This window comes from Gastrolobium bilobum, unplaced genomic scaffold (genome assembly GCF_033153095.1).
Source record: "Gastrolobium bilobum isolate Gb01-03AN ecotype WA unplaced genomic scaffold, APGP_CSIRO_Gbil_v1 utg21774, whole genome shotgun sequence".
NCBI classification, from domain to species: Eukaryota; Viridiplantae; Streptophyta; class Magnoliopsida; order Fabales; family Fabaceae; genus Gastrolobium; species Gastrolobium bilobum.
The window spans coordinates 24,997-85,944 of record NW_026896416.1 but is presented as its reverse complement, the minus strand read 5'-3'; the positions used below and the strand labels follow the sequence as shown (position 1 = coordinate 85,944).

Below are 60,948 nucleotides of genomic sequence, written 5' to 3'. Positions count from 1 at the left end.
TCATTAGACTAATCTAAGACCACTTTAAACCCACTAACTTTACTAAAATTTCCCTTAGTCCTAATTGACTTGTTTGGCATGAATTGTATCGTTGCATATCTTGTCATGATAATTCCATGATCAATGAACCATTACTTGACGTAATTTGTCACAATTTCCTTAAACATGACTTGATCTACTGAACTCATGCTTGATTTCCTTATTTAATCTAACTTGATAGTGAGGATAGTTATATTCACCCCTCCTTTTTAAAGATTTTTCCCTCAAAATCAAGGACAATAATTGTTAGATAACTCATCCATCACATGAGTTTTCGTATGAAATTTTTCGTAATCAAACCTTTTCAGATACATCCTTCACTGGATAATTCACTCAATGCTCTTATGAACTATGTAATTTGGTCAATCCAATATTGTTTATCTTTGTGAGACCATTATTTGAGAGGAAGTCAAATACTTAAGTAAATTTGAAGAGAATAGTAAAGTTGTCAAGTACATGTAAACATGGAGGTTGTAAGATATTCAAAAATTGAAGTCTTGGAAGATTGTAAAGGTTTGTCAAGCACCCATGATGCTTGACCATTAGTGAAAAAGTTGATCGAGCGGCTTCAGTCTAGACATAGATCACAAGTGATGGTGACCGAATCAGGATATATCGTGTTTGCAATTCTCTAAACTATAAATTCTTTATTTTTAGCACTCTGATTGCCACTTTGATATCTTGTATATGCTAGCATATGTTTTATATTTATGATCTTTTATATGTTATGGATTGTTTGAATGTATTGGTTAGCTTTTCATATATCAAACTTTGTTTATAAATATATAAACTATAAGGTGGTATTTGGTTGGGAGCTTTTCAGCGGATATCTATGTTTCTGAAGTATGGCTTTTAGAAATACCATGTTTGTTTTAACGTATTTTCACCAAAAACTCATCTATCCAATTTGTCTGGATTTATGAGAAACATAGATATCCGCACTATTTAGAAACCCAATTTGAAGGTGGGATTTTTCGGAAAACCGATTATCTGGCTTTTAATGCACTGTTGATTTCATAAAGTTACCTAATTTTCCCAGTAAAGTTTTTCCCCACCAAACTACTTTTTTTTACATTTGTCTACCTACCTCACTTTATCTATCTTTCCAATCATTTCTCTATCTATTACATTTCCTTACTATTCCAAAAAAAATTTCGAAACCAAACGCCCCCTAAGGGAATTTTTGCGAAAATCTTATAATACTCAATTCATACCTCTTGAATATGAAAGTTGCTTTCCTAACAAGAAAAAGCACGATACATCCATAACATAAAAATACAAACCTCGTGGAATCATATGTATCCATTACAAATAATTACTCTTAGGTGGTGTTTGGTTGAGAGCTTTTCAGCAGATATCTATCTTTCTCAAGTATGGCTTTTAGAAACACCATGTTTGTTTCAACGTTTTTCACCAAAAACCCATCTATCCAATTTGTCTGGATTTATGAGAAACATAGGTATCCGCACTGTTTAGAAACCCAATTTGAAGGTGGGATTTTTCGGAAAACCGGTTATCTGGCTTTTAATGCACTGTTGATTTCATAAAGTTACCTAATTTTCCCAGTAAAATTTTTCCTCACCAAACAACTTTTTTTTACATTTTTCTACCTATCTCACTTTATCTATCTTTCCAATCATTTCTCTGTCTATCTCATTTCCCTACTATTTCAAAAAACCAAACGCCCCTTTAAACTTGCTTGTTTGGGAAAGAAAAGATAAAGGACAGAGAATATAAAAAAAATGTATTTTTTAATTTATGGTCTTAAAAAAAATTGTATAAAAGTAATATAAAATCTTTTATGTACAAATATAATTTACGTTGCACACATTTTCATAGAAATTCTATAATGTGATTAATAACGAATGTTCTGAATCTCAGCAGAGATTGGCGAGTTGTCCGCTGAAGTCACCACCTTCAACGGTACTAAAATATTTTATATGATGATCTCAATAAAAATATAATATAATATGCTTTGACTTTACTTTAATTACGGGGACAGGATCCGTTTACAAACTTTCTTTGCAATTACACTAATGTATGATCGGTTGTACACTGTGTGATTAATGTAGGACCAATCCTACATAGTGTAGCTTGTAAGAGTTTGTAAATAAAAAAGTTTGTAAATATAATATGCCCCTTAATTATGTATCACTTTTTTTTAGCCCGAAAAATTGAGGGTGATAATTTTATTTACTCATATTTGGTACGAGATTTTTAAAATTATTCCGAGAATCTGATTTTTTTGAGATTTTATTTTGTGTGTAATTTTTTTTGAAAATACTATGGGTCGTATTCTAGGATTCTCATGGTAAGGGAAATTTAACATAATCAAACATAACATCAAGAAAATTAACTCAACATTTTCAGGAATATTTTGGCCTATCAAAGAATTTTTTGATAATATTCTCAGAAAACTCATTTTCCTATCATATTCCTGAAAATCACGATTCCCGGTTAAAAAAAATTCTCCTCTACCGAATGCCCAGTAATATGGAGTTTGGGATTAATCAAGGATTGAGATTTTAAATTTCTTTCAAAGATGATATTAAAAGATCGAACTACTCAGCTTTCATGCATCAATTGAACCTAAGCAACGGAGATTGAAAGGATCAAGGATACGTTTGGTAGAAGTCTTCCTCTCAAATACCTAGGCAACGGAGATTGGGAATTGAACATTACAACGTTTGGTAGAAGGTTTACCAAAAATATGCCATGAAAATTGAATACCCAGTCATCTCATTTTGTGTGAAAAATTGTAGTGATTATATTGTTTTAGAAACCCACATCACAGTAATGCAAAAAAAAAAAAAAGAAACCCACATCTCAGGTCGTATTTCACCGTTGCCTGGGGAAGGAAAAAACTAGCGTGAATAAAATGTCCAAAATGACCCTAATGTATTGTTGACAGTCAGTGATGAGTATCTTTCTACTCTTAATTTAACAATGCCCACTTTGATAATTTAACAAATTATCTCATCAATATTTTACTTTCTACCAAATATAGATTTTTAAAACTTACTTAATTTATCTGGTAATATTTCATCTTACCAAACAATTTTTTATCTATTTTACCAGTAAATTTCTTTATCCTTTATTTTTCTGATAATTGTATTTACCTAGTTAACAAAATTTTTCCTTCTACCAAACGTCCCTTAAGATATTACCATTTGGTACTTTAATTATGTAACACTAGTTACACTACTCTATAAAGGAGACTCACTCTACAATTATTTGCAAGTTTTCTTCGTTGGAAATTCAAGTGACCGATAAAATTTTACATTGCTTAGGAATAAATTGAGATAATATATATAGTGGAAAGACCTAAACTTATTGTCTGCTTTTTCATGTCTGCTTTTATATGACTAGCATATGGTAGTTTTTTAATTGCAGTTTAAACAAGAAGTTGCATATTTTATGGTTTTCAACTTCCGTCTTATAGTTTTAAACTGAGGATAAGGATTATTTCCAAAAAAAAAAAAAAAAAAAAAACTGAGGGTAAGGATTGATTCCAATACTCTATATAGATAAACTTATACATCATCAGGAACCTGGCGAGGAGGCAGTTGGAATATGTCACAGATAAATGCTGCTTCTCAGCTTTATCAAAGCTACGTTACTTGATTGCCCAAAAAAAATTGATGCCATTATGAACATCATAATTAACAATCACACAAATGAATTTTAGACGATAAATTGGTGGCTCATGCCACTTCTTTCAATGAGATATTTTCTCTCTTGAAAAGTTTAGTTTGCACGTAATGTGCGTGAATAAGTTCGTCAGTATATTGTATATGGAACAAAAGAAAAGCCAAATGAAGAAAGGTTATTTAATAGGTAAGCTGAACTATTGCAGTTTTGGCTTTGGCTGCTCCAAGTAATCTGTTTTATATATATAGTTGCAATTAAAGATAATATAATATAATATTAAAAAAATATTAATTGCAAATAAATTATATGTATATAATCTCACATAGGAGTATGCACCACAATATTAGTGAATAAATAAAGAAAGGAAAGTAGAAAGATAAAGTCATAACGGGCGTGTTAGTAATATTATCCTTAAAAAAAAAGAAAAAAGTGAAATGCAATACGCTACGAAAATCCAGCAGCTACTGGTGTCGGTGAATATTAGTCGTATGCTATTGGTGTCGGTGAGTATTGGTCGTATATGCAACTTTTAATTTGTCGTCACGTTGATATAAAATGGATTCCTAAGTATGATTTGGCCTCACATGCATGACCAAACCCCAACACAACCGAAAATAAAAGAAAGGTAAAAACGGTGTGTGGGGTCTCTCTAAAATGTGTTGTTTTGTGCTTTTGGCTTGATATTCTACCACTCAGCCATTGTGGGATATAGGGAGGCTGGGGTTAGGGTTGAAAACCGCCCCTCCATAAATTTTTAATTTTATATATATATATATATATATATATATATATATATATATATATATATATATTAGGGTTAAAAGTTAATTCATCTTTAAAATTAATTTTTTTTAAAGAAAAACTTATTTTCCACCCAACTAATCATCATTTCTCTCATTTTATAGATTCTGTTTTTCTTATTTATTTTCTCTCTTTTTTTCTTTCAATAAATATGTGGCAGTGTTATTATTTCCTTTGTTTAAGAAATCGGTTTCTTTTAGTACTTTCATCATATCATCAAATATTGATTTATAATTTATAGGCGATGACAAGGTAAAGAATTCAGGCTATGTTTCTACTGTTACCTTGTTCTATTTGAAATTAAAGAAAAGCAATTTCCATTTTGAAAAACACAAAATTATATATATATATATATATAGGTCAGGATCATTTTACACCAGTGTAAGTTATACTCTTAATATTGTCCGATAATCCCACTTATATCTAAGGGCTCAATTTTTTTAGTAATGTGAGCCATTGGATATAAGTGAATCAATGGTCAAGATTGAGTGTAAGACTTCTAACTGTTACACTGGTGTAAGAATATCATGCCCCTGTATATAGTCATCTATTTAAAAGGACCCTCCCTGCAGTGCGCCCCTCCTTGAATTATTCGGTCATGCAATACTTATTGAATAGAAAGAACCAAATTCATTTCGACCCCGTCGTAGTTCTCAATCATTTCGTGGCATCGGGCGTGGCTGAACCATCTACGATGGGGGGAGCGAATGCGCAGGGAAGAAGCTTATTTAAGAGAATACGTTCTCGCATCGCTTTTTTTGTAGAAAGCTCGACCAGCGATAAAAAGTCTTTGGCCGAAGCCAAAAAGAGGTTGACCCACTTCATTCGCTTGGCGAATGATCTTCGCTTCGCGGGAACAACAAAAACCACCATCTCGCTCTTTCCTTTCTTCGGTGCTACCTTTTTATTTCCAAGGGATAGAGTTGGTATTTATAATAACCTTTATATATAGGGGCATGATATTCTTACACCAGTGTAACAGTTAGAAGTCTTACACTCAATCTTGACCATTGATTCACTTATATCCAATGGCTCACATTACTAAAAAAATTGAGCCCTTAGATATAAATGGGATTAACGGACAATATTAAGAGTATAACTTACGCTGGTGTAAAATGATCCTGACCCATATATATATATATATATATATATATATATATATATATATATATATATATGGGCCAGGATCATTTTACACCAGCGTAAGTTACTAAGTTACACTTTCAATCTTGTCCGTTGATCCCACTTATATCTAAGGGCTCTCATTTTTTAGTATTGTGAACCATTGGATATAAGTGGATCAATGATCAAGATTAAGCGTAAGACTTCTAACTCTTACACCAGTGTAAGAATATCCTATCCCATATATATACATGGGGTAGGATCTTTTGACACCAGTGTCAAAATTTAATTTTGACACCACATCTGGACCATTCATTCTAATAAGATCTAACGGCTTTTAATAGTTCACGTTTAACTATCACGTGACTTCACTTTTTTTATTTTTCTTTTCTTTTTTCATCTTCTTCATCGTCTGTTGCACGCCTTTCCCTCTTCCTTTCTTATTTTTTTTCTCTTACTTCTTCTCCTTCATCCCTAGCTATTCACCTCAACCTTCTTGGAACCCCATTTCTCCAAAGTCACCCTCACTTCTCTTTTCTTACTGAAAAGAAAATAGAAATTGTATCATGTTATCCGCTACAGAGGACAGGGAGGTAGTTCGTGTGTTAGAAGACTGTGAATGGAAGGAACTTAATGGGCTTTCACCTTCCAAGGTTGATATGCAGGTATTGTGACTCTGATTTTTTTGTGGTTTGGAATTTTATTTAATTTTATCCACACAAAAATAGAAAATATAGCATGCATGATATGTTCTGTTTTGAGCAGATTGTACTTTTTAGTGGAGATTTTGGCAAATGTCTTTATTTCTGTAGAATTAGCTTCTTAATTTTAAACTTGGATGGTATGCTTCTTTACATCTTGAGAACAGGGTGACAACTTGGATGGTCCAATAATTATTTGTATTACGTTCTCATATTTAACAATTTTTTTTTTATAATTGACTTTATCATGCATCGTATTCCCTCTTCTATCCTTTTTAAAATTTTCTGTTGATAGTGATATATGAGTGCCTTTTGTTCATTTCGATGCTGATTGAAGACTTTTTAAAGGGCTCCATTTTTTCTCTTTGTATGCTCATAAATATTATAAATAAACTTATCAATGGGCCCCATAATTTCGTTCTTTTTGTTTTAATATGCCATCAAGACAGAACAGTTCAGTCAAAAGAATAGGATAGAAAAAGAAATCATTAAGATACCCCTCTATCTTTTAGCTTGCCAATCTACACATTGATAGTCCTTTTTTAATTTTTTGCATCTCATTTATATAGTTGATCGATCGTTCATAAGACATAACCACCCTTAAACAAGAAATAGGATAGAAGCTAAGAACAAAAGAGATAAATAGAATCAACTAATAGACACTATGCATGTATTAGTATTACGGTACAATAGGAAACTGGAGGATTATCCATTTCCATCAAAAGATGTTTTGGACAATTCAAGTTGGTCATCACTACATGTTCAACAGCATTTTAGTACATATTTGAAAATTAAAATTGTTGTCTAATGTCTCGTGTGCAATAGTGTATTTTTTTAATTGGACAAAAAATTCACTTTCTATATCTCTTGTCAGGGGATGAAAGATCCACTTTTGGACTCCAATTCCAATTTTTCCCAAATGAATGTGGAGCCTAATATCAGTTCGGACAACATATTGGTAACAGATTCTATCTTACCAGTTGATATGCCACAATCTCCTGATGTTGATGAAATTATTGTTCAACCTTATGTTGGAATGGAATTTGAATCATTGAAAAATGTTGAACATTTTTATAAATTATTTGCTAAAGCAAAGGGGTTTGGGGTCCGTATTCGCTCTAGTAAAAACAATTACGGCCTTTTTGTATGTTGTAAGCACGGTGAAAATAGCAAGAAGAAAAACGATGATCGGGGCAATTATAAGAAAAAGTCTTCAACTATTCGCTCGGGGTGTAAGGCATCACTTTCTGTGACAAAGGATAAGAATCGAGGCATATGGGTTATCAAATCTTTTGATAATAATCATAATCATATCATGGCTAGTCCTAAGAGTGTATCTTATTTGAGGTGTCATAAAAAAATGAATGGTGTGGCAAGAAAGTTTGTTGAAAAGTTTAATGATGAAGGTATGCCTACCGGAAAGGTTGCTGCAATGTTTAGTGGCAATGATTTAGCTTTTTCTAATCGGGATTATTGGAATCATTTGAGAAATCTTGGAAGGAAGAATTTGGATGTTGGAGATGCACTAGCTGTTTTCAATTACTGCAAACAAAAGCAATCTCAAAATCCTGATTTTTTCTATTCTATACAATGTGATGCTGATGATAGAATGATAAACTTCTTTTGGGTGGATGCTAGATCAAGGTATGCTTATCAACAGTTTGGAGATGTAATCACTTTTGACACTACATATAGAACTAACAAATATAGCATGTCGTTCGCCCCATTTACTGGATTAAACCATCATCTTCAATCAATTTTATTTGGTTGTGCCTTATTAAGAGATGAAACCGAGAAATCTTTTATATGGTTATTTGAAACTTGGCTTGAGGCAATGAATGGGAAAAAGCCTATTTCCATAATAACTGATCAAGATTTAGCTATTGGAGCTATTGTGGCCAAGGTATTTCCAGAAACTCATCATCGTCTATGCTTGTGGCACATTAGAAAGAAGTTTCCTGAAAAGCTTGCACACATATATCATAAGAATTCTACATTCAAGCGTGAGCTGAAAAAATGTATTCGAAAAAGTGTATTAGAGAGTCATGGATACCGGTGTATAATAGGAGCACATTTTTTGCCGGTATGAATTCTACACAAAGAAGTGAGAGCATCAATTCTTTTTTTGATTCCTTCGTTAATGCAACCACAACACTACGAGACTTTGTAGTGAAATTTGAGAAGGCAATCAACAACCGTTATGAGGCTGAAAAAAGAAAGGACTTTGAGTCCCGACATAAATCACACAGTTTGAGTATTGGCTCAAAAATTTGAAGAGCATGCTGCATCAATCTATACCAGAAATGTGTTCCGTAAGTTTCAGGATGAGCTTATTAGGGTCAACCATTTTATAAAGGAGAAGATTGAGAAAAATGGTTCACAATGTAAATATCGAATTTCTAATTGTTTCGATACTCGGGACAATTTCATTGTTGATATAAATTTAGAGTCAAAGGTTGCTACATATGGCTGTCACCTTTTTGAATTTATGGGAATCCTATGTAGACATATAGTGGTAATTTTTCAAGCAAAAAATATTATTCAAATTCCTAGCCATTATATAATGCAACGTTGGACTAAAGAAGCCAATAAATGTATTGGGGCTGGGGACAATCATGATATCTCAAATCATGATTCAGATATTTTGAGAAGTTTGCATATGCAGACTCAATTTAGCAAACTTTCTGATTTGGCTAAAAGATCAGAATACGCATACAAGTATATTGTGACAGAACTTGATCGTATTTATGATGTGGCCAGTACAATGGAAACAGAAATGCTTGATGTCAATGAAGCTCCTTTAGAGTTTGAGTTAACAAAATTTGACATGTGACATAGCATATTATGATTCAAATTTCAATATCAAAGACCCATATATATCACAAACAAAAGGTAGAAAAAGGAAAGACTCTGACAAAGAGGCTTTAACAGGAAGGTACAAAGGTGGTCTTTAATTATCAATAAATAAGTCATTGGCTAAAAGGAGAGCATGCAAATCTTGTTGAGAATATGGTCACTACCAATCAACTTGCAAAAAACAAAAGACAACTTAATGTAAGATTTTTTTTTTTTCAATTTTAGCTATACTTATATGTTTATGTTGGTATTTAGTCGTTCCTTCATTATTGTATTTTTTACATTTTCAACAGACTACTGTGAAGATCAATTACATAGATCAAATGTTGCAGCTGTATCAAGAGCAACAAACTACTGCAATGGGAACTTACAATCTTTTGGGGCTGTATCTATATTTTATTTTTGACTTTTGTAATCTAGGATTGGTTATGGTTGATTGTAATTGTACAATGGTCTTGAATTCACATACCTACTATCTTGAGTTTGAAAAACTTGGCCTAAAATCCAATGATTGTTGTAGTTGTACCAAGAGCGACAAACTACTTTGGTGAGAAATTACAATCTTTTGGGGCTGAATATATTTTTGGAGAAGCCTTGTAATGGAGACACGATGTATTAATTTTTTATTTTTGACTTTTGTAATCTAGGATTGTTGCTCTTTTGATTGGTTATGGTTGATTTTAATTGTACAATGGTCTTGAATTCATATATGTTTGAACTGATTTTAATTGTACAGGCTGCTTATCAGCAGGCAGTTCACATGTGACAAGCTTATGAGCAAGCCTATCCTTTTGTAATTTTTGTCTCCCACAATTGCATTTGGACTGAACTGTAGCTTTTTATTTCACAGTGGTAGTTTCTTTCATTAGTTAGATCACAGTGAATCTACTCGAATAGTTACCTCATTATTATATAGTACACTCAATTACATACATGCCCCATTATTATTAATTTATACATGCTACAGATCAAGGTAGCTTCATATGCCAATAGTTCACAGTTCTTAAGAAATCAATGATCAAAAGAACAACATCCCTATCCTATCTGATGTCACATATAAGTATAACTAATCCTATCCTTTCGTAAAATTTACTTCTTATATGTGTAACCAATCTTCACATGAATTGCTATCAATCCAATAAGTGCAGCACTGATTCATTTAGATGTAAATTGGGGAAATGCATTCATGAGCGACTTGGATGGATATCTCATAATGGATTGGATCAATCCAAAGAAAAAGAAAGAAAAGAGTTTGTTAATTATTCCAGTTCTACAAACTATAGAGTCTCACAATTTATCATGCTCTGTTAAGAGATAGATCATGGTTCTATCACCCACTAAAGATATACAAAGTATAGTTTTCTCATTGTTCTGTGTAAAACATTAAACTTGTTAATTAAACAGTTAATTGGTTGGCTATTCTTTAACTCCTTTCTGTTAGTGAAGGATCACTTGAGAAAGGGGTTGAACCATGTCTTGCAAAATAAAAAAAATAAAAAAAAGTTTATGCAAAACAAACTCAAGCTGAGGTGAAATGCCTTATGAAAAATATAAGATGGCTAACTGCAGTACAAACTCATATTTCATAAGCAGAACATCTTATACAATTAACCAAAATCAAACACAGCAGAAATAAACATGCAATCATTTAATATTGAAAAGGGGCATTTGAAAGCGCTTGACAACTTATTCTCACGTGAATCAAAATAAAAGGTGCAATGAATATTATACACATGAAACCAAATTGGTTCAAAATTCTTAGCATCCAAAAAAGCTTGATTTAAATACTCGCTCAGGATGTATTTGATCACCATCTTAAATACTAATTGGTGTTATAGTTTTGGCACATCCATTTATGAACTGCAATGTATTAAATATTTATTATGTTATGCAACAGAAATTTCACCACAAGCAGTGGAATGGGGTTAATACGATTTCTAATTGGGTTCAGTAAGAAAGGAGAAGTGAGGGTGACTTTGGAGAAATGGGGTTCCATGAGGTGAACAGCTAGGGATGAAGGAGAAGAAGTAAGAGAAAAAAAAATAAGAAAGGAAGAGGGAAAGGCGTGCAACAGACGACGAAGAAGATGAAAAAAGAAAAGAAAAATCGAAAAAGTGAAGTCACGTGATAGTTAAACGTGAACTATTAAAAGCCGTTAGATCTTATTAGAATGAATGGTCCAGATGTGGTGTCAAAATTAAATTTTGACATTGGTGTCAAAGGATCCTGCCCCTATATATACATACATATATATATATATATATATATATATATATATTATGAAGTAGGATCCTTTGACACCGAGAGCCATTTGATAAAAAAAAATCAACGACTCTGATTTGTTAGCATGTGACATCATTGATCTTTTTTTATCTAACGGCTCTCAGATGAGATGTCAAACTTCAAATTTGACACTAGTGTCAAAGGATCCTACCTTTATATATATATATATATATATATATATATATATATATATATATAGTTTAGCGAATGTAAAGTGACTGCACCTAAGGATTGGTGCAGGCATATAAAACTACGTCGTTTTATAATGTAAAAGTATTAAATATACGGAATAATAACCATACAAAGGTGGAAATAAATATAAAACATTAAATATGAAAAATCATAACCATACAAAGTTGGAAATAAATATAATATTTTTATTTTCTACAATTAATTTTAAATGTGAACTTCCTTTATCCCACCCAAAACGACGTAGTTTTTAGGTGACTGCACCAATACTTATATACAGTCACATTAAAAATTATTTTGCCACACACACACACACACATATATATATATATATATATATATATATATATATATATATATATATATATATATATATACGGCTTATCATTTCTTAAGCTGCTTGAGATAACTTTATCTCCGGCTACTAAATCATAACCGTACAAAGATGGATCAATGGTGATAAAGGAAGAGAAAAAAAAGGAATCATAATCAACCAAAGATGAATCACTTAATATAAGAAAATAAATAAATAAAACGACGTAGTTTTGGGGTGGCCGGATATAAACTTATCTCAAGTTGCCGAAGAAATATTTTTCCCATATATATATATATATATATATATATATATATATATATATATATATATATATATATATATATTTCAATAATTTGATATCGTCATTGATTAGATTCATAGCTTCTTAATGTGAAACAATAATGCAATAATTTCAACTCATAAGTTCAATGCTTATTAATACAATAACACATATTTTTCACTCATCTTTGTTAGTTTCCTTAATTTTATATTTATTTTTTGAAAAAATAGTCGAAAAAATTAAAAAAAAAAAATTGTACATAAAAGTTTAAGTGAGGTTAGACACCGGTATCCCACTAAGGTCAAGGAAGACCCCCCAACCTCTTTGAGGATTTCTGAGAAGGATTACATATTATCCACCAACAAAGTTCTCACATCGGCCAGCAGGGTTTGAACCCACGCCCTTGAGGGGTATGGACCAAACCCTTAGCCAACTCGACCCACCTTTGTTGGCAAAAAAAAAAATTAATTAATTATTAGTTCATATAGGAAAGTTTTCTAACTCATTTATGTTTATAATATTTTACATATATTGAAAATGAAATTATTTTGAATTTTAGCATAAATTTAATTATAGAAAAGCTTAACAATATGAACAAAATATAGAGTAAGAATTGTGCAAACTAACCTTGATTTTTATATAATTCTTATAAATATTTTATATTAAGTTCATATTTTATTTTTATTTATGATATAAATATTTTTATTTTCGCTCCCACTATAAAAAAAAATCTTGGGTCGATCAAGGACCGTAACAAAACCAATTAATGTGACAAAAATAAATTGGTTTCATTGACTTGTGTTCTCTCTCGTCTGTTTTTCTTTTCTTCCTTTTTTTGGTGCATAAAACAAGGTCTTAGGTGCAAAAAATCTTGTTGGTCAGAGGATTCGAGTAAAGATATAAAGGACACAAGCTTCATTTCAAGCTAATAGTATTTTTCAAAACAACCCTCTATTCTTTTTGGTCTAGTTTTCAATTAATGCATGATGTGTAACACTCCATTACAGGATCAGTGTGTTAATGTTGATTATGATATTAAATACAATTACAATTACAACAATTTATTTAAAAATACGAAAAAAAAATCTTTTTATTATGTATGCGATTTAAACAACCAGATTACACAATATATAAAACTGTTATCGCAACTGAAATCTAAACACGGAAGTAATATTCTAAATGTATAATTATCATACAACACTTATTTTAAGTTGTTAAGAGATTCCCATAAACATAGCACAAAATTCATTTTTACAACTTTACCAAATCAGAGTGTCTTCGGTTTTCTTAAATTTAGGCATGATCTACTCATCAATAAATTCTCATCTTTTGGTATGTTAAACTAGACTCTTCTACCTTTCCAACAAGGTATCACACGCCTCATTTGAAATTCTCTAGCTCCGGTTATAGCCATTTGAAGTCAAACAAGCAAAACTGCCAACTGACCTCAAACAGGGCACCTAACATCCCTCACGGTTTCTGTAATTGCCAACGTTTCACTCAACCAATTGCTCTCAAATTTTTATACAGAATAGTAGACACCTAGATCTTGAATTTGGTATCATAAGCCTAATTTGAGTAAGAAATGAGAGATATTAATTTTGGAAAACACAGCCCGAGACTAGTGTTCAACAGGTCTGCAGTGGGAAGTCTCCACTAATTTTGACCTACAGGGCGCTACAGAACTCCAAATGACACCAAATTTTAGGACAATATATTTGACATCTTAGCTTTAAACTGAATAATGGCATGCCTTATTTGGACATTTGTGGAGGGAGATATGGTCTCCCAAAGTTGGTCCAAAAACTGATCATTTTCCTAGAAATTTTGACGACATCTTCTTTGTTTTATTAATTAATCCCACTTGCTCCAAGTTTGTTCTAATCCTCCAAATTGTAACTAATAGACCAAGGGTGGAACACAAGGTTCAACATAACTTGGTGCTCTTATAACCTACAACAACATTTGCTCAATTCTTTATTTAACTCATAAGTGCCATCCACCGTTTACTTCTTGTACAATTAATAACCATTTCAATCACATAATCCATTTACATACATTCTCATAATTAAACAACATCATAATCTAAAATAGGCCTATTGCCCTTCCATCACATGCATTCATAATTAAATTACACAAGATCCTTAATACATCAATTACATTTAATCCACTAACAAATAAAATATTACATCATGATGCCCAAAATAATATTACATACAACATCACTAGACTTAGCCCCAAAATGCTACATGAATAAACACTATGCATGGTATACATCACTCATGCAATACTACATGTTCCTGCACTAAGTCTAGCATACCAATGAAACCACAAAATGCTAAATACAATATATCTTGATGCACTCCAAAATGCTCTACTCCACATCATCTAGTGGTCCTTTTTCCCAACACTTCTGCACCGCTAGATGAACCTGAAACATAGCCCCATAACGCAGGGTGAGATACACGAATATATCTCAGTAACCTAAAGGTTCTAAAGGATCACTTCGCCCAATGGCTCACTCAGATGTGCAATGACAATAATACAAATATAAATAGAGCATGCAAAATAACATAGAATGACGGCCTACGACATACAACATATGACAATCTCAATCGGGTTCTCATCCAAGAATATATCCCCAAGATATAATTCAAGGCATCCACAATTATAACCCCTAAGACATTCCTAGAGATGTCAAGGTTACATATTATAATTCAAGGCATCTCAATCGGGTCCTTTTTCTGTATCGCAGTATTTCATCCGCTAAAAACATTATTCATCAATTTTTCAGAAACTTTTCTAATCACTTAATTTTTCGTTCCGAATCCATTTTCAGTATTATTTTCATCATTTGAGACCTAATTCTATCATTTTATAATTTAGGGTTACATATTTGCTGATTTACCATTGCTTCAGAACTTATGATTTTCACTAAATATATTCTTTAACTCTCAATTTAATTATTAATATGCATTTTAAATATGTGAGGCGTTATATGATGCATTTCTCTTCAAGCCATATAAACACGGAAGAAGATGTCAAGGTTGCTACATATTTAACTAGAACTTCCAATACGAAGCAACGTGTTCTAACTTGGTTCTAATCAAAAATTAACTTGCCATTTCTAACATTTTGTCTTTTGCAATGATTTCAAATAAATTATCATTTTAGCTATCGAATCAGCGGTAGATGGCCCATGAGTTACTTTTAAAAAGACCATTTATTTTGATGTACTAATGGTCCCCTAAAAAATTCACTCCAAAGCCTTCAAGTTTTGGGGTTATTCAATTGTAGCATGAAGTATAATACAAATGAAAGAGGTGAATTTTTTTATCTGCTTTCTTGTGTTAGAAAGTTACTGCATGTGGGAATGTTTGGTGTACGGCTGAGTAATAGAATCTCATAAGCCACAAGCACAAAACCAAACCTTTTAGAGAGACCCCACACACTGTTTTTACCTTCTTCTTTTTTTCGGTTGTGTCGGGGCCTGGTCATGCATGTGAGGCCAAATCATTTTTAGGAATCCATTTTATATCAACGTGACGACAAATTAAAAGTTGCATACGACCAATATTCACCGACACCGGTACCTTCTGTATTTTCGTAGCGTATTGCATTTTCAATTTTTCATTTCGTAGCGTATTGCATTTCATCCTTCTTAATTGAATCTGATTTGCTCTTCCTCAGCAACCCTGAATTCCTCTCATGCCCCTCACCTGATTCACCACTTTCTTTGCCAAGCTCTGTAGCACCCTTCTGTGTTTCAGATCTTAGCTTTCTGGTGTGAATTGGGCTTCTCTCAAATTTATCTGCAGAAGCACCAATCTTTCTGGTGTGAATTGGGCTCTTCTTGATTTCATCAGAAGAAGAAATGTTCAGCTCTTTACACTGTTCCTCTGAATTCTTCTGGCTCTCTGGTTTTCCTTTTGTCACCTGAATTGGGTTCTTATATAACCCCTCAGAGCTCTCTTCTGATTTCCAAGTTTTTCTCCTTCCAGAAGTAGCACATTCAATTATTTTCAATTTGGAACCACCATTCCCTCCTCCATCTTCAGGATTTTCTTCTGCATTGAAGATCTTGATTCCCCCTCTCACAGCATCACTCTTCATTCTGCTCTCCTACACTGACCCTGCAACCACACTCCCTGTAACCCCTCCTCTTCTTTTACTCACTTCCATCCCCAATTTATCTTTTTTATCTCTCTCTCTCTCTCTCTCTCTCTACCTGGCAATCAGTAGATTCACTACTGTAATGGGTCATAGGTCGTTAATACATAAGAGGCTTCCAGCTGAAGCAATGGCGGTTGGTGGGGGGCAACATTGTGATCCCTTTGTAAAGCAAATGAGAGAGAGAGAGAGAGAGAGAGAGAGAGAGAGATCAGATTTAGGAAGACAGTAGTCGGTCACTTTTCTTTTTCTTTTTTATTTCTTCTTTTCTTTTCCTTGATGATCACTACTAATGTTATGAGGGAAGGGAAAAGCGAAGGTAAATTTGGTGGGGTTGGAATGATTAGGGTGTTAAGGATGAACAGTTTTAAGCATTGATTCCCTAAAATCTCTCCGTCACCCTTACGGAGGCACCCAAAAAGTCGTTAGTCTGAACCTCACATCACATGTAATTGTATAATAGCCAGCTGCATATATAACTTGTCTGAGGGTCAAGTATGTGTGAAATTTGCAGTGTACTGCTGAATTGGAGTGTTTTTCTTTTGCTATTTTGTCCTTTCCAGCATGTAATACAGTAAGCATGAAGAAACTGCAAGTAGTACCGTGACAGAAGATCACACAAACACCACCAATTTTGGCCAATGTTAACTCTGCTTCAAGGATGTGAATACTGAATTTTAATAGATATGTGTGTGTAGTTGGTTAATCACTATTGCTCGGGAATTTCTATTATGGTTTTTTTAACACAGAAACAGGGTTCTATCAGGTTTTACAAATCTAGACAGCTAGAAAAAGAAAATTTTCCGTAAAATAATTACACTAAATTTCCTATAAAAGATATTCATCAATGCACAACCTCCCGGTTCTTTTCTAACCTGCAGGTCATCGTGGTCTTCTAATTTGGGGTTTAATAATTTTCTTCTATCTTCCTTTATATAATAAAATAAAGTCTTTTGCTACTGGGAGTAAGATACTATTAATTTTTCTATTGATAGCATATATATATATATATATATATATATATATATATATATATATATATATATATATATATATATATATATATATACTTTTTTCCTTTAATTTTTAACTATTTTATATGAAAATTTCTTTTTTTTTTCTCAAATTTTAATTATTTATATTTTTAAAAATTAATCTCATTTTTTACATTAAAATTTTCTTTTTCTCTCCTGAATCTCAATTACATATAGCTAGTGTCAAGTTAATTTTTTATTTTATTTATTAAATTAGTTTTTTTTTCTTTCTGAATCTCAATTGTTCAATTCCTATAATATTAAATTAGAATATACTATATTGAGAGTGATTTTGTCTTTTAGTTCATTCCTCTATAAAAATGAAACATGTTATTCTTAGTTTTTCTTTTTATTTTATTTTATTTTAAGTTTGAATTCTTTTAAATTAATGATTTACATCTTCTTTACAGTTTTAAATATTTTTTTAAAAATATATATTTTAAATAAATTTAAAATATTATGTCCTTCCTTCTAATAAATTTTCCAAAAATTCGTCTAGTTATTTTGAATTTGAAACAAAAAGTATTAAATAAAAATGTTTCAACATTTAACATAATTAAAAATTCTTCACCTAATTTAAAGAGTTATTAAGTTGACTAATTAGGAAAAATTAAAATTTCTTTAAATAATTGAACATGAATACTTGATTGGATGAGGAGGGTACCAGTTACGTGAGATTGAATTGATAATCTTCAAGGTCGTGTTATGCTTTAATTGGTGTTATATCACGTAGACGATACTGTTTATTCATATTAATCGACAATTGTCTATGCGTGTATAGAGAAATTTCGATAACTGGTTGTAGGTGCTTAGAGTCAACTCTAGTCAGAAATTGCAGGATGATGCGAATCCCCAAGGACCATAACAAAACCAATTAGCGCGACAGAAATATCATTGACTCGTGTTCTTTCTCATCTGCTTTTTTTCCCATTTTTTTTTTTTGAAAATTTGTATGATTTTAAAGGATGTAAAATTATGTCATTTTAATTGAAAGAAAAAAATAGATAAAAAAAAGAGAGTGTGGACAAAAAAAAATTAAAGATATAAATTTTATTTTTTTATAAAAGTGAAATGACACAAATTATATCATTTAAAAAGAAAAATAAATTTTTTTTGGGGTCATAAAAAAATCTTGAGTGCGAAAAATCTTGTCGTCATAGGATCCTAGTAAATATCTAAAGGACACAAGCTTGCTTCATTTCATGCTAATTAAATTTTTCAATACAACCCTCTATTCTTTTTGGTCTAGTTTTCAATCCATATATAAAGACTGAAGAAGATGTCAAGGTTTCTACATTACGAAGCAACGTGTTTTAACTTGGTTCTAAGCAAAACTAGCCATTTCTAACATTTTGTTTTGCAATGTCAATTAAATTTTCATGTTAGCTAACGAATCACCGATAGATGGCCCATGAGTTAATTTTAAATTAAAGACCATTTATTTTGACGTACTAATGGTCCCCCAAAAATTCACTCCAAAACCTTTAAGTTTGGGGGTTATTCAACGGTCGCATTAAGTATAATACAAACGAAAGGGGTGAATTTGTTTATCTTCTTATCTGCTTTCGTGTGTGAGAAAGTTAGTGCATGTGGTAATGTTTGGTGTAAGGCTCTTGACTTGGGGATTGCAATTTCTGAATAGAGTTGAGTCTAAGCACCTATATGCAGTTATTGAAATCCATCTCTACACGCATAGAAAATTCGTCAATTTATATGAATGAATAGTATTTTAGAACTAGTTAAAATCAAGATTTTACTTAAAATCGAAAAGAGGATAAAAAATCGTAAAATGTAAAATCGTAATGTAAAAAAATCATAAAAAATTAAAAATATGTAAAAGCGTTTGGAATATTGGTAAAATTATTTTGATGAAAAAAATAATAAAATGATAATAATAAATCCAGATTTTAATTATTGTATACATGCTTTATATAACACCAATTAAACTATACCTCGACCTTGAAGATCATCAATCCAATCTCACGTAATTGGTACCCTCCTATCCAATGAAGTATTCCTGTTTAATTAATTAAAGAAATTTTAATTTCTCCTAATTAGTCAACTTAATAACTCTCTGAATTGGGTAAAGAAAAGAAAGGGCAATATGATTTTTTTTTTTTTTGAGGTACAGATAGGGGCATAGCCCCAACAAGAAAGAAAAAAAACAAGCCTAACTAGAGAAGAAGGTAGCCTCAGGAACGCTGGAACCAGCAGAAGACTTTATCCCAGGGTCCCAAATATCAGCTGCAATAAGAGAGACCCGATCTTGGTGAGGAGAATGGAAGACATTAAGACCAAAATCTCTGCTAATCGCATCCTTCGCTAACCAGTCTGCACATTTATTAATAGATCTAAGAATGTTTACACAAGAAACATTCCAATCTTTGTCCAAGCAAGATCGAATCTTGGCTACCAAAGGGAGCCTTCGAGCATCATTACCATAAGAGGTAAGAAGGCTAACAGCTTGAGAAGGGTTACTTTCTAGAACAATAATCATACATCCCAGATTCCAAGCAAAAATTAAGCTATGATAAATAGCCCACAATTCTGCCTCTAAGGAGGAGAAACATCCCAAAAACAAGGAGAAGCCACTAATCCAGGAACCAGTAGAGTCCCGAAGGATGCCACCACAGGTAGCCTTATCACCTGAAATAGCACCATCAACATTCAACTTTACAGAGTTAAGAACTGGTCGAGACCAGGAAGGGGAAGGTCTGTTAAGGAGACTCTGTGTACTGCTCCAACTAGAAGAGTAGAGATTCTCGAATAAATTAGAAATCCACGGGCCAAAATTCACAGGTCTAATAAAGTGCACATCATGCAGCTCTTTAATCCTTCAAGACCAGATCAAGTTGCACACTAGGAAGAACAAATCTCTCCAATCTCTCATCTGACACTTAGCAACATTCAGATTCATGTACATCCAGTCTTCAAACCGAGAAATAGAAAAGAATTCACATGGAAGAGGTTGAAGGAGAGAAGAGTTCCAAATAACTAGAGCTTTGGGACAATCTCTAAAAACATGCAGACTAGTTTCACTAGAGCTTAAACAACAACGACATCTATCAGAGCTATTACCCAATTTAGCAATTTTTTCCTTAGTTAACAATCTGTTGTGATTCATCTTCCAGAGGAGAAATTTCATTCTTTCCAAACCTCTCCAACTCCAAATTCTTTTCCAAGAAATGCTAAGGTTAGAGTAATTAAAATTCATCAGGTTACCATAGGATAATTTGACCAAAGAATGGTTGGGTTTCTAACCTTTCCAAGCTAACACATCCATACCTGCTTCAGCAACAGGGGGCAGAATAGCTAGAATAGTGTTGAACACTCTGGATTCAAAATGCTTTCTGAGAAGATCATGATTCCAGCCCTCATTAGTATCATTCAAATAATCAGTAGTTTTATTATTCAAGTCATCAGCTTCTGGAGGAGAAATAGACAAAGAAAGAAGATTCTGATTTAAGCTCGTCCAGCTATCAATCCAAAATCTGACCTTGCTACCATCTCTAATCTGCCAGAATAGGCATTTTAACACTTCAAGCCAAACTTTGCAGAGACTTTTCCAGAAGTGAGAATCATAGACTTTGCAGCTCAAAACATTGGTTAAATCAAAGTTTCTGCCATATTTAGCAAGAAGGACTTGGGACCAAAGCTGAGCAGGAATCAATCAGAGACCAAACACATTTACGTAGAAAAGCCTCATTATGCTTCCTTAGGTTGATGATGCCCAAAGCCCCAAGATCTCTGAGAAGACATAGTTGATTCCACGCTATCAAATGATGTTTTCTATGTATCTTAGAATCTCCCCAAATAAACTTTCTTTGCAACTTCTCTATTTCCTCACAAATACCAATAGGCAAAAGACTAGTTTGTATTTGAAACATAGGAATAGCAGAAATAACAGATTTAGCTAATGTGACTCTGCCAGCCATAGACAAACATTGCCTTTTCCAACCCTATAGTCTATTATGGACTCTGTAAGAACTCACACCGTTAATTAAGGTATTTAATTAATTAATTATGCAAAATTAGGAAATGATTCCATAATTGACTCTAATAATTATTATGAGGCTTTAATAATTATAGTAAGTGAGTAATAATGCTGAAAGTAGCTTTTCGGAAGAAAAGTGCAGATACTGATTCTGCTAGTCGGTATAAATGCGTACCGAAAAAGTATCCCGGAAAATTAATGTAAGTGCATGATAATTACTAAAATAATATGTAGGACTTGTAAAACGAGTTTCAAGTCCAGATAATGAGAACTGGTGCTAGAAACCGGTACTGGCTTGGAAAAGTGCGTACCGGAAAGGTGCTCAGAAAATTACGAGAAAAATATGATAAATCTTAGAAAATTATGTAGTTTCATAATCCAAACTTTGGGATTAAAATGCTAAGCTTAGCAATTAAAATTAATAATGTGTGTTAATTGAGTAAGTGGCTATAAATACCTTTGTTAAGGGCACAAAGCCCTAGGTTTTCTGTTGCTACGTGAATGCTGGAGTGGCTGGTCAGTTGCTACTATTTCATTGAGCTTTCTTCACCATTTTGGAGATCAAGTGTCAATTTTGCTTGGTTTCTTCACCTCCAAACACTTGAGCCTTGTGTGAGTGACATTTGTGAGTGTGTAGGGAGTTGTGGTTCTGAGTTGAAGGACTGTTTGAAGTCAGTTTGTGGGCTGAGTGGTCTTGTGTGAGGGTGAGAGCTTCCTACTTGTCTTGTGAAGCTTCAAGAAGCTTCTTTGTGAAGAAAGGACCAACTTTTGTGTTGCATTTTCGTACACCTTATTTCCAGAACCTGTAGAGGCAGTGTGGTGAGCTCCTTGAGCCATTGATCCTCTGTTTTGAGCTTTGGTGAGTTGTACCTACCTTGAGCTTGTGTTTTAATGGATTAAAGGTGTGATCTTTGCATGTTTAAAGGATTAATCAAGTTACCAACTGGGGTGTGGACCTTAATCAGTATAAAGATGCATGCTTTAACGTAAGTAAGTGTTAAAAATGGAACCTTGGAAGGATATCTTCACGAAATGCATTTTCTGCATTCTGTCGTGAAATATCCGGATATGTGCCCGATGAATATCCGGATATGTGATATCCGGATATGGGTTTTGTGTATCCGGATAATAGATATCCGGATATGGGATTCTGGATATGGTCTCGAGGAATATCCGAATATTCTGGGATTTCGTAGAATAGTAGCTGTGCTGTGTGTACAGTAGGCTATTGGGGGTTTGTGGACCCTAGACTGATGAAGTTGAACTTCTGTAATTAATGAACTAAGTCAGAATCGTTGTGATTAAGGACTTATGGCTTGGTATGGAGCCTTAAGACGTAAATCGTAAGGAGAGGCGTTGTCTTTAAGTTATATGCTTGTGTTGCATTATTATCGATATAGTATTGGTCCATAACAGATTGTGAATCTGCTGTGTTTGGACTTTGAGTTGTGGACTCTTGGCTTTTGGGGTTAGCTCGCAAGGTAAGCTTTCGTGTCCTCGGTTTAGCCATGTTGTGGTTCCACCATGTCCCATGGGGGTATGGTTTATGCATGCTGTGTACATGCTTTTGGATATTTGATATGTTGATTGAACTTTACATGTAATGACTTTTAATATGCATGTGTTGTTTCATCTTGACGGGAAGCCTGAGTATGTAGCGCCATACAAGACGGTGTACCGGGATGAATGCAAGTGGTACTTGCACGGTGTGTAGGTGATAGACGTATACATGCACTGTCTCTGGCCAGTAGATTAGTATTGACACACATGACATGATTATCTGCTGCATTGCATTGTTTTAGAAATGATAAATGATAAACTGTTTTTGAACTTATATTGCACATGTAAGTGAGCTTGGGGTGGAAGATCCTTGAGGACTCACTGACTTACTGAGATTTCTAGATTAGAGATCTTACCCCACGTTTGGGGAATGCTTATTTCAGGATCAGGTAGTATGGGTACTGATGCCTCAGGCGGCAGGAGGCCGGAGCTTAGCTGATTATGTTTCACTGCTTATGCTAGCATGACTGGATTTGGATGCTGTTTATGTTTTTCGCTATTTATGATATGTTGTTGTTGGGACTGATGTTGGGCATGTTGCCTTATTTGAGTGAGCATGGGGATTGTCCATGACACTTTCTGTTAGTACTTGTAGTTTGGAGTTGTATAAACTGTTAGATGGTCCAGTCTACGTTGTTGTAGTTCCGTGACTAGAGCCACACTTATATTATCTATGTTATGAGGTATTTCAGTTAGCTGTTTTATTGCAATTACATACAGGCGATGTTTTATTAATTGATTATTAAGCAAGTTGGTAATGTTAATGGCATCATAATTGAAAAGAAAAAGTAATTCCGCATTTTAATTAAGCGCAGCTTAATACGATATTATGATAACATTACCGGATATATACGGGGTGTTACAGACTCTATCCATGATGTCACTATAGTGGGATTTAGTGACTCTTCCATGCTTCATCATATACCCAAGGTATCTACCAAGGTTTTTGGTTTGGACAAAGCCACTAAGCTTAATAATATCAACAACAAGCTCCACTAGAACATTCTTAGAAAAGAAAATGTTCGATTTTAGGAGACTAGTCTTTTGACCCGATATTTCCCCAAAGGAGGCCAAACACTTTATAATTGTGGAAATTTGGTCAACACTGGCTTTTACAAATAGCATTAGATCATCCGCAAAAAGCAAGTGAGATATTTTAGGACCCCTTTTTCCTGTATTCAAAGGCTTCCACTCTTTCTTATCCACTGAATCAGGTATGATATGAGACAATTTCTCCATACATAAGACAAAAATGTATGGAGAAATTGGGTCTCCTTGACGAAGACCTCTACTAGGAGAAATAGCTCCAGCTTTATCTCCATTCTATAAGACTTCAAGCTTAGTTGAAGTGATGTAATTCATAATGATATTTATTAGAAATTCAGGCAACTTTATTTCAATTAGAACCTTATGGATAAAATTCCAAGAAATGCGATCATAAGCCTTCTCTAGATCAATCTTGATTACAAGAAAACCCCTCTTCCCTCTCATCTTGTTCATAGAGTGGACCATTTCTTGGGCAATCACTATGTTATCTTGAATATGTCTATTTGGCACGAAGCTGACTTGGTGGGGGGAAACAAGCTTTTGGAGAAGAGGTTTCAGCATGCTCACAATAATCTTGCTTATGCCTTTATAGAGCATAGAGCAAAGGGCTATTGGTCTGAGTTGAGAGATCTTTTCAGGCTTGTTAAGCTTAGGAATCAAGACCAGGAGGGTTTTATTGATAGCCTTTATGCCTTCAGGGTTCTTCCAGAGTTGTCCCACAAGCTCACAAGTCTGCCTACCCACAGCACTCCAGTTTTTCTGAAAAAATAAGGTAGGATACCCATCTGGACCCGGACCTTTTAAGGCCCCCAGAGCAAAAAAAGCTTCTTTGATCTCTAAACAAGAGATATTCTCCTTCGTAGAGATAAAATCACCTTCCTTAATAGCCTCCCAGGAAGTCTTGGTCTCAATACAGGGCTTATTGTGATTATCTTCAATGAACAAAGAGGTATAAAAGTTTAGAACTAAGTTGACCAAATTGGTTTCATCTCTAACATAATGATCCTCTTCATTTTTTAACTCTAAGATTTTGTTTCTAGCCATCCTGATAATGGTGGTGGTATGATAAAATTTGGTATTTCGATCACCATCTTCAATCCATTTACATCTAGCTTTTTGAAACCACAAGTCTTCCTCCTGCTGAAGCACCATATTAAGCTCCTCTTGAAGAGCTTTATCTGAAGCTAAATGAGAATCATCAGGAAGATTAGCCTGGTTGAGTTGCAGCTCCTTAAGTCTATCCAACAACAACTCTTTTTTAGCATGTATGTTGCCAAAAACATTTTTATTCCAGGAAGTAAGAGGATTGACCAGGCTATAAAGACTGATGTCGATGCTTTTATTAGTGCACCAGGTAGCACTAAGGAAATCCAGAAAAGAGGGATAATCTTGCCACACTGCTAAAAATCTGAAGGGTCTTTCTCTCCAGGTTTTATTTTGAGCTAAAAGAGAGACAATAATAGGATTATGATAAGAGTTCAGCCTTGGTAAGGCTCTAATTGATGCTTCAACAAAGGTAGTTCTCCAATCGGCATTAGCACAGACTCTATCAACCTCTTGTAGACTCTGTCCAAATGGATCCATTTGGAACCTCTCCAAGTAAGATTATAATCTCTGCAACCCAGATCAATGACATTGCAGTCATTCAACAATGAAGCAAATTTATGGCATCTAGCTAGATTAGCAGGAACGCCATCTTTTTTCTTTAGCTAAGGCAATCTCATTAAAATCACCCATCATCATCCACGGACCCTCCACAGATTCACTGATTCTCTTGAGATTAACCCATAAAGCTTCCCTAATATCCTCTTTTGGGCTGGCATAAATGATAGTTAACAGAAAAGAGACACCTAAGCTGCTCATACAAGAGCAATGAATTAATTGATTATTCTTTTCAATTAAAAAAATGGAGCAGCAATCCTCTTTCCAAAGGATCCAGATACCCCCAGCAAAGCCAACAACATCCTTTATAATAAACAACTTGAAACCAAGCTGCTTTATTTTCTTAAGAACAATAGCCCCACTAATTCTCGGTTCAAGGACATCAACCAAACCTATCTTGTACTTCCTAATGAAATTGCATAGGGTAGTTTTGAACGGTTTCTTAGCCGCTCCACTGCAATTCCAAACAAGACAATTAATTGGGAACAATTGGTTTGTCAAGGATTGCAGAGTTCCTAGTTACTCTCTTCCATAGGCTCATAAATGACCTCATTATTGATTTTATCCATATCCATACCTTCTTGTTCCTCTAACACAGAGGGAACAATAGCCATAGTTAAATCAGGTGGTTCATTCAGCAATACAACCTTTCCTCTAACCTTTTCTTCTAATTTAGCAGCTATACAGTTAGGAGAAACCAAAACATTACTCTCTGAACATTGAAGCTTCTCCCCTGCTAGTTCCTCACACCCTTTTCCTTCAATAGTATTCCCAGACAGTTTATCCAAACCCGCAACAGGAGACTTCAGAGGGTTATCAACCACAACTGGGCTGACCACAGGAGTAGGGATGGAACTCTCTTTACCTCTAGGAGGGTCAGCAGATATGTTGGCCTTTGTAGAGAAGACGAAAAAAGAATTAACTTTCATTGGCTTTGGATTATTTCTATCAGGATTTGGCTTTCCTGTTTTCTTTCAAGAACTTTTGACATTATCTTTCTTCGTGGTAGTAACAACATGCTGAGGGTTAGAGAGCCTCTTGTTATTATTGGAGACTAAAGTCCCCGGCCCAGAGGAACCACCAAAGGAAAGAGAATTCAATGTGCTTTTACCTTTCCCTTTCAAGGTATCCTGACCCAGGTTATTATTACTAACCTTATTGGGAATATCCTCACCAAAAGATCTATCCTTACCATTAGATTTATTGGCTATAGGAGGATTTCTGGGTTTTCTCTTCTGCACCACCATCCAAGGGCCTACGCCCTGAACACCTGAAGGCATGTTCACCTTCTTCTCACATCTAACAGGGTTGTCACTCACAGGGGCTTGCTTAGCATAATCAGGGAAGTTATCAGAACTGTGGCCATACCTCCCACACTTTAGACAAATGAGGTAAAGACCCTTATATTCCACTCGAAATAAATCATCTTCAATATAATATTCATCCCTCAGGGGTTTGGACAGATCTAAAATCACTCAAACACGAGCATACTTACCTCCGTCACCAGTAGAGGTAGTCTTGTCCACTTTGATATCTTTACCAACAGAATTACCAAGGTGAAGTAGAAAAGGGTACTCACAAAATTCTTGGGGGATTCCCGGCAGCCTAATCCACGCCGCTACTTTGTGGATGTTAGCCTTAGCTGGGTTGAAGCAAGGCTCCCATTTCCTTATCGCTAAGTAATGTCCCAACAACACCTATGGGTCACCATTGATTGCTATGTTGAGATCTTCCAGGTTGGAAAATTTTACAGAAAAGAACTCATTGCCCATATCTGCTACCACTATGGATCCATACTTCGCCCACAAATTATCCAGTTTTTTCTTCATATACAAAACCCCAACCTTTTTACCTTAGAGCTTAACAATTAGGGCATTTTCGCAAGGCTTCCTCATTCTTTGTTTTGCTTCCTCTGAACAGGGGATTGTCACCGAACCATCTTCACTGTAAATCGTTTGGAAGCCCCATTCTGAAATTACTCCCAACTTTGGGTCGAGTGGAACGCTTATGTCCTCCTCCATATTTTCGAAGCCCTTCGAGTCTGCTCCCAAAATATTGTCATCCTTCCTCAAAGCATCCAGAAAGGATATTTGTTTCCTACTTGAAGGAGAATCTGTTAAAACACTCAGGCCAGCTCCTCGAATAGAAGAGTCCGAGTTAAACTCCTCCCCATCCTTAGATCTTTTCACACTTTTTCGCAAATTCACTTTGACTATTGTGGGGACCTCTAAAGAACTGCTCATAAGAATCTCTGATGATGACATCGCAAAAACCTAGCAGAGAGACAGAAAACGCACGCGTGATGGTCTCGCACCTAACCCATAATGGTATAGGCAATATGATTTTTAAATATGTTAAATGTTGAAACATTTTTATTTAATATTTTTTTGTTTCAAATTTAAAATATCTAGAAGAATGTTTGGAAAATTTATTAGGAGGATATAATATTTTCTTTAATATGTTAAATTTAATTAAAATGTAAAATTATAAATTAAAAGAAAATTACTAAAAAAAATATTTAAAATTATAAAGAGGATATAAATCATTAATTTAAAATAATTTAAACTTAAAATAAAAAAATAAAAAGAATAACTAAGAATAACATGTTTCATTTTAAAGTAGAATGAACTAAAAGACAAAATCACTCTCAATATAGTATATTCTAATTTAATATTATAGGAATTGAACATCTGAGATTCAGAAAGGAAAAAAACAAACTAATGTAAAAAATTAAAATTAAAAATAAATTGACACTATATATAATTGAGATTCAGGAGTGAAAAAGAAGTTTCTAATGTAAAAAAATGAGATTAATTTGTAAAATTTGAGAAAAAAAGAAATTCTAATATAAAAAAGTTAAAAATTAAGAGGGGAGAGGGAATTAGAATAAAAATATCTAAGCTATAGAAAAATTAATACTATCTTACTCCCAGTAGAAAAAGACTTTATTTTATTATATAAATGCAGATAGAAGAAAATTATAGAACCCCAAATTAGAAGACTACGATGACCTGCTGGCTAGAAAAGAACTGGGAGGTTGTGCATTTGCATCAAGGATGCATATCTTTTATACCAAATTTAGTGTAATTGTTTTATGGAAAATTTTCTTTTTTTAACTCTATAGATTTGTAAAACCGCAGAGAACCCTGTTTGTGTGTTAAAAAAACCATAATAGAAATTCCGGAGCAGCAGTCATTAACCAACTACACACACACATTAATGAAAATTTAGTATTCACATCCTTGAAGCAGAGTTAAAATTGGCCAAAATTAGAGGTGTTTGTGAGATCTTCTGGCACGGTACTACTTGCAGTTTCTTTATGCTTCCTGTATTACATGTTGGCAAGGACAAAATAGCAAAAGAAAAACACTCCAATTCAGCAAGTACACCGCAGATTTCACACACACTTATCTCGGAGATAAATTATATATGCTGCTGGCTATTATACAAATACATGTGATGTGAGGGTGAAACTAATGACTTTTTGGGTGCCTCGGTAAGAGTGATATAGAGATTTTAGGGAATCAATGCTTAAAAGTGTTCATCCTTAACACCCTAATCATTCCAACCCCACCAAATTTACCTTCGCTTTTCCCTTCCCTCATAAACATTAGTGATCATCAAGAAAGAAAAAGAAATAAAGGAGGAAAAAAAAAGTGACCAACTACTGTCTCTTCCTAAATCTGATCTCTCTCTCTCTCTCTCTCTCTCTCTCTCTCTCTCTCTGAATTGCTTTACAATGGGATCACAATGTTGCCCCCCACCAACCGCCCTTGCTTTAGCTGGAAGCCTCTTATCCATTAACGACCTATGACCCATTACAGTACTGAATGTCAGGTAGAGAGAGAGAGAGATAAAAAAGATAAATTGGCGATGGAAGTGAGTAAAAGAAGAGGAGGGGTTAAAGGGAGTGTGGTTGCAGGGTCTGTGTGGGAGAGCAGAATGAAGAGTGATGAAGTGAGAGGGGGAATCAAGGTCTTCAATGCAGAAGAAAATCCTGCAGAAGGAGTAGGGAATGGTGGTTCCAAATTGAAAAGAATTGGATGTGCTACTTCTGGAAAGAGAAAAACTTGGAAATCAGAGAGCTCTGAGGGGTTAGACAAGAGCCCAATTCAGGTAACAAAAGGAAAACCAGAGAGCCAGAAGAATTCAGAGGAGCAGTGCAAGGAGCTGAACATTTCTTCTTCTGATGGAATCAAGAAGAGCCCAATTCACACCAGAAAGATTGGTGCTTCTGCAGATAAATTTGAGAGAAGCCCAATTCACACCAGAAAGCTAAGATCTGAAACACAGAAGGGTGCTACAGAGCTTGGCAAAGAAAGTGGTGAATCAGGTGAGGGGCATGAGAGGAATTCAGGGTTGTTGAGGAAGAGCAAATCAGATTCAATTAAGAAGAATGCTTCTGGGTCTGTCAATAATTCAGTTCAATTGAGGAAGACGAAATCCCAGTGTGATCAAGTTCCAGATGAATCAAGAAATGGGATCGATGGATCTGATGGTGGGTGGGAAAAGATTGAAGTTGAGAATGTGATGAAGGAAACTACTGACGAAAATTGCAAGGATTTTGATGATGTGTGCCAAGAGAAGGTGATGTCAAGCATTTCAGACAATGTCGGTGTTGTCAAAAGTTCATCAGAATTGCCTGTTCGGGTTGGTGGTGATTCAGATTATGTTATTGATGATGAAGGAGATGAAGAGGTGGAGGAAGAGGTGGTGGAAGAACAGGTTGAGATTGAGATGGAAAATGAGAGCTTTGATGTGAAGGAAATTAGTATTCCAGAATCCAAGGTTGTGAAGGAACCAGAAAATAATAAGGTTGGTGTGAATGAACAAGACAAGATGGTTGTTGTTAATGAGCCAGACAAGAAGGTGATTGTGAATGAACCAGAAAACAGGAAGGTCATGAATGAACCAGAGAAGAAGGTCGTGAATGAAACAGAACCAGAGAAGAAGGTCGTGAATGAACCAGAGAAGAAGATTGTGAATGAACTGGAGAAGAAGGTTGTGAATGAACCGGAGAAGAAGCTGGCTGTGAATGAACTGGAGAAGAAGGTTGTGAATGAACCGGAGAAGAAGGTTGTGAACAAATTAGAACCAAAGAAGGTTGTGAACGAACCAGAACCAAAGAAGGTTGTGAGTGCTCACATGCGATTTCATCACAGAAATGAAAGAAGACCAGTTTCTGTCCCTCCTGCTCTGAAGCAATCTCCTACAATTAGAAGGAATTCTACAATTTACCAAAATATCTCCGAAGCAAATTCAAGTAAGGACTTTTGATTTTCCTCAAGAGATTGTTCTTTCAATCTTTTTTTGGGTTTAATATATGCTTATTTAACAAGTGTGAGTGATCTTTATGGTTCAGTTCCAAAGCCAGAAGAATGCCATAGCTTTCCACAAACCCAAAGCAAGTTGCAGAGTCTAGGTGATTCATCTAAATTTCATAATTTTGGGAGAGTGTGAAATTTGTTCGCTTAATTTTATTCAAATTATAGCATTAATTCGTTATATACATGTCTCCCCTCCTCAGTGGATTTAGTCATGTGGAGAGATGTTTCAAGATCAGCATTTGTCTTCGGGATTGGAACATTCAGTATAGTCTCTTCTTCTTATGCAAAGGATATCAACCTGAGGTTAGAAATTCACACTAAATAGAGTATTTTTATATTGTTATAATACACTGTTCCAGAAGAGGGACCAGAACTGAAGATTTCTATCCTTGCTTCTGCAGTCTTATTTCTGTGATGTCCTACATAGGCCTTGTCTATCTCGCTGTTATCTTCCTCTATAGATCCCTAATTTGCAGGTAATAACCCAATCACTGTGGTGAAAAATATATTATAATAAGATTACTCTCTTTCTGATCCTCTTTCTTGGATCAAACTAATCAGGGGAGTCATAGACGTAGAGGACTCAAATTATGTACTGGGAGAAAAAGATGCAATTTGGATGCTAAAATTGATCCTCCCTTACTTGAATGAATTCCTGTCAAAACTCAAAGCCCTGTTTTCTGGAGATCCGGGTACCACAATTAAGGTAATTTTCTTTGCTCACTGTTTATATGATTACCTTCTTATTCTTAACATTAGAAATGTTGTAGCATAGAAGAACACCCAAAACTTAATTATTTTTTTTTTTCAATTTGCAGTTGGCAGTTTTGCTTTTTGTTTTGGCCAGATGTGGCAGACTCATAACCATTTGGAAGATGGCCAAATTCGGTATGTTTCTAAATGATTAATATAAAAAATTAACTGTATCAAAAGAGGATTCATATTGGCCTTAAAAGTTGGGGTTTCTAAGTCTATTCCATTTCGAAATAGAACTCTTGTTTCGGGTGACGATACTGTCAAAAGGTTAAATTTCTGGCATTTCAGTTTTAGTTCTTTTGAAAAACGACGCACAAGTAATTTCCATGTCAATGCAAAGTTTGTTACTTTTTGCATCACTTGCTTGGGGAGTGAAAGTTGCATCTTGCCCACCTCTACCCACATTTTCATATTTATTTTTCTTTGGTTATTCAGTTACTGGATTTGTTTTTTCACTTAAATGATTACTGACACATGGTTGCCTCAGGCTTCTTTGGGGTTTTTACCGTACCGAAGATCTGCTCTTCCTATTCTGCACAGTTAACTGCTTATGGTAATTTCCTGAATTTGATGTTGCTTTTTCCTAACATTATTTAATGCTTGATTTATAACACTCTACCTTTAAGTTGTAAACAAAATCGGTACAGTTGCAGTGAGTAGAGGCTTCCACGTGTCTCTACTCTTTAGTGTAGTGTAGTTGGTGCAGTGCTTGCCTAGGCCCACAACCGTTGATTATCCATGCATTGATGAGGAGTTAGAAACGGCTCTTTTGTTTGTACCTATGATCTTATTTTATTTGATTGTGTGGTTTATCCAATGCATCATAATGTAGATCTGGTGGTGCCTTTAAACAAAGATTAATATTTTATTGCGCATCCAATTATACCTCCTCCGAAGATATAATCAAATTCTAAATCTAAATTTGCTTGAAGATTTTGTCTCTATGAATATTTAATTTTTGATGATGGTAATTGAAACATAATTCAATGCGTCACATGGCTGAGCATCTTTGTTTTTTTTTATTCATCGCAGTTTTGTGCCCAGTTACTAGTATTGGCCTTTCTCTGACAATGGGACTGATTTTCGGAGTAAAGGGAACACAATTGTGGGATCATAACATAATGGTCCTCTACATCCCTAGTGGTCCCCAATCCCAAAGTCTAACAAAGTCCAAACCTAAAAAACTAGTGTCTTTGTGTTACGTAGGTCCTTGAAGGCCAAAAACCAAGCCTTCTCTTGATGGGCCTCACTACTCTAGTGTTCTAATATAAATGACATGTTTTTGTTTTTGACATGAAGCAAATTTTTGGATTCGTCGATTCCGGGATGCATGGGATTCATGCACTCACAAGAAAGCCGTGGCTCTTGGCATCTTCGGGCTTGTTTGGAATTTGTCATCAGTTGTTGCTCGCATTTGGGCAGGTAATTATTAAAACCATGCTGCAACTTCAAATGATATTGGTTAAATTCATAGCTTATGATTAAGCTTCAATTCTATTGTTTTGATATGCATTGTAGCTCTATTGATTGATTCATGCACATACACACTCACACTAACGGATGGTGTTTTGTTATATGCAGTTTTCATGTTATTTGTGGCCTTCAGATATTATCAACAACATTATTTGGTGAGAGATGAATGGGTGGAAGACGAAGCAGGATGCGATGAAACATTGCAAGAACCAGTTGGAGTTGGACAGAAACAAGGACTTGCAGCCAAATTCGTTGATATCAATAAAGTAAAGAAAGGATTCTAAAAGTGTGTGTTGAGGATGGTAGCTAGTGGTACCACATTATTTCAGTAGGCTTGCCCGGTTGCATGCACTGTGCCACTGCCATTTTCCCTTTTGAACTTTTTCTTTGCTTTACTTTTTTTCAGTTTCACATTAAAGTTTATTTCTCTCTATATATATATAGGTTAATTTAGTTAACTAATCTATCAGGGTTCAATAGGAAAAGGGAATAACAGCTTGGACGTTTATGATTTGTAATTAGCTTTCAGTTATAATAATTTATTTTCATTATGATGCTATTTCTCAAATTTGTGTTGTCCATGCATGTATATCACAAGGGGAAAGTAAAATGGAAAGATTGTGAGCAACGAGAAACACGGTTTGCAAACACTGAAGGAGCAACAAAAAAATAAAAATACATGAATTGAAATTGATATATGTAACAGAACTTTATTTGATATTGATTGAGAACTTTAATGGATATTAGGGAAAGAAAAGTATCATTTTGTAGGAACATAATATCTTTTTTCTACAGACACATAAAAGCACATGGGTCCCATATTTTTTTTTTTATTTTCTCTCACCACTCTTTTCTCTCTCCTTTCTGTGTTAGTGTGTGTAGGAAAGAGATATTTTCCTACAATAGAAAAACAAACTCCATAAAATATAACGTGAGTTCTCCTATTCCCAAGAACTTTTAATGTGTTTTGAAACCCTTGCAAGCTGAAGCAATTAATAGAAGATATTTGGTCCAATTAAGAAAAAGTGAGAAGCCTAGTTGTAAAGAATAATTCATGGGACAACGATCAATTTGCCACTGTTTATACAATTTATTACCAGAATGCCACGACCTCGAAAATTTTTACCAAAGTTCCACGTCAGCAATCTCGCTGCACTGCGTGGCGTTTTACATTTTTCCACGTGGCAGGACCTCGTTGGTCACGTAACTAGCTGCGCAGTGCAGCGAGTCTACGTGGCTCCTAACCGCTGCCACCGTGGCTGACACGTCTGTAAGGCGCTATGCTGCATAGCTAGTCTACGTGGAACTTTTCTGCAAGTGTTAAACTAGCTATGCTGCATAGCTAGTCTATGTGGAACTTTTCTGACATAGCTGGTCTATGTGCTGCATAGCTGGTCTATGTGGAACTTTTCTGACACGTGTTAAACTAGCTATGCTGCATAGCTAGTCTACGTGGAACATTTTTTTTGCCCAACTCAGTATTCGTGTTATATTTATACCCCCCACTCCCCGTTCCCATCCATCTTCTGATATAATTTTGTTTGAGGTTTTGTATTATTGTACATCATCAGTGTGGGTTATTTAATTTTTTTTTTTTTTTATTGTGTTGTTTTGTTGTCTTCAATTAATTAACAGTTCTGGTTTTTTTTTCAGTCAAAAGTGTTCAAAATGAGTGATGACAATGATTCAGTAATTGCATTACTCTATTACAATGGGAGAAATTTTTTTGGTTCTAATAGGCAGGTTTTTGAAGGGGATACAAAACTATTTCGTATGAGCCCGCGATGTAGCTTTAATGAATTGAAGAAGACAATATACAAGAAATTAAGATTACAACATGGTCAATCTCTGTCTCGCTTAACTGCTCGATGTGCATCGGGAAAAGAAAGTTGAGTTCCGGTCGAGATTGTTGAAGATGAAGATATCGCCTTAGTAGTAGATGCATTTCGACTACATCCAGATTTCACATTTATTGAGTTGTATGCGGAAATAGACTCTGGTGGACAGTGCAGCAGTCAACGTTCTGACCATTCAATTCAGTTGATCGACATGAATAGAGAGCCGTTGGTGAATCCTGAAGATAGATGCATGTCACCCCCACCACCGGTACCAATGTCACTTGAATTGCATCCTACCCAAGATGAGTATGATCCGACGTGTTATACAGATAGCTCAGACGAGGGTACGGATGAAGGGGTTATTCCCGAAAGTGACTCATCAGACACTGATGTGGAGGGTGATTTCGATTCATGTCCGTCCGATGCCATGTGTCATCCAATTCCTTCACCGGGCATTGTGGGGGCGGGGGGAGGGCACGACCCGCAAGTGGCAGGTTAGTAACCGGAATTTAGTAAAAGTAATTGAATATTATACTTGTGTAACAATGTTCACCGATTATTGCGGTGGTGTCTTGATACAGGAGACGACAATGTTCCTTTTTGGTCTCAAATAGGCCATATACGACTATCAATTGGGCTCAAAGCGCAAGTACCTAACTGGCAAATGGGTCAAGAGTTGTATAAAGACCAGGTTTTTGATAACAAGCATGATGTGCAGATGGCAATAAAATTATTTCAATTTAGAACAATAAATAAAACTATACCAAAATAAAATATTCACTAACCTGTGAGCACAATATAACCGGTTGCAATATAAGTAATCTATAAAAAAAAACACAAATTAAAATAAAAAAATAAAATTGCTGTAAAAAATAAAAAATTACATGCGAACGCTTGATGAAGGGACGAAAGGGACCACCAGATGACAATAACAAAAATAGAAAGTTGGAAATAGAGCAAGAAAGAAATAAACAAGAGTTTTCCTTTACATACAAAAAAAGAAGAAGAAATAAACAAGAAACGGGAAAAGGGGGGACCGGAGAGAGACGGTAAAGGGAAAGGGAAATGGAGGGGGGACCAGAGAGAGAAGGGGAAAGGGAAAGGATGCATACACGGGGGAAAGAGAAAGGGAAAGGGGGGAGGGAAGAGAGAGAGAGAGAGAGAAAGAAAGAAATGGGGGCGGTAGGGAAGGGGGACGGAAGGGACCAGTCTGGGTGGGTCCACTTAAGTAGCTGATCTGTTCAACGGGTTTAACTTTTTGATGACACGTGGGCAAGTGGCAGCCACATAGACTCGTTGCACTGCGCAGCTAGATACGTGCTATTACGTGGATGCCACGTAGACTCGCTGCATTGCGCAGCTAGTTACATGGCCAACGAGGTCCTGCCACGTGGAAAATCGTAAAATGCCACGCAGTCAAACGAGATTGCTGACGTGGCACTTTGGTAAAAATTTTCAGGGTCGTGGCATTCTGGTAATAAATTGTAAAAACAGTGGCAATTTGGTCGTTGTCCCGCAATTGATCCCCGAATATGTACATTTTCTCTTAGAGAAAGCCATTACAAGGTAAGGCAGGTAGTAGACAGTGTCTAGGCATTATCCAATAAAAAAATATTTATATTGATTTCCAAACACTAAAAAAAAAAGTACTGCACAAAAATTGAAGGATCATTTATAGGAGAAAACAATTCTTCTACAACATAAAAAAATATTTTCCTTCTTTTAAATTAACTTTTAAAATATTATTTTGAAGTGTAAACCTATTCTGAATAAGTACCTTGGATAGTTGGGCTCAATTTTGGGACTCAATCACCATCTTATTATAGGACAAAATGTTCATTTCACTTCTTATTCCCCTCATTTGCTCACTCAATGGACTCGATAATGGGTATGCATATCATCACTGTAACAACCCGTTGTACACCGGTATTATTAACATTGATTATGATATTAAGCGTAGTTACAATCACAACAATTCATTTATAAAAATGCGAGTAAACTTTTTCCTTTTTATTACGCGAGAATTTAAAACAATAAATAAGCGTAATAAATAAAAGTTGTGACCGTAACTGTAAACTTTTTGCGGAATAATTATTTAAATTGTCTAAATATCGTATAATACTCCTCTCAAGTCACTAAGGTAGTGTTTGGTTGGGGAGAAATTTTTTGAATACTAGGGAAATGTAATTGATAGGAAAATGGTTGGAAAGTGAGTTTGGTAGGAAAATGTAAAAAAAGCTGTTTGGTTCGGCAAAAGTTTACTGGGGAAATTGGGTTAAATTTTCTGAGTGTATGTTTGGTTGAAGATAGAATTTTGATGGGAAAATTGTTTGAAATTACAAAACTATCCTCATTTAAAAAACCTGTTGTTTTATTACAAAATACGAACCACAATAAAATGGAGGAGGGGTATATTTGTCACCCCATTATCCACCTTTTTCAGATATCAGATTTCCTCACACAATTCCACCCGTTGAAAGGTAATCTCCAACAGTGCTAAAATCTGATTTTTACACTTCCTCTTGCATTGCAGGGCAAGTGCGATTGATGGCAAACTTTAACAAAAATCCCCAACCAAACGTTGATAACTCACATTCCCATCATCACTTAGCCAGGAAAGTTTTTCCTTCTCCCCAACCAAACACAACCTAAGGGGTTCCCATAAACCTACTTAGCTAAAATCTCACTTTTACGTTTTCTACCTATCCGAACATGGTTCGGTATTTTAATTACTGTGGATAAAATGCATGCCACGAACCTCACATCTTTTAGTATGTTATTCTAGGCTTAATTACCTTTCTAACAAGCTATCACACGAGTAATAAAGTTCTCGTTTTCTCCGGATATCACCGTTTGAAGTTGGACAAGCAAATCTGCCAGCCATCCTCAAACAGGGCCCCAAACAGCCCTCACTACCTCAATGATTATGAAAAATCCACTCAACCAATTTCTCTCAAATTTTTATACAGTAAAATAGATACCTTAATATTCAATTTGACATATCATACACCTAATTTGACCAAGAAACGAAGCAGGAATAAATTCTTCAAAAAATGCCAGAAACAGCCCCATTTGCAGGGGCATTTTGCACAGTCTGCGTTATCTTCCTCCTACATGGCTGCATGGTTATCCTTTGGTTCTCAAATTTAGATACAAGGTAGTTGACATATGAAGCTTTAAAATGGTGTATGGCACGTCCCTATTGGGCTTTTGTGGAGGGAGATATGCTCTCCCAAAATTCACCGAAATTCTGCCAATTTCTTGAAATTTCGCCAGAGTTTCCTTTGTTTTTCCAATAAATCCCACCTTTGAAGGTGTGTTATCTAACCTCAATTTTGTACCTAATAATCATGTGTGGCACTCAAGGACCAGCAATGTCTTGATGCTCTTACAACCCTTCACAATTTATGTCCAATTTGATCAATATTCATAATCCATGCTTACTTTCTCAAGGTTAAACTAATTTCAATCACAATATTCATTTGCATGCATCTTGAAACATAAAACATAAATCAATCCTAGAATAGGCCTATTGCCCTTTCATCATATAATATGCTTCTATATTACATCAATTCTCCATAATACAAATTACAACTTTCTTACAAATATTACAACAACCTTAAAGAAACAACATCAATATACAACATAAATCCTCCAAATAAAGTGTGCTAAAACATAAACTAAACTTAGCCAAAAATGACATGAACAAAGGTGACAATAAGAATGTTCCTAGCTCAATGCGATGTTCATGTCCTAAGTCTAGCCTTGGTCATGTAACCCCAAAAGGAAAAATCCACAATACACCAAAGAGCATCATCCTATGGGCCTCTTGCCCGCCACTCCAACACCACTGGCACTACTTGAAATAAAGTCCCCAAAGCGGGATGAGAAATACGAATATATCTCAGTAATCCAGAAGTTCTGGAGAATACTCCGCCCAATGGCTCACTTCGATGCATATCAATAACATAATACAACATTTAAAACGAGACAAAGCAAGGGATTTAGTGGAGTAGGGAAGCATAGGGAACAAAATACGATTAAGCTGGAATGGTTGATGCCAATACCATGCAACATCCGGCCTAGTGGCCTTGGCACATAGCCTACGGGTTTCAACCAAGGAGTGTTCCCAGAACATCAACCAAGGCATCCTCTATCCATATACACCCGAGACTTCCTAATGTGCTCCTCTACGGATGACACACCACGACCCCAGGTCAACTGGAACTTCCTCCTGGAGACTTATCCAGTGGAAGTCCGTAACGCCCAAAGGCAACTGTCTACTGGCTAGAGACTCGGTACATCCTATGTACCACTAAGCATACAACAATGCATGAACATGTTATACTATATTACTAACATACAGCTCCAACCACTACCCTCAACGGACATGGTGGAGTACACACGGGGATCAAACCCCACTACCAAGGGATTACCTGAATAATCTCCTCTGCTTGATAGCTCTCAATCCCAGTATCAACAAGCTTGGTTCACCAGAAATGCCTACACATAGGCCATTTCCATCTCAATATCAACCAACCAATATATATGCAAGTTTATCAAGTATACATGCATAGGTTCAAGACCACTTACCAAAATTCTTTTGGTCCGGGACCAAAGGCAATCCACCAAGCTCATGGTTCCGAGTTCAAATCCGAGGGAGACAACCTACAATGATCACACAAGGATCATCAATACAAGGTGAAATCCACCAAGATTCCAAAACATCAAAATCCTCCCCCACCACATGGTAGGTTCAACCAACATAGGCTATTTTTCCAAAATATTTTTCTAAATTTTCTTTTAATTTTTCTTTTAATTTTTCTTTAGCATCTTAAGGCTACCACAACACCATTTTAGGTCCCACTTTCCAATCCTACACCATCACAACATCATTTTTCCAATTATTTCCTTCTAGGTCCAATGGACACTCTCACACACTCCAAGTATTTTTCCTTTAATTTCCAATGCACCAACTCATCACACAACACCTCTAAACACCATTTAACACCACAACACATCAATTACACAATTTTACAACATCACACCCTATATGCCCTCTCTAGGCCGAATTCAACATGCTCACAAACCAAAGGGTATTCAATCCAATTTAATACTTTCACACACCTTACAATCCTATATTTAACTCATACAAACACTCCGCAACTCAATTACACAATCATCCCACATAGTCATTTCATAAAGTGTTGAATCATCCATTCCAAAATTTGGCTAAGTTACCAATAAATTCATCAATAATTTTTATGACATCAATCACTTTAAAACATCATTCTAAGCCACATTTGTCTAATACACAATTTCAATTTGAGCTCTCTAACTACATCAATTCATACAACCCACTCTATGTCACAAAATCAATCCAAATCAAAACCATAAATTGGAGGAGAAAGCTTATCACCAATCGACTCCTAGGCAACCCAAGAGTAAGTTTCAACCTTTGAACGGTCCAAAATCGCCACCAACCACCACCAAAAAGGCCAAAACCATCGCCTAAAGGAGGGAGATGATCTCCACAACCACTCAATTTTGTGGCTCACTCAAGGAAGGAAAGATAATCACAAGCTAATTTGGAGCAACTTTCATGTTCAACATTTTTGGATTTGATCAAGTCTTGGATGTATTTTGGTTGATTTTCTTTTTGGAAGCAAAGCTTCCTCACTCTTTCATGGAGGAAGGCCGCGGGTTTGGGGTGGGGGGAAGGAGAGAGAAAGACCATATTTTTATGTTGTCCAAGTGGCAAAGTCCACTTTAAGTGAGGTGGGCTCCACCGCCACCTCACGCGATTTCAAACTAATTCGAATCTTCCGCCTATTCCGCTAAACGTCCATAATTTCATAAACTATTTAGAAACTCTAATTTTTAACATTAACCATTATCCTTTAATTTCCCTTGATCAGATGAATCCGGAGTTTTCCATTCGTTCGGAGAAATTGCAGTTTTAAGCTGTTATGCGCGCTGTGGACACGCTTCCCCAAACTTACTAATTTTCGTCAATTTTCATCAGAAATCATATTTTCTAACCCTATATACCATTTATAACTTATATCCAAACCTAAAGCTCAAAATTCAATCGACACGCTTTACGGTGCAACTGTATCGTGGAATATTTACTCAATAAAAATACTATTCACCAAATTTTCTGAAACTTGCCTAACCACTCAATTTTTCGTTCTGAATCCATTTCCAGGGTTAGTTTTTCCATTTGAGACCTCCTACTCAATTTTACCTTCCTAGGGTTACGTGTTTGGCTAATTACCGTTTTACATTTTCTTTGTATTTTGACCTTAATTTCAGGATTTTCACTAATCCTACTTTTTAATCCATCTTTAATGTATTAATATATATTTTAGAAATACGAAGTGTTTTAATCTTCCATATGCCTAGTGTAGGGTCCATGGGCTGTAACGGTGTGTGGGGTTCATCATGGGCTGTAATTAGGGGTGGAAATGGGCTGGGCTAGCCTAGACTTTGGCTTAAATAGGCCAAGTCTATGTAAAAAACATTTGGTATGGCCTGACCTATTAGCCTGTGTAGACTCCAAATTACAAGTCTGGCTGACCTATATTCAAAAAATAAAAGCATTGGCCTAGGCTTGTTTGCCTGTTTAAGCCTATTAAACATTTAACAATTAAATGAATAACTAAAATAATATTATTTTATTATTCAAAATTATTAAATAATTTTATTTATTATATTTTAAATAAATAATATGATATAGGTCGGCCTGTAGGCTTATAGGCCCGTCATGTACAAAGAAGCCTATGACCTATTTTCTAAATAGATTTTTTTAAAAGCCTAGGCCTATTCTATTTTACTACTTATAATATGTCAAGTATAGCCTAATATAAGTTAGGCTGTAGACCCCTGTAGGCAGACCTAGTCCATTCACACCGTAACTGTAATGGTTCCGGCACCCATCATCCTACTCTGGAATATTCACGGAATATTCCTAACTATAAAGCACCCACTCACATACAAGAAAAGGACTTTTTTTTGACCATTCCCACTCTAGTGCATGCTGTGTGTCCTCTTCACACACGCTTGGCGGAACCAAATCCCCAATGCAAACACTCTCCCTTGTTCCTCCATGATACACGACAGATCATGACTATCTAGCATCTCGGTCGATGCCTAGTTCTTCGTACCAGTGATGAGTTTTGACCCTCACAATAACTATGATCTTCTCTTCTTGTGTTTCACGTCCACCTAACGTCCTGATCTTGTACATAACCAATTCTTTTAACATCCATTATTTCAAAATTAATTCTTTTAACCTCCTATGCATCAAATGATTTTTAGTGAATAATATAAAACATTAAAAAAAATTCCATCCAATATCTTAAGATTTTGAATTAAATTGATTTTTTATACGTATCTCGTGTTGCGGATTCTATTCTCGCTTCTCCTTATTTTTTTTATGAAATTTTTTAGCACAAGTAAGTTATGGCGTGTTATAAATTTATAAATCATTAAAAAAGTCTTTATCCACTAATTTGGTATATATACAATTACTGATAGCTGGAAAATGAACGGCGATAATCAAACTTATTAAGTTACATCCATGTGTGCTTATGTTATGAAATTTCATCAGACAAAAAGGAGTCCGGAGATAAGAGCATATGGACTTAATGCAAAATTGAAACCTCACGGTTTGAAGGCATTACCTTTCAAGGCAATACTTGCTAGAGAAAGGTTTGCCCTCTTCAGATAAAAAAAACGTGCACATAAGACGTTTGCTTTTTCCCCACACATGTGCTAGAACAAATCCAAACATGCACATGGGAGATTCTCAAGTTGTAACAGAATTGACTTTTCCATGCTTTCCTGACCCTTCTTTGGGGCAAATTGAACACAGACTTCGCACGACTTCCCAAGTATGCCATTTTATCGGGAAGTATGTCTCAAACCAAATTTTTCAGTGAGAATATCAATGTTCATTGGACCGAACGGATAGCGTTTCAGTGCGAAAACCATGTGCCTAGATTTTTGCACGCCCCATAGACTCGAAACATTTGAAAATCTAGTAACATTTACTGAGAATCATACACAAAATGGATGGCAAATGTGCACAATTTTTAATTGGCACACTCTCAGACACTGCAGATGCAGATGCCAAAAAGTTGTCGATTATCCTTGTATTTCGTAAGGAGTAAAAATGGGGATTAAGAAAACATCTAATTATGTTTTCTTAAGAGATGCACCCATTGTGATTTGGCAAGGACTTTGCCCTTGTAATTCTGATAGCTTGTCATTATCAAACTCATCACTTAGCTTTTTTTTTTTTTTTAATCCCCTATAGCATGCACTAACTTGAACTTTTAATTTGGCTAATTAATTTTTTTAGAAATATATCTTTTGTATATCTGTAATTAATATTTTTCTTATTTCATTAGAGTTTGTATTAGGTCTATTTGTATTAGGTTTGGGCTTAGCTTATTAGTATGTCTAATCTTCAGTTCAAGACATACAGTTTATTTCAATGTTCCTATCTTTTCTTGTTATTTAACATGGTATCAGAGCCTTGTGTCCTAGGTTCAAATCCTCGTCGCTCCCTACTTTCTCTTGTGGAATTTCTTAGCACAGGTAGGCTGGGCCTGTTGCATCATCCACTCTTCAAGCCCAATGGGCTCTCGTGTGAGGGGACGTGTTGAGATATATAGTTCCATATTGGTTGTATGAGCCACTAATGTGGAGTTTATAAGGCCTTAGGCACTCCCAGCCTTTGAGCTAGCTTTTGAAGTAATGTATCTCAAGGTTCTTTTTATAATTGAGGAACAAAAAACTTAAGGATTGCTCCGGATACCTATCTGAATGGTTGGAGTTCTGTGACAATCAATACTGAAACCTAACGAAAGCATCCACTGTTGTCCTCCACGTGACATGTCATGCAACAAGAAAGCGATGTATAATGATGTTTTGATTCCTTAGAAAATAAAGAGTAAATACCCTTTTTCGTCCCTGGAAATTTTCACGAGGCATAATTTAGTCCCTAGGTAAAAAAAAGTCACATTTCAGTGTCTAATTTTTGAAAAAAAAGGGACACGTTTGTCCTTCTGTTACATGGAACGTGACGGCCCACTTGATGGAGGCCAGCTGGAACGTTAAGTGGCTGAGTCACTAACGTCACAGCCACGTGGAGAGAAAGGAACGACGTCGTATTTGATTCGAAGGCTGTTTCAGGTGAGTAGAAGGGGACGACGTCGTTTGATGAAGAGAGTCTTGTTGATCCTTTGTTGTTGACTTAGTGAACACAGTCAGACAACAAGTAGTGATTACCATACCCTCCATTTCCTCTGCTCGTGAGCTTCTTTTTCGGTGAAGGTTGGTAACCTACGGTGCTTTGTTGGTGTACGTGTCTTCTCCAGTTGCAAGCATTTAGTGTCAAGATCCTTAAAACAACGGTTGTGAGTGTGGTGACTTTCGTGCAAGGTACGTGAGAGAAACTCTTTCTTTATTATCTGTTGTCCCCCTTTCCTTTTTGGTCATTGTCTTTTTGCTTAATGTGGCCCCCCATGTGCGGTTTAGGGCAAGAGATGGTTAGCGTTTTTTTTATGTGGTCCCCTTTGGTAGAATATTTTAAGAACTCGTTGCATGTGGTCCCCCAATTGTTATTTTAAGTTGAATGCAGGCATTTAAAATAACCGTGACTGTTACAGTATTATAGTAATATTGATAATAATTGATTGGTTGTATGATACTATAAAATAATATTAAGGTAGTGTAAAAAATTATTATGTTCTGTTTTATATGCAGATGGATGAGTATATAGTCATGAGATATCATCATGGGGGTGTGTTGGTTAGGAATGATGAAGGGAAGCTGAATTATGTGAATGAGAGAGTGAATGATTTACCAGAAATGGATGCAGACTATGTAAACCTTCGTGACCTTGAAGCTCTGTTCAAGGGGTATGGTTACCACAAATGTAGGCAGATGTGGTGGTTGAAGCCTGGTGAGAGTGATTTAGAGGTTGGGTTGCATCTTCTTGAAAAGGATTCTGATGTTTTGCAAATGGTCAAGGCTGCCTTAAGTAATGGGAACAAAATAGACATATATTTTGATGGTTGCATTGCAGTTCCTGAGATTTTGGCTGGGCCTGCAGATCCAACTCCTCCTGAAAGTGCTGATGAGGATGGGGTCTTAGGTGATTCAGTTGACAGTTTGTCTGACTTCCATATGACTCATGCTGATGAATATGAAGAGGGGGAGGGCAACGGACTGTCAAGTGATTCATATGACAGTGTAGAAGATGAGCCTTATAAGCCTCCGCCATCGGGTGTTGAAGACGAAACAAATGATGAACTGGATGAAGAGGATGAGCCAATAATTGCATTGAAAAAACGGTGAAAGGAAAGAAGGAAAAAAAGACAGTTAACAAGAGTGACAGGGAAGAAAAGGATTCAGAGGATGAGCAGAATATGTCCTTTGAAGATCAGGGCTATGGTTACAATTCTGAAGAATTGAAGACTCCTCCTTCAAGTGGGGATGAGGAGGTTGAGAGGGAAGTGTTTCCCAAGTTTAATGAGGAGCATGCCTTTGGTCAAGTACAGCTTGAGCTTGGAATGGAGTTTGGCAGCTTGGAGCACTTTAAACAGGGTGTCAAAGACTACAATATAAGTCTTGGGAGGCAATTTGTATAGGTTAAGAATGACAAGGTAAGATCAAGGGCCAAGTGCTCAAATGCTGACTGTGAGTGGATGATATATTGTTCTTGGAGTAACAAATTCAATTATTTCCAAGTCAAGACATTCAATGACAATCACACCTGCTGCAGAATTTTCAAAAATAAAAGGGCCACTAAGGATTGGGTTGCTGCAAAGTTGGAGAAAAGGCTGGTCACACAGCCCAATATGACAAGAGTCGAGGCTTATGAGCATTTAAAGGAAGAGTACAAGGTCCATGTTCATCTGAAGAAATTAGGGAAGGCACTACACAAAGCCAAGAGAAGAATAGAAGGAAATGAGAAGGAACAGTATGGCAAGCTAAGGGACTACCTGGCTGAGCTTCTGAGGAGCAACCCTGGCTCCACTTGCCAGATGCAAGTAATTCCACAACCAGTCCCTAACAGCCCACCAATTTTTTCTAAACTGTATATATGCCTTGATGCCTGTAAAAAAGGATTCAAAGCTGGGTGTAAGCCATTGATTGGCCTAGATGGATGTTTCTTAAAAGGTTATTATGGGGGACAGCTCTTGAGTGCAGTGGGAGAGGATGCAAACAAGAGTTTTTATGTCATTACTTTTGCAGTTGTTGATGGTGAGACAAAAGAAAATTGGAAGTGGTTTCTGACCTTGTTACAAGAGGACATTGGCAGCCATGTAGTTCATGGATGGAACTTCATTTCGGATCAGCAAAAGGTTTGTCTATTTCATATTTATTTTCTTTTAATTTCATTTTGTATTGAATTTTCATTGCTGGCCAAGTGTAATTACTTTTGTTGTTGCTGAATATATGAATGCAGGGATTGATACCAGCATTACAGGAGGTCATGACAGGTGCCCATCACAGGTTTTGTGTGTAGCACGTGTGGAAGAATTTCATTAAGCAATGGAAGGACAAAGCCATTAGGGGAATAGTATGGGAGGCTGCACGATGCACAATTGTGCCCCAATTCCAAAGAACAATGCAGAAATTGAAAGAGTTGAATGAAGATGCTTGGGCATACCTCAACAAGATTGACCCCTCATGCTGGGTGAAGGCCTATTTTAGTCACTGGCCCAAGTGTGACAACATAACCAACAACATGGCTAAGGTGTGGAATGCAAAAATTGTTGGATACAGGTCCAAGCCCATTGTCAGCCTATGTGAAGAACTTAGTTGCTATATAATGAGGAGGATGGCTGCCCATAAAAGAATTCTTGGTACAGTTAGGGGTAAAATTGCCCCAGCAAAACAGAAGAAGCTGGATCAATTGAAGGTGTTAAGCAACTCCTGGACACCAACTTGGATAGGGAACTTGAAGCAAGATTTATACGAAATGACTGGGAAAGGTGAAAGGGTTGGTGTCAATCTAACCTACAAGACTTGTGCATGTAATATGTGGCAGCTCACTAGATTTCCATGTGAGCATGCAATTGCTGCAATATGTCACAAGAATGAACCAGCAGAGCTTTATGTCCATCAATGGCTGACAGTGGATGCTTTGCATGCCACTTATGCACTTACCTTGAACCCTGTCAATTCTGACCAGTATTGGCCTGCATCATCTGAGCCTAAAACCATTCCTCCACCACTGAAAAGGCCAATTGGCCGTCCCAAAAAGCATAGGAAGAAGGATCAAACTGAGGAGCATGAGAGCCAAACCAAAAAATTAAAGAGGACACGTGCTGCAAAGTGTGCTAAATGTGGGCAGTCTGGTCACTATGCCAAGACCTGTAAGGGACCAGCTGCAAGCAAGAGAGGGAGGAGAGCAGCAGCACCTTCACATGCAGTTAATGTCAACATAACAACAACACATGAAGAGGAGATCCCTCTGAGTCAAGGAGAACCTTCAAGGCAATCCTAGGCAGCTGAGGAAGCCATTAGGGTCAACAGCCCAACACCTACTGCCCCACCACCAGCACAACAATTGTCAACTGAAACCCTCAATGCAACAAGCAGTGGCACAAGGAGCAGGCTTATGGCATTAATGGCCACACCTGGGTTTAGGCCACCAAGACAAGCTTGAATGAACATGATCAGTTTTTTGTATAGGGGTTCAGTTTTTGTTATATAGGCAACAATGGTCCTTAGTACCCATTGTTTTGAATTGTATGAACTGTCAGCTGTACCCCCATTATTTTTTTGTATTTAAGGCCTTTAGGTGAAGTACGTTCTTTTTTTGAATCACAATATGTCTATGAATGGGTGTATTTTGAAGCAAAATAGGCCAATGGGGGAATAGTTTGAAGGATGTTTTAGAATGGTTTATGAGGACTACAAGTTCTCTTTTTGGCAGTCCTATAATTTTAGAATGTAAATGACTACAAGTTCCTCCTTCACTGACTACAAGTTCCTTTTTTCTATATCATTTGTTCCCTTTGCAGCAATTTGTCTCTGTATGGTGCTTTTTGAATCTCTGTATGAGTCTTTTTGATTCTTAGCTATGTGTAGTAAATGTTTGGGGTTAGTATTACTGCAGTATGTTTGTGTACTGTCAAATTTTTGACTTTAATTTCACTTCAGGTCATGTTTGCTGCATTGGGAATTCGTTTCTCAAATTTTTTGCTATATTTTTGACTACAAGTTTCTTTGCTGAATTCAGTTATGTACTGTCATTTGCTGCAATCTTTCATATGCTGCAATCCAATGTGTCATGGGTATTCAATGCAGCTTGGTCCTACTGAGAATTTTAATGTTTGTGTTACTGGCAATACCTTTTTTGCTCTAAACAGCTCATGGCCATTTTGTAACGTTAGGGACCAAATTGGCCCCCGATACAGATTGTCAAGGACCAAATTAGCCCCCGATACAAATTGTCAGGGACCAAATTGGGGTTTTGATTTCATCCTTAGGTACCAATGTCCACTCCTCAAATTCCCATTTGCAACAAACAATTTGACTGGATATTTCACTACATCCAACTTTCATTTATCTGTAATGTCCATGTACCACCACATAACATCAGTCCACCCTCACTATGCAGAAAAAAATTATTATGCCCCATCATGACAGTGGGATCATAATAGGAATAAACTTCATACGATGTATAGGAATGGGATGTATTACTCCATAACTTTGTTCAATTGCTATTGACATATACTGTATTATATCATGAAGTTACCAGTATACACAAAAACACATTTTATAGCACAAAAAACACAACTACAAAGCCATATAATCATAGCATCTTGTGAACTTTAATCATCAAAAAACAAAACTACATTGTCATTACATTTCATTGAAGAAAAAAAACATTTCGTACACTACATTTCATTGTTACAAGAATTGCAATAAAAAAACAAATCATCAAAAACCCTACACAAGCAGCAACTAAGACCCTAGCTGCCCTACCAACATGCCTAATTTCCTTGTCCATCCTATCTAACTCCTCCACCATCTTCAGGTATAGCTCATTCAGCTTTCTTTCCTGCACCTTGATACTCAGTTCTTGCTCACTAATCTTTACACCTTGGTCATTCAACTTAGCTTGCAATTGGTCACTAATCATCATGTCCACATACTTCAGCTTGAAATCCATTTCAGCAACATCCAACTCCACCTTGTTGATTCCTCCATCTTCAAGCTCCAGCCTTTCATTACATACATCATCTACCCATCTAAAAAAATTACAAAAGGGCTTCTTATCCTGCCAAAATTGCAAACCACGGTAAGCAAATATTTCAAGTTATCAAAACTCAATTTACAAATGTATACCTTGAAATTAAGGCACCCAAAGAATGCCCTATTTGGGTTTCTCTCTGTTTTGGAGGTATAGACGATTGTTTGCCTCCCACATTTGCACCTTCGACTGCCAGTCCGTGAGGTTGTTCTACACCCAAAAGACGTACTCCCACTTGATCCCTCCAAGCCAGATGACATACTCATCTTCTTCTACGCACCATAAAATAGCCAGTAAACACCTTCTATTTGACACTCTTTTCAATCTTCATCGTGGGGAGCTTTTGGGGGTTTTTTAGTTCATGGTTTAGGCTGATTTAGGGTTCCTAATTTGACAGGGACTATATTGGGTCACTAACCCTTTCATGCAAGGGTCACCTGTCCAAACATCCAACTAGACACAAGGCATCTATCTGAACGACGTCGTTTTCGCTCCACGTGGCTGTGACGTTAGTGACTCAGCCACTTAACGTTCCAGCTGGCCTCCGTCAAGTGGGTCGTCACATTCCATGTAACAGAAGGATAAACATGTCCCCTTTTTTTCAAAAATTAGACACTGAAATGTGACTTTTTTTTACCTAGGGACTAAATTGTGCCTCGTGAAAATTTCCAGAGACGAAAAAGGGTATTTACTCAAAAATAAAAGTATAATTAGTGCTCTAATTAAATGCGAAGAAGAACGACAAGTTATAGAATATTCACGACATCCTATAATTATACAGTAATTATGGAGGGGCATATAATTTAAAGGATCAGGAGCCACAACTTCTAATAAATCCTGAGAATTCTATGTAGGGAAATGATATTGTAACAACCAAATTGTGTTACTATTATGTTACTACCAAACAATCTCACCGTTAGATCGATTATGTTGATCCAACGGTTATATTTATTTCCATCTTTGTATGATCATAATTTCCCAAATTTAATATTTTATATTTATTTCCACCTTTGTATGGTTATGATTTCTCATATTTAATGCTTTCACTTTAAATATGGGGAATCATAACCATACAAAAATGGAAATAAATATAACCGTTGGATCACCATAATCGATCTAACGGTGAGATTGATTGGTAGTAACACAACTTAATTGTTACAATATCCTTCCCCTTCTATGTAAAACTTTCCAAATATTATTTAAAGGGTTTTATAAGAATTATGTTGTAGGAAAAGTGATTGTGTTATATTATAGAGATTCGTTTTGCGTGCCGAAGAATTTTTTTTTTGCTGCGGGCCCCACAAAATGTTGTGTGTGTCGAAAAAAATTTGTTATCATGTTAAATGATAAATGATAAACCCTCATTTAAATGTTACATACATATTTTAAAAAATTTATTTCAATATAAGTGACAGTCAGATGCCTGACGTGTTTATAGGAAGGAGTTCAAAGTAAACGGATTTATCTGTTGTATAGGTTATTAGTAGTATTAGCATTTATAAATTGTCAACTAAAGCAGTTGAAATTGAGTGGCCAAAATCGATAGCTTATCTCATTGATCAAGATAAGGTATAAGAATTTGTGTTAAAATTTATGATTTCGTCTGTTACCAAAAAAAAATGAAAAATTATGATTTTGTCTCCATACAATATTAATGAAATGCATGTATTATATACACCAACAAAATACACCAACAAACGGAAATATGTGTGTCGAACACGTGTCGGATATCGACATGCTTCGACACGTGGTTAATTTTTTAGGACATGCGATCAGCGCTCTGATATGTTCCGACACATTTTTTCGTCACGCAGTCAACTTTTTTTGACCCGCAGTCAACGTTTCGACACGCATCCGACATGTTTCTTTTTTTTTTTTTACTTCTTAATTTTATTTTTTTAACTAAAAATAAAAAAAATTATAAATCAATTTTTTTCTGTTATGAAATTTATATGAAAAATAAACAAGGTACGAAAAATTATTTTTATTTATATTTATGTTATGAAATTTGAATATTTGATTGGTTATATAACTTATTATAGGTTGTTATATGTATTAAATATAAATTATATTATATATATTAAAAATATTATTTAATATCAAAACGTGTCCCAACGTGTCGAAATATGACATTTTTTAGAATTAACGTGTCGACGTATCATTTTCCATATTAATGTCGATTCATCATAGATATACACTTGTCACTTGAAAATATTTCTGCATGTGACTTTCATGGCTTTTTGACCCTTTTGCCCCTTATTAATTAATTAATAACCAATTTGCCCCTGATTCAGAACTATCCACCAACCTACCCCCTTTTAGTCGACTACCTTCCTTTTTTAGTCGAGCAAATGGTCAAAATTCAGAAAGTGGACTACAGCAAATTTAGTCGACTAGAAAATCATCTTAATCGACTACATTTTTGGGATATTTAGTCGACTAAGTAACGATATTTAGTCGACTAAATATCGACGGATTTGTTTTTTAAAAATCCCCCCATTCGGCAGAGGGGGAGTAGGAAACCTAATCGACTAAGGAGGCGACCCAAACCCCAAATCCGCAAGAGCAGCTGAAGAACGCCCCAAACCCTTCCCTCAGGCGTGTGGATTGCCCCCAAATACGGTCCAAATCGTGAAATCTGAAGGATAGGTAAGGTTTCTTAACTTGCATTGTGTTTTAGGTTTAGGAATTTTTTTTATTTGTTTGTTGTCCGAATTTGTGAACTCTAATCAAAGCGTTTGTTGTAGGTTTTGTAAGCCTAATCTACTAAGGTTTATTTTTTTGCATTGTGTGAATTTTTTTGTTTGAAAAGTTTGTATGTGGCAAAAGTTTGCTTTTGGTTTACAGCCCTTATGTTGCAAGTTTTCATTACCATCATAACATGTTTCATATAGTTAAATGCTGACATGTTTCATTGTAGGTACCCTAAACAAATGACGGGCCGCAGAAGACCAAGCGATGAGGGCAATGAGTCACTTGAGAGACGCACCAAGCATAGGCAAGAGCGGCCTTCTTCGTCAAGGCGACAAGACGAAGAGCCTGATACTGTTGACCTCCTGTATGGGTATCTGTTTGAGGACGACCCTGCCGTCCACGCTTCATTCGTACGTGACCATTTGAACCGGCCGTTATGTGCTCCAAAATCTTTGGATACAGCCTTTTTTGATAAGGAGGGATTTGAAATTGTGGGGGTGTTGGAGGCGGCACATCTGAGGGTGTTGGCCGAGACCCTATGTCCGTATTCAGAGCTTATGGTGCGGGCCTTCTACCATAACCTCAGCTACGTACAGGGCGAGCTGAAGTCGAGGGTCTGTGGAATAGAGATCATCATGACGGCACCTGCATGGTTGGAGATACTCGGCTATGATTTTGACTCTTCTCAGACTGTGGCGTATGACGCTGATAGTGGTGTAGTACTTCCAGGATATGTACGAGAGGATGCCGTGTAGGAGCAGAGAAGAGTCTGTGGGGAACACTTGCACTATACGGTGGGGTTGCTTTATGTGGAGTCCTGTATACTACACTATGTCCTCACCCACGTTCTGTTTCCGCGATCTTTTAATCATTCCAGGGTGTTGGAACATGACATTCCCATTATGTGGGCTATCCGACATGCCCAGATGGTGAACTGGAGGCACTATATCTGTTGGTTTATGTTTAAGGCCAAACATAAGGGTCATCTTCCATACGCCTGTCTGGTACAAAGGATATTGGTTCACTTTGGTGTTCCCATGGAGACTGAGCTGTTGAAGAAGACCACGGGCTATAATTGCAAGTTCGGAAAGCGTCTATTGGAGCAGTGCAAGATTACTAAGAACACAAGATCGGGTGTGTGGGAGTTCAGTGGTATGCCCCAGGTTGAGGTTCCTTATGTTGCCCCAGATGACCATATTGTTGAGCCAGAGGTGGAGGAGGAGGAGGAGGAGGAGGATGTGGCTGAGGTTGAGGAGATAGCTGAACCTGAAGGTGGATTTTCACTGCGTGATGTCATGAAGGTCATAAATGCAATGACAAATAAGATAGGAAAGATGGTGCTGGCACATAAAAAAATGGAGAAAGAAAGGGAATGAAAGGTTTAGACACATACAGGGAAGGTTTAAGGGTGTGGAAGACAGGCTTGCTCGTCTAGAGCTTGCAAGAGGTGGGGAGGTAGCTGAGGCAGCAGGGGATGTGGGTCATGTGTCAGATGAGGACGACTCGGAGACGGACACAGACGGGGATGAGGAGTAGATTTAGGGTTTACATTATTTTATTATGTTTTGTTCATGTATTTCCTTTAAGTCATTGATGTAATGTAACTTTTTTTAATGAATGCAGAATTGTTATGTTTTTTGGATGCATTATAATGCCACCGTCAATACCATTCATAACAAAAAAAATAATTGCTAAATTAAATCTTTAAAAAACAAATCTTACCACTGCTAACAGGGTCAACACGAAGTGGTCTCGTAACCTGCGAACCCGGGGATGGTGAGCTTGTGTCAGCGTCGAAATCACCCTCTACGTCAGTATCTGACGTGTCACCTAGCGGAATAACACTCTCAGGTTCACCGTCCTCATCGCTGTCCATATCGGCATCATGTTCATCCTCATCTATTTCCCGCAGTGTTATCTGACTTATGACATGTGCAAGTGCAGATAAATCGACTACTCTTTCTTCATGACCAAAATACGGTTCACTTCTTGTATGCATGGGTGCAGATGAAGATTGACCACAGTCTAATTCAACATATATCTCAATAAAATTTTGAAGTTTTCGGTCAACAATTGCATCTATGACACATTCGACATCTTCATCATCACATATATCATTACCAATGTAGTAAATAACATCCTTACCAACTGTAGTCTCTACCCTGGCAATCATCCGTTGAACGCATTGGCTGCCTTGCAGACCCAATTTTTGCTGAATTCTCTCCTTTAACTCATTGTATGTAGTGCCCCGTTTGATTTTCGACATTTTCGTTTTTCCTTCAAATTGAACACCATTGAGGCCTTCATAATGCTTTCCATCATAGTAGATCATTGTCAAATACATGTTTGGACTTGTGCTCGTCTTCCTCACGAAATTGGGACTAGGGTTCTGAAATTGGGGGTTTGGGTTCGGATTTTGGGGTTTGGAATTGGGCAATGACAATGATTTCACAATATTAGGTCTGTAGAGATGGTGAGATGAAATACAATCGGATTGAGAGGATTACACATGAACAAAGGGAGCTATTTAGGTTTACACAACAACAACAATCGAAATGAGACCAAAAACATGGAAAATATAGGGTTTCAGTCGATATTTAGTCGACTAAATATCGTTACTTAGTCGACTAAATATCCCAAAAATGTAGTCGATTAAGATGATTTTCTAGTCGACTAAATTTGCTGTAGTCCACTTTCTGAATTTTGACCATTTGCTCGACTAAAAAAGGAAGGTAGTCGACTAAAAGGGGGCAGGTTGGTGGATAGTTCTGGATCAGGGGCAAATTGGTTATTAATTAATTAATGAGGGGCAAAAGGGTCAAAAAGCCTGACTTTCATTCAGTTTTGTAATTGATTATTTTGTATGCTTTCAAATTCACTTCTAGTAACGTCCTCTAAAACGAGATTACGAATGTTTTCCAACTGCACATGTACATTTGAGACATCTGGCAATTGTGACCACCTAGTAACGTTCGGAACAAGTCATTATTTTGGGACATTGCCCCATTTTTCATTATAATATACCTGAATGTCATGGAGTGCAAATTTTTTTTCAAACTGTTACGGCACCATAGTCGCTGAGGTTCTCAGCTACTATGGACGGGACACGTGTCACTCCTCGTGTAGCTGGAAAGGCCTTGCAAGACCTGTTACCCCCAGGTAGCTACTTTGGTTGAATGACACACGCACCATTCATTTGGCCAAAGTAGCAATGTTGTGCAAGGACTACTTTTTCTAAATTAGCAGGCTTATAGGATCAAAGTTGCTCGGAAAGCTATCAAATTAAGAAAATTAATTCATATGAATTAACCTATAGGAAAAATTTAAATATCATTTATCCTAATATTTCAAGTCTCCAAAAATAATTATAATTAAATTAAATATATACAACACAAACTTTTAAATGCAATATAAAATTCATTTATAATTATAATTTGAAATTAAAAATATAATATTAAGTATCATGTACTTTACCTAAACTAATTCATTTATAAAAAATAATTCATATCAATTAACCTATTGTTTAATCCTATACTAAGAGAAAAAAATAAAAAATTTAAATATCATTTATTCTAATATTTCAACTCCCCAAAAATTATTATAATTAAATTAAATATATACAACACAAAATTTTAAATGCAATATAAAATTCATTTATAATTATAATTTGAAATTAAAAATATAATATTAAGTATCTTATACTTGACCTAAACTAATTCATTTATGAAAAATAATTCATATCAATTAACCTATTGTTTAATCCTATTCTAAGAGAAAAAATAAAAAATGTAAATATCATTTATCCTAATATTTCAAGTCCCCAAAAATTATTATAATTAAATTAAATATATACAACACTAATATTTTTATTGTATATTTTCTCAAGCATAACACATATCTAACTTTATCAATAAACCCAGTCACACTACGCCACATTCGATGGCTTTCCCAGTGACTTTGATCTCATAGGCCTGCCAATTCAGAAAAAGTAGCCCATAGTCGCTGCACAGCACGGCTACTTGGCCAAATGAGTGAACCAAAGTAGCTACCTTAGGTAGCTACTTTGGTGTAACAGGCTCTGCAAGGCTTTTCCAGTCATGCGGGGAGTGACACGTGTCCCGTCCATAGTAGCTAAGAACCTCAGCGACTATGGTGTCGTGGCAGTTTGGAAAAAAATTTGCATTCCGTGACATTCGGGTATATTATTATGAAAAATGGGGCAGTACGGTCAATGTTCCAATTATTTTGAATGAATGAACAATAAAAAAATTAATGGACAGGTGATGTGAATGGTGAGAAGCGGCCAAAATTATCATATTTGATTTGAAAAATCATTCAAATTGTATATGTCTATATGATATCGTGATTTAGACTTCTCTCGCTGTACCAGAGTGAGAGACCCCTTTGTTGACACTTAGGGGGCGTTTGGTACTGAGAAATTTTTTTTTACTGGGAAGAAATATTCTCCAGGAAAAAAGTGAGAGAATTTTTTTCCCGGGTAAATTAAAAAAAAGTGTTTGGTAGGCCAAACTCAGCTGGGTACCTTGGAAATGGTAACTGGAGGGGGGAAGTTGATAATGGTCAAAAGACCAGTACAAAGGGAATTTTCTCTCACCATCCTCGGCATGAGAGGTGTCAACAAACCATACGCTCTTGCCAGGATGGGCAGAAACTTTAAAGAATTTGTCTTTAAATTTTTTAAAATAATTAGTGTAAACTTGAAAAAGTTTACGCTTAGGGATACCTCGAATGGTAACCCACCCTTTTTCGGTCAGCCGGTTCCCGACCGGTTCGAGGAGTAAGCACTTGAAAAAAGAAAAAGAACACACATACAGAAGCCGGAATAGCAAGATATGAGCAGAAAACGAGCACCAGGAGAAAAAGGACACTCTTTGAGATCTACCACCACGACAACCTCGAAGCATAGCTTCCTGTTCTTCTTCTTCGATCCTAGGAATCCCCCAAAGCCAAAAACGAGCACCAGGAGGAATCTTTTTGAAAAAAATCAGGATCTTCCTCCTTCTTCCCTTTAAAACACAGAGCTGAAGAAGGAGAGTTTCCCCCCCTCATTTGGTCAAAAAACTGAAAAACGCTAAATGTCATATAGCAAAGGGAGGAGAAGGAGGAAGGCAAGGTGATAAACACCAGAACGACAAAAGGGAACACACAAGTTCTGAAAGATTCAAACTATGGAAGTTTTTCATAGGTTCTGGAGAAATAACAGAAAATCGACGAAAGCAAATATGCAACTTCAAATTTAAAAAGCATACTGGCAAACAAATGTTCAAATGCAGAGCCATAAAACAGAAGCAACAAAAGAGTAAAGATGTGTGAAATACCTGTTGAAAGAAAGATGAAAGACTGAGATTGAAATGCTGAGAGTAAGCGAAATGAGGTTGATGCACAGTGCTCAGAAGGCAAACGAACGAATGTAAGGGGAAACAGAGGCTTATATAGCCATGACCAGTGACCATTGGGGCTGTGAATAACAAAGGTCAAGGTTATTTAGGTCTTTCCGCTCCTCGAATCATAACTGCCACAATTATGGGAGGAAATCGCAATTATCATGCACGGAAACCACAACACGGAGAAAGCCCAGGGGCAGGGGCATTACTGCCAATTCACTTCAAAAAGCAATGATTAGACAACTGAAACGATGCTGCAATAAATGCGCACGAAATGCAACAACAACATAGAACGGCTACAGCACGCTAAAGAATGCGGGCTATACCACGTGGCAGAATGAAATGAGTACAATTCATAAACCAACATATAAGACAGGACATATATATATGCAACCGTCAACCGGGTTAAACACTAACGCTTGGGGCAACTCAATAGTCGACTCACGACTGCTAAAGCGCAGCTGTTACCCGGTTACTACACAAATGCCTCGTCGGGTTCATGCATAACCCGTCGACCAAATAAACAGGCATAAAGACATACTCCGAGTAAAGGTATAATGCTTGAGGGCAACCCGCCAGTTGGATTCCAACAACTTAAGCATATCCCTAACTTGAAGTAGGAACATGGTTGATGTTCAACTAGCAAAGATATGGAATGAAGGAAAATCGCTCCTGGCGTAAGCCAGGAACTCGGAATAAACATAAACGCTGACATTGAGGGACAACGCGACCGTTGGATCTCGGCAGCTCAAGATTATACCCAACCCAAAAAGAGGGGCATGAGAAATATCTCACTGGGTTGATGCTCAACCCGTCGACATAAGGGGGCAAGAGACACCCCACGTGGAAAAAGTTCCAGAATATGAGGAGCATGTAAAGTTGGCAAAAGTGCAAACACATTCAAAGGCAAAAACCTGAAGAGATGCACACATAAGTCCACCCCGACTACCCGGATGCCCAGGTAGCCGGGCTGAGGGGCAACTGTTATGGACCCATATAAGGGTCCTATCAAGTGGTAAGCCCAACAAGGGACAATCCAAGATATGAATCAATATTAATAATGGATAGATATCCATCAATGATACTAATCCTAATACGACAGCATAGCAAGTAGGCCTGGGCCCTTACCAGAGGCACCAAAGGCCCATCCACGCTACCCACAGGTAACCTCTATAAGTACAAGGTAAACCCTAAAGGTACGTTACGCTCTCTCTCTTACTGTTATGCTGTCACTGTGCACAAACACACCCCATTAGCTAACGCCGTTATAGTATTTTGTGCACAGTGATCTGCTTGACTCAAGGGTATCTCATTCATAGATACCTTGGAGAGGGCACTAGATCCAAGAGAAACATACCAGTCTATTGGGCTGGACATCTTTGTCTCAAGGACAGAACATAATTAATTTTAAAATTTAAGCAGATGAAATTTAAAATGCAAAAAAAAAAAAAAAAAATCAACGTAAAAAAGAAAATTTAAAATTAATTAATAATTTTAGAATTTTCAAAGAAACAATAAAAAAAAAACTACTAAACAATGATGAAATTTATTAAGGAGAAAGAAAGTACAATAAAAGAAATATCATTAAGACTTTAAGAGTAACTCTATTTTATTATACAAGGGTGGATCTGGGAGTGAAAGTTTAGACTGTAGGTGTCTAATTTTTTTTTATTTTTTTGGTACAAAGGTGTCTAATTAATATATGTTCAAATCAGTTTAAGAATATTAATTTTAGTTTTCAGTTTTTGGGTCCGCTATGGACCAACTATCTGGTTGATAAAGTCATCGGCAACTAAGCCACCAAAAAACAAAGAAAGTCATGGGAAAATTAAGGTGGAGAAATTCCAAAACTAATTTGTTACCAGGTACAAACCAGAACCATATTAGAACTACTCAAGATGGAGACTGCTCGAGATAGTGCGTGTTAGGATATCGAATTCAAGGACAGGATACACTAAACAACTTTTACTTAACTGAAAGATAACACCAACAAAGCTAGCTTAACCCTTGTATGGACTCAAGATGAGCAATGATGACAAGCATACAGGTCACTGAATGGATCATTTCACATGGTAGCATCTTGATCTTTGTCTTCATATCCACTTTGTGGCTTCAAATCTCATCATATGCCAAAAGAATTATTTGAGTGGTGGCTAACTACATGAGAAACAATTTTTCGATCTTAGAGATAATTTAAACAAATGAGGTTATTTTTATTTTATTACTTCTTGTCGATGTGTTAGCTTTTTAGTGTATTAATAGTTGTGGGACCGATGCATATAATTTGGACTATGCAATATTCAAGTTAGAAAACTAAAAAGGGAAAATAAACCCAAATATTTCATAGCCATGGAGTACAAATTATTTTTTAGATTAAAAATTATTTTTAGATTAAAAATTATTTTAATTCTAAGCTTAATAATAAGTTCTTAAAAACTGATGTTAAAATTATTTGGTGTTTCATCCATAAATCGTTAATACAGACAAATTATTTACCGAAATTCATGGCCTAGAACATGTTTAAATTACCTTCGAAACAGCTCACGATTAAAATTTATATGAATAAATAGTACATGTTCAGGCACCGCGGGGACACTTCTATTTTGCTAAACAACCCGGCCCTTCTGTTTGAACAATTTTTAACCGAAAATTGATAGTGGAGATATGTGAAGTTATTAGAGGAGGAGGTTAGAAAATCATTGGCAGAGCAAGAGGTCATTGCTGAGAGCAACAAACGCAAGTCTCGTCATCAGAGCAAGATATCGTCGTCAGAATAGCTGAGAGCAACAAATGCAAATCTCATCACCAAAGTAAAAAGGATTGCCGCTAAGGGGGCGTTTAGTATAGGAGAAATTTTTTTCGATCCCGGAAAAAAAATTTGCTGATAAATAGTTAGTAAATTTTTTTACGGGGTAATTTGCAAAAAGATGTTTGGTAGCCCAAAAAATTTGACAGGAAACTTCGATTAATTTGACTAACTATGTTTGGTTGATTATAAAAAAATGATAGGAATCTTTACCAAAATTACCCATACATTTTCTCTCACCCCTCTGTTTATATCTAGGGCTAAGGGTGTTTTTGTCTTAAAAACTTGGAGCCATTTTCCCCCGCGTCGGCAATTCCTTTTTCCACATTTTTAATGGCAAAGTTCAACAATGTAAAATGGTGGCAAACAACTTGATTGCAAATTGAGTTTCCAACAGACAAACATTTCTTCTCCCTACCAAACACAACAAATTATTTGTCCATACCACACTTTCCATGGCAAAAAAAATTTGGCTGCGTACCAAACGCCCCCTAAGAGAAATGAATGAAATCGAAGATTGGTTTGAGACAAGGAAAATAATTTTGCAATAGACGTGAGCCACACAAAGTCAAGATGGTGATTGAAAATATTGGAAAAAACGAAAAGTCCTAGAAGGGGAAGCCATGTGAGTTTACAACAATGTTATCGTACCCAACCCCTCAT

The 60,948-nt window shown here is 36.0% G+C and overlaps 2 protein-coding genes across 2 annotated transcripts; both read left to right on the top strand.

The window, feature by feature from the left end:
* The first annotated feature begins 6,179 nt into the window (after window positions 1-6,179).
* On the top strand, window positions 6,180-9,147 carry LOC133299599 (protein FAR1-RELATED SEQUENCE 5-like). Its single transcript, XM_061499069.1, has 3 exons — window positions 6,180-6,278; window positions 7,189-8,217; window positions 8,980-9,147. Exons 1-3 carry the CDS (start codon window positions 6,180-6,182, stop codon window positions 9,145-9,147), a joined length of 1,296 nt encoding a protein of 431 aa, XP_061355053.1.
* Window positions 9,148-29,459: 20,312 nt separating this feature from the next.
* LOC133299598 (reticulon-like protein B21) lies at window positions 29,460-33,728 on the top strand. Its single transcript, XM_061499068.1, has 10 exons — window positions 29,460-30,496; window positions 30,653-30,968; window positions 31,068-31,127; window positions 31,233-31,335; window positions 31,434-31,508; window positions 31,594-31,738; window positions 31,851-31,920; window positions 32,276-32,341; window positions 33,088-33,210; window positions 33,370-33,728. The coding sequence occupies exons 1-10, from the start codon at window positions 29,516-29,518 to the stop codon at window positions 33,543-33,545; spliced, it is 2,115 nt and encodes a 704-aa protein (XP_061355052.1). The 5' UTR covers window positions 29,460-29,515; the 3' UTR covers window positions 33,546-33,728.
* Window positions 33,729-60,948: the final 27,220 nt, after the last annotated feature.

What these genes read in the sequence shown, in the direction of transcription:
- LOC133299598 (XM_061499068.1), top strand. Translation starts at nt 29,516, where the DNA reads ATGACCCATTACAGTACTGAATGTCAGGTAGAGAGAGAGAGAGATAAA. An exon ending in ATCCGGGTACCACAATTAAG is followed by an intron (nt 31,739 to 31,850) that starts GTAATTTTCTTT and finishes TTCAATTTGCAG; the next exon opens with TTGGCAGTTTTGCTTTTTGT. An exon ending in TGCACAGTTAACTGCTTATG is followed by an intron (nt 32,342 to 33,087) that starts GTAATTTCCTGA and finishes TTTGACATGAAG; the next exon opens with CAAATTTTTGGATTCGTCGA.
- LOC133299599 (XM_061499069.1), top strand. Translation starts at nt 6,180, where the DNA reads ATGTTATCCGCTACAGAGGACAGGGAGGTAGTTCGTGTGTTAGAAGAC. An exon ending in CTTCCAAGGTTGATATGCAG is followed by an intron (nt 6,279 to 7,188) that starts GTATTGTGACTC and finishes ATCTCTTGTCAG; the next exon opens with GGGATGAAAGATCCACTTTT. An exon ending in TTGGAGCTATTGTGGCCAAG is followed by an intron (nt 8,218 to 8,979) that starts GTATTTCCAGAA and finishes TTGCATATGCAG; the next exon opens with ACTCAATTTAGCAAACTTTC.